Here is a 72089-nt window from a genome sequence, read left to right as displayed (position 1 = left end):
TTCGCAAAACACATTTATATTAAGGAACACAAAATACACAAAATTTTTTGGAAAAATTTATACCACTAAATTTTTTTTGAGGGGCATCCCGGGATACCCCGGGATCCAATGTAGATCCGCCAGTGAAGGTAGCATAGTAGCAATCATTTGGAAGCAATGCTAGTTTGTTGATTTTTAAGGCCGTGAAATGGATCTCTAAAATTTCGGAAGCGACGCAGTCACAGATTAGTGATGGATTAGTAACGACAATTAATGACGTATTAACGATGTATTAGTGGCGGAACCGTAACGGATTAAAATTTCGGTCTCGACGACAGGGTCCTATGCGATTGCAACCCATGCCGCATGTGCTTAGGGACGGACTGCTTGGAAATTAAAAACTCAAAAAATAATTGCCACAAGTAAAAAAATAAAAATATGGTCATATGTGTAAATAACTGAACGAGTCAATAATTTCCATCACATATACTTTATAATTCGTTAACATTTAATATATATGTACATTTGGCTCGTGATCAAAAGTACGACTGACCTTTTTATATGCAAGAAGTGATGATGGTAGCATCAGGTTAATGTCTTCTTACCGTAGTTCCGAAAGATTCAAATTATTCTAGTACACCTACTCAACATAGTTATCGGATCCTCACTTTATACATGAAAATTTATTCAGCTTTGCATGTGGCTTAATTTAATGCGAACTAAAGTATATGCTTTCCTATAATAGGCTAAAAGTTAGGCTAAAAGTTATATAGCTGAAGTATCATTACTAAAAGTATGACAATCGTTGGCAACATGAGAAAGGGACTAGCAGGTGCCATTTTTTAACTTTGAATTTTTATAATTAATAAAAATGTTTTATAATTTAGTGTTGAAAGTCAAATCCAATAGACACCCAATGAAACTAACAAATAATATTAAAAATTATATGTCAACTAGTTGCGAATAATAAATCCAATTTTTTTTAATATGATTAACAAGTTTCGTCTAGAAACAATATCGATCATTCACGATGAGATCTGATTATATGAAAGAGATAAAAACAAACTGTCTTGTTATCGGACAAAATTAAAAGACAAAATAGTAAAGTAAAACCAACTTCGTAGTCGTTGATGCTGATTTGTGAATGACCGCATGGAGATGGAAAAGCTTCTGTCCTTAAAGGTTTTTATGTCGTTCTAAGGTTGTAAGCTTCAACGTTAAAACCAAGGATTTGATTCAATTAATTCTTCATTCCATCAATTATGGAAGAAGGAATAAACACAAAGTGATTACTCGGAAGAGCGAAAAAAATTGAATTTTGAAGAAGCAAAATTGTGGAGAGGGAGAGAGAGCAGAGAAGATCATATGATCTAGGGTGTACTATATGGTTCCTAGGGAGTTGTATTTATAATTGCAGAAACCCTAGAAGGCAGAAAAAAAAACCCACATAGGTCGGCCCCAAGAAACCCTAGGGTGACGCCTTACTCTCCAAGAAAGACGTTTTTGGGCCTTCCAGAAGATTTTGGCGTTAATCGCGACGTGAGCCCACCGTCGCAACGCGAATTCCATGAACCTGGTTGATCCAACCGACCGATCCTGAACCCTGCTAAAAATGAAAGCTCCTCAGCTCCCAGCGACCGATGTGTTGTGCCAAGTGCGTCTAAATCGTGCTATTTCGCACATTCGCAACATTGGCTAAGCTATGCGCACATGTGGGATTGGTCCATCTCTTGATCCAGTTAAAGCCTTTGAAGGCCTATTAAGACAACAAGGGCTAGTTTTGGGCTTGGAGCAGTTTGGGTGTAACACCATGTTTCGAGTCGTTTCATAATTCGGGACGTGACCCGAAGATCAAGTATCATAAGGCTTTAGGCTTTAGGGAAAGTAAGTTTTAGAACCATTTGAATATGGGTAATGTAGACTATGTGATCCAAGAGTTCGGTGTTGTGCTTTGGGGCCTAAGGGTATATTGGTAAAAAGGCGATGGTCTGGGTCTTTCATGCATTTTGGATTTAATTTTGGAAGGTTTTAAGGCAAATAAGAGTTTATAAGATTGTAGAGCTTCTAAGTACCTTTCCATGGATATATGGATCATCAAAATCGTAGTTAGCATACAAAATTTATGGCCATTAGAATATAGACTAGTAAGGGGCTTGCCGAGTACGTTGGGTGTACAAGGATGTACTCTAGGTGTACTTGGCTGGAGTAATAACGAAGGCTCCTTCGCATACACTGGGCGTACGCGACTCGGTCTCAAATCCTAATTTAGGGTCGTGGACCCTATTTAAAGGCCTTAACTCATTGTCAAACCCTCTTATCTTCAGCCTCCGTCCCATTAACCCTAAGTTCGAAACCCTAGCCTCTCTTGTGTGAATTTCAAGCCTTGGTGTGATTTTTGGTGGGCTTTGGAGAAGAAGGAAATCTTGTAAGAAGCATTGCTTGGCTTGAAGCTTGTGGATCCAATCTCTAATCATCTTCATCAACTTCTAGGTGGTATAAAGCTTCTAACTTGTGACTCTATGTGTTAGATATAGTCTAGGGCTTGTTTTGGGTTTATTATGGTCCCTAGAGTCATCCTTGTGAGTATGAGCAACTCCATGAGCTTAGTTAGCTAGATCTTAGCATTTTAAGGTTATTGGTGCATAAAAATGTCATCTTGATGGGTTTTGATGAATCGTGCTAAAGTTGGTGTTCGTATTATGGGTTTAAATGGATAAAAACGGGTTTTGGGTCCCATTAAGACATGCAAAGGAGTAAGGTTGGCAAGTTTATGGATTAAGACCTTATTTAGAGGTTAGATCTTAGTTTGGACGTTTTGGTCTTAAACATTAAGTGCTCAATGAAAGTTTTGGTCACCGCGTGAGTACGTTGGGAATACGTATGTGTACGCTCAGCGTAATGCATGGAGTCCTCGTTCTCAGGCTTAGACGAGTTGTACCTTATGCAACAACAGGCAATATGCGGGCGTACCAACTTGGTATGTAGAGCGTACGCCAAAGATCTTCTTTAGGGCCTTGGGTCTTTTTAGTTTGGGCCATGAGATGTTAGGTCAGATGTGGGAAGGGTAAAATGGTCTTTTACCCATTTGGAAGGATAGAATATAGATTGGACCTTTGATTTTAGGAAAATAACCTTATTATTGATTAGGGATATTTTGGTTCTGTTCAGTGTGAGGATTCCGGTAACAGTAGTGCGTGTGTTTCAGTTATCTTTGTAACACCTCAAATTTTAGACCAATTTTTTTTTCATTTTTAAAACTTCCAAAAACATAGTTTCACAACCAGATCAATTACAAGTCATCCCAAAACACAAAAATGGCATGGTTATCAGAGTACATAAAAATCATGTCCCAATAGTAAATTCTCAGTGCGTGCGTACAATTAGACCTTCGCCTTTATGTGGTCCTACGAAGTACCTGCCACTTACAAATCAACAACTATAATCACAAAACTTAGTGAGCTCCCCAAGATACTACATATAACACATCATAAGTAAGCAGCTAAGGGTTATCTGCAACCCTAGGACTATCAGCAGTCCCGGTGAGCTAACAGCACGCTCGTGAGGTTATTCGCAACCTCCAGTTTGGTATCAGCACCCCCAATCATAGAGAAATATCATTTCAGCACATAACATAACATAACAACTAGACCTAACTGGTCATAATATTACATCCATTCTACATATAGGTAAGATTAAGTGAGGAGACTCACCTGATACTGATGACACAAAAACCTAGAACCCAAACTGCCAGATCTAGACTCCGCCTAGTTAACAAAATAATTAAAACTAATTAATAATTAAGGCCCACTACTACCTCATGATTCCAAGTCCACAATTAAACCCACTAAGGGAAAAGGACCATTTTGCCCCTTCAAAGGTCTAAAACCTAAATTTTGACCAAAAAGTCAAAATCAAAAAAAACTCAACAGAAAGTCAATCCGAGTCAACACCCAGCGAGTACGTTGGGGTACAACTCCCAATGTTGGGCATACCGCTGGCTATGGATGCAACGGGAAATCGCCGGCCTATGTTGCATGTAGCTGGGAGTACGCACAGCATACTCCTCGGATTCATATTTCCTCACTTTTTGGTCTTAATCCGTTAAGACAACCACTCTAACTATAGATCTAAGTAATTCAAAGCCTCTTAATCCATAAATTCATGGGCTTTGAGCCTTTTCATGGCTAGGTGAGGCTAAAATTTCCTTCCATCCACAAAAAGGTGCTTTATGCATGCATGGGGTCAAGGGAAGGGTCAAGCAACCATTTTTATTGATCTAAAAGCCCAAAAATGCATAAAACGACATCATAAACTCTCTGAAGAGTCTTAACTCGAAAAGGTCCAAGATTTGGGGACTTAAGCTCATAAATCTTATACTAAAGAGATCTTGAAAAGCAATAGCCAAGGTATAAGCTTTATACCTTAGATCTCTATGCTGGATGGCACCTTCTTCTTCTTCTCTAACTTTCTTCTTCAATTACAAGATCCAAGAATCACTTAAAACTTGCAAAATCACACTCACAGGCCATACACTTGAGATTTAGGTTTTAGAGAGGGTTGGAGGCAGATAAGGGTGGCTAGAAATGAGACCATCATGTTCTTTATATAGGTACATTAGAAATATTACGGTTTGCAATCTGAGCCTAGTATGCCCAACGTACTAGGTGGCCTTCGTGATCATGCATGGTGCATGAGTACGTTGCGCATACCCATATGTACGCCTCGCGTACTGATTTGCTATTTTTTCATATAAAAGGCTATTTATGACATATTAAGGGAAGATTCAAGGATGCCAAAATGTACCTTATTCTGGGATGTTATAATCTTGGTTTGAGGTGAGTCTCCTCACTGTACCCGTGGGTCGAAGGCACCAATGTTGGCCCACCAGGATTTGTTATGCTAGTTGTCTTTGTGACTCTTGCATGGTATGTTAGGCTAGGCCCATTGTATCACGGGATAAGCGCGTCTGTAAGCTGGGTTGGTCCCATAGACTAGGTAGGGCTAGGCCCAATGTATGTTAGGTAGGATTCTAGCTTTCTCTATGACTCTTGCATGGTTTGTCAGGTTGGCCCATTGTATGAGGGATAGGCCCATTATGGTGGGTTCGGCCTAATGTGAGCGCTAGGCCCAATGGTATGTGGTATTTTGAGGAACTCACAAATCTTTGTGCTTACAGTTTTATGGTTAGGGTTTTAGGTACTTTCGGTTTGAAAAGGAAGGGCCGACTTGATAGCAGCGCATCTACCCATGGTTTCGCATTTCGTGATTTTGGGATTGTACTTTGATAACTATTTTTTTACTTTGACATGCTTTTGAAAGATTGAAAAGGATAAATGGTATTTATGGTTGAATTAAAAATGAAATTTTTACCTTATAATTTTTGGTCGTTATAAGTTGGTATCAGAGTCTTGCTTTGAGGGATTCGGACAAACTCTTCGGCGTGACTGAACTCAAACTGAGGAGTTGACAATCTTTTAAAAGAAAATAAATTTCTAAAAAGACTTTTATTAAAAAAAAAGGGGTGTGGTGCGTTCAATTAGCCGAGCTCAAGTAAGTGATTCCCAAAATACCCATACGTGTTGATAGGTTTTATGATATGAATGCTTTAATGCTAGGATTAGACTAGGGAGACTTTCAGGAATTGCATCATAGATTGGCCTGATTTGTGATTCCATGTAGTCTAGGAAGCATTGGATTCTATGCTAGATTGGGAATATGTATTGGTATTAGGAATTTCTAAGTGTATGCTTTAAAAAATGTATATGGTTAATATCATATAGCCCTAGAATGACTGGTTTGGCCTTCTTTCCTGTTCTTTGTCTAGTTTTGGTCCTAGAGTAGAGTCTTTCAGTCAAAATTCTATTTGATCCTATGTTGTGTATAGTTTGCATGCATAAGGAAACTGACAGTAAGAGTAGAAGCTCCTAGCATGGGTTGTAGTCACTAGTCAGTGAGCTTGGGATGTACTTTGTTGTTCTATAGTTTAGAGTGTTACTGTACGAATGTTGATTGCTTTGTGCTTTGTGGAACTCTTTGTGATGTGAGTTAACTATTAAGTTAATATGTTAAGTCACATGTTGCAAAGGTTGAATAATCTCAAAGTGATGGATTTGACTCTATTACACAACTCTCGTGTGAGTCTAACCGTTCTAAGGTTGAGTCTTTTACTCGAAGGATTATCTAAGATTTATGGCATGTGATTGTATTCATGAAGTAGTTAGCTGACATTAATGGGAGTTCTTCAGCAGCTGATGGCAGGGTGAGGTCAGAACCTAGGGGAGCTTAGGAAGTGTTTTAGTGGGTTTGATTATGTTGTTTAGCAAGTACATGGAGTACCAATTTGACAAGGTGACTTAGAGGACTCGGGAAAACTCTTGAGGAAAGTATGGATAGGTGTGGAAGGTAGTATTGGGGCCGTAATCCTGAAAGCACATGATTTATACTTGAATCGAGGGAAGTTGTGGAGAATCTAGGAAGCCTATGGATGAGGATTTTTGGGTACTTTTTGATTATTGTATGGTTGTTTTTTAGTATAGTGAGGAGCACTTGGGGTGGAGGATCTAGTTCGGGCTCAGGTGATGTCACTGATCCGATTGATGAGCGGATGTGAGAGTTCATCTCGTCAAAGATCACAACAGTAATTTAGAGCGAAAACCTGTGATTTTCGGTTCGGTCAAAGATGGGATCATGGAGATTTTGGATGGGCGATTGGGCACGTTCCACACTGAGATTATGGTTATTATGGGAGTTCAAACTCTTTCCTTCTGTGAGTTTCGTGCTTATGGAACTCTCGAGTTCTTTGGATAGAAGGACCGCTAGTAGGAGATGGTTAAGGGATATGGTGAACGCTTTCCAGATAAGTTTCTACCCCGAGGGTTCAAAGGTCAGATTTGTTTCCTGTCTTCTGAAAGGCAGAGATAGAGATTGGTGGGAGGACATAGTTTCGCTTTGGGAGGCGAAGCCATTAAGACGATGACTTGGGATGAGTTTGTTACCCAGTTTAGGGCGGAGTTTCCACAAGCCATTGAGGAGCAGTAGTTGTCGAGGGAATTTTAGGACCTTCTCCAGATGACTGAGATTGTGGCGGAGATCACCTCCAAGTTTAGGGAGAGGGATCTTTTGGTTCTGCAGTATGTTTTAGATGAGGAGATAAAGAAGACAAGGTGCCATGATATGATGCAAGACGATATCCAGGAATTTATTAGATTTTTAGCTTGTCGAATTTTGGAGGACATGATAGCTAGATCCCGAGAACGAGAGATTGATTTGGAGCACCTCGGGAAGAGGAAGCTAGAACAAATTCAAATTGCAGTAGGCCAGGATAAGAGGCCCAAGACTCAGGATTCGTTTTTGGGAGACCATCAGGGCCGAGGTCATTGTGCCAAGTCTAGGAGGACCCATAAAGGAGGCTGTCGAGAGATAGGAAGGGGGTAGGGAATGCCCCCGTGGATCGGTTCCGATGTGTTTTCACTACAACCAGGTGGGCCACAAGAAGGCCTACTGTTTGAGGTTGATGGGTGGAACAATGTGTGAACCTGATCCAGTTACTTTGAGGATCACTAACGGTCGTGAGGGTAGGCTGGAAGCCCCAGCAACGAGGATCCAAGCATTACAGATTCTATCTGGAGAGGCTAGATCATCAGATGCTATCATGGGTATGTCATCTTTGTTTTCTTCATGCCTTATTATCCGTGTGTGTGTGTGTGTGTGTATATATATATATATATATATATATATATATATATATGTGTGTGTGTGTGTGTGTGCGCACGCGCTTTTGAATCATGTGCTTGTGTGTGTGAGGCATATCTTTGGTCTAGTTCTCTGTTATTACTTGGTTGATATTATCAAAGATTGGTATGTCATTTTTGCATACTGAGAGTTATGAGTGGGGAACATCTTGTTGAGTTGGATTCAGATGGCCACATAGATTGTTGCGGGCCATTGATGGAAACAAATCATGGGTATCGCTTGGAAGATCAATAGTCAGATTGATTGGTTCAGCAACGAAGTCAGAGTTCAGAAGTGTTGCATCTCTCATTAGGGATGGTGATCGTTTACGGAAGGACTTTTGGTTCTGATCACTACCATTGCTAGGGAATGAGAGGTAGCAAGTGGATGATGATATCAGCCACGTAGGCTTGTTCATACATTGGAAGTGTCAAGAAATTTTGAAATTTTATTGGTTAAAGATGGTTAGGATGCATAGACCCTTACGTAAGTGGGATGTTGGATTGGTGATCAGTCAATTCCGGAAAAAAAAATTCATTATCCGTTGTTTTTAGTAAGGTTGGCACGGTTTAGTTATATCCAAATGAGGGAGAACGATTTGGATTTTTGGGGATTGAATCAAGTGAAGAACTAGAGAAAGTTCCACATCTTAGTAAAAAAGGAAGCCAGTTCAAGTGGCAGCCTGGATAGACATCGCGCAAGGTTTGAGGTTTAGAAAATTTCAACGATAGGTTGGCGTATTCATAGTAACGCATGGAAGATGTGTGATTGGATCCAGATTGAGGGTTGTGTTAGAGCCTCTCTTCCTGTTCTTGTATGATGAAGGTTTTGGGGTTCGAAGAATGACCCGAACACCTGATTGGGGTATAGTCGTATGCGGGTTCAACTCATGATTATTATGGTTGGCGTGGTAGCTAGAAAGTAAGACCATGGGATGGGACATGGTAGTATGGAAGTGTTGTAAGACTACGGGGTAGCCATAACATTCACAAGGATAGTAGGTTGCTCGGGAAGTGTTGTAAGTCTGTAATGTAGTCGTAGCATTCACCATTATGGGGTAGGCCATGGTAGGAGTAGTTGTTGGGCTGATTGAGGATAAGCACATGCCTGGGTCGAGGCGGTCAGATTTTTCAAAGGACTACTCTTTGTTTGGTATGAGGATCGTTGGATCAGATGCTAGTCCTGTAAAAACTAGATTGGGTGAGACTTGTAGGCAAGGCTCGTTTGATTGTGTAGATTGGGTGAGACCTGTGGGCGAGGCCCGCATGGTAATGATAATAGTAGGTGAGACCCGATGGAAATTGTTTGGAGCAAGGTATTGGATCATGTTTAGAGTGTGATGACTCTATAGTCAGTGGTTTGTATCCATGTGGTGGTTAGGCTAGGGTAGCCCTTATTAGTTAGACTCTTAATAGGAGCCTGGTGGTGAGATTAGGTGTGAGATCGTTAGTCTCCATGGTGGATTGGGAATTTTATATCTTAGTTTAGTTAAAGGTCACATTAGAATCGGAAGATTTCGGATAGAATGCAAGTGTAAATCATTGGATTTTGGGATGTGATTTATCTTCCGGGTTGGCAAATGTATGATACTCGCGTTGGGAGTCGCCTTTATTTATATGAAAGGAATTTTCATCGACAAGGTATGGTCAAGGATTTTTCCTGCCAAGGGTATCAGTTGGATAATTCAAGACCGAAAGGATGTCTTTTAGTACAAATTGCAGAGAGAGGTCCTAGTGGTTGAGTTCGGAATGGTCCTACTGGTGTGGAGGTCAGGTAAATTTTTGGGGTTTCATACTTATAGCAGTGAAGTACTGGTTTTCCGTATTATAAAATTTTATAGATCAATAATTTGATCCCCATTAGGGCGTATGGGTCCTGCTATGATTGCGTTTCAATGGTAACATTGGAAGGTCGGTGTATGCATGCATCAATCTTTTCGATGGAGTGAAGTTTGAGAAAAATTGGTCGGATCGTCCGATTGTTTGGAAGGTAGCAACGAGTGATTTCAAGGACGAAATCTAATTTAAGTGGGGGAGAGTTGTAACACACTGTTTTGAGTCGTTTCATAATTCAGGGCGGTGACCCGAAGATCAAGTATCATAAGGCTTCAGGCTTTGGGTAAAGAGAGATTTAGACCCATTTGGATATGGGTAATGTAGATTATGTGATCCAAGAGTTCGTTTTGGGCTTTGGAGCCTAATGGGTATATTGGTAAAAAGGCGATGGTCTTAGTTTTTCATGAATTATGGATTTACGTTTGTAAGGTTTAAAGGCAAAGGATAGTTGATAAAATTTTAGAGCTTCTCATTACATTTCCGTGGATATAAGGATCATCAAAATCGGAGTTAGGACGCAAAAGTTATGGCCATCGGAAGATAGACTAGTAAGGGGCTTTTCGAGTACGCTGGGTGTACAAGGATGTATGTTGGGCGTACTTGGATGGAGTAATCACAAAGGCTCCTTAGCATACACTGGGCGTACCAGATGTACGTTGGGCATACGCGACTCAATCTCAAACCTTAATTTAGGGTCTTGGACACTATTTAAAAGCCTTAGTTCATTCTCAAACCTTCTTATCTTCAGCCTCTATCCCATTTAACTCTAAGTACGAAACCCTAGCCTCTGTTGTATGAATTTCAAGCCTTGGTGTGATTTTTTGTGAGCTTTGGAGAAGAAGGTCTTGTAAGAAGCATTACTTGGCTTGAAGCTTGTGGATCCAAGCTCTAATCATCTTCATCAACTTCCAGGAGGTATAAAACTTCTAACTTGAGGATTCTATATGTTAGATATAGTATGGGGCTTGTTTTGGGTTTATTATGGTCCCTAGAGTCATCCTTATGAGTATGAGCCACTTCATGAGCTTATAATGCTAGATCTTAGCATTTCTAAGGTTGTTGGTGTATAAAAATGTCATCATGATGGGTTTGATGAATCATGCTAAATTTGGTGTTCATGTTATGGGTTTAGATGGATAAAAACGGGTTTTGGGTCCCATTAAGACATGAAAAGGAGTAAAGTTGAACTTTATGGATTAAGACCTTATTTAGAGGTTAAATCTGAGTTTCGACGTTTTGATCTTAAGCATTAAGTTCTTAATGAAACTTTTGGTCACCTGGTGAGTATAATGGGCGTACGTATGCGTACACTCAACGTAATGCATGGAGTCCCCACTCTCAAGTTTAGACAAGTTGTACATTATGCAGCAGCAGGCAGTACATGGGGCGCTCCTATTGGATAAGGTGTCTAAGTCCATAACTAATTCTGGTATGTACTTGACCCAACCCGGCATGGTCCATTTGAGTTGCATGTCACCATGAAATTGGATAGACTAAATGAGAGAAATAACACTTGTGGATTATTAATATATTATAAGTTCTAATATATTAATAATATTATTTAATTAGTTTGATCAAGAATTAATTTAGAATTAATTAAGTGATCAAAAGATAACTAATTAAATATATGGGTTGATTATTTAAATCATCCATAACTTGTATAGTGGGCTAAGAGGCTCCATGGATTATCAAGTTGGGTTCCACCCATAGGATGCTCCATGGATGCTCCATGGGAGTTACAAACCCATGGGTCATGGAAATGAAGAGTCATGACACATTAGGGTTTACATGGTGTAACCCTAGATGTGTCAACACTATATAAAGAACATATTCTCCACCAAAATCGGCTACACATAAGAAACAAGAGGGCTAGGCCGATTGTAGAAGTGTGTATTCTCTCTAAAGTCATTCCAAAAGCATTTGGTGTTGTGTGAAACATTTGAGGCATCACACTTGGGGTGCTAGGCTCACAAGGTTTCAAGGATCATAAGCAACAACAAGGTATGTTATTCTATCTTCCATTCAAGTTAAAAATTGTTCCCCATGTATGCTAGATAGGTATATAACCTTGGAATTCAACTTTGCATGATTATTAGACAAACATAGATCCAAGGTTATTAGGGTTGCATGTACACTTAGGAAGTGTTAGAATGCTCAAAACCCATCAGCTCCAACCTGGTACGAGGGGTGTACGCCAGAGATATTCTTTAGGACCTTTTGGGCCTTGGGTCTTTTGAAGTTTGGGCCATGAGATGTTGGGTCAGATGTGGGAAGAGTAAAATGGTCTTTACCCATTTGGAAGGATATAATACAGATTGGACCTTGTATTTTGGGAAAATAACGTTAATTATTGATTAGGGATATTTTGGTTGTGTTTAGTGTAAGGATTTTGTTAGCAGTAATGCGTGTGTTTCGGTTATCTTGGATTGAGGTGAGTCTCCTCACTATACTCGTGAGTGAAAGGCTCCAATGTCTGCCCACTAGGATTTGTTATGCTAGTTGTCTTTGCGACTCTTGCATGGTATGTTAGGCTAGGCCTATTATATGAAGGGTTAGGACCATTTGTATGTTGGGTTGGTCCCATGGACCAGGAAGGGCTAGGCCTAATGTATGTTTTGTAGGATGCTAGTTGTCTCTGTGATTCTTGCATGATATGTCATGATCGGTCCATTGTGTGAGGGCTAGGCCCATTATGGTGGGTTGGGCTCAATGTGAGGGGTATGTCCAATGGTATGTATGGTACGTAGTATTTTCGGGAACTGGATAAGCTTTGTGTTTACAATTTTACGGTTATGGTTTCAGGTACTTCTGGTTCGAAAGAGAAGGGCCCGACTTAATTGCAGCACATCCACCCATGTTACCGTATTTCATGATTTTGGGATTGTACTCTGATAAGTTTTCTTTATTTTTATTTTTTTCTAACTTTGACATTCTTTTGAATGATTGAAAAGGATAAATGGTATTTATGTTTGAATTAAAAATGAAAATTTTCCTTATAATTTTTGTGTCGTTACATTGGGTTTAAGCTAAATTGGGCTTTGCTTGATCATACTTTTTCTCGGAGCATCACATAAGGTGTCACAATGTGATTCTATCACGGAGTGACACATAAGGTGTCACGACGTGAATCTCGTTGTGTGGGCTTAGGCCTTAGGCCTCGGGATGTGGGCCTATTTAAGGGTATTAAACGTAGGGTTACGATATTTGGATCCTCCACCACATCCTTGAGCACCTCTAATGAAACTCTAGCCTCTATTGAAGCGTTGAAGCTCATCTTCTCTCCTAAACTCATTTTTGGTGCTTGTTTAAGGATTCTTGGGTGAAGGATTCAAGAAATATTGTGCAAGGAAGCAAGAAGCTTAAGCATTTCAACCATGTCTAAACTTTTGGACCTTTGTAAGTGTTAAAGATCCAAGCTTTTTCATGATTCATCCATAGGTTTATGTGTATTGTTGATTTTGATCACTTTAGGTTACTTTTGGTCCCTTTTGAGGAACTCCAAAACTTATTAATGATATTTCTTTAGATATAGACCTTTTATATAGGAGAAAGATATCATACATGTGGCCATGCACTTGGTTTTGACATTTCTTATGGAGTTTTGGACTTTAGATTTAAGATTGTGAATTTTTAAGCCTTTCTTATGGATAAAGTTGGAAACTTTATCCATTAAGACCATTATGTGAATCAGATCTAAGATTTGGGGATCTGGACTTAAGGGATTAAGTCCTTAATAAGGAAGGTTGTTATGCCGATTTTCACGGCGTGATGGGATTAAGGGTCACGCTGCGACCTTTGAGCTTTTCCCGATTATTTTTTCTTCTTTTGGTCACAACATGATGATCGTTGACAGTTGACTTTTGTTGAACGTTGACCAGTTTGACTTTTGGTTAAACTGAGAATTTGGAGTTTTAGATTGAGTTTTAGAGTATGATTAGTTTAAGAAGTTCATGTAGCTGATTCATTAGGACTTCGAGTAGTTGGATTTAGCTCTTCGATTCAGGTGAGTCTTTTCACTATACTATATAGGATATAGGTGTCGTGATATGCTTGATTTTCGTTATGACTCTTACTCGTATATGTGTATGCTTAGTTGGGTTGAAACGGACCCGTTGGCTGAAATACGTTGTTGTGTTGAAATACACCCTTAAGTTGAAACCGATAGTTGGTTGAAATAGGTCGTTGGGTTGAAACACGCCCCTTAGGTTAAAATAGGTTGTTATTCTATATTGTATGTGTTACTTGGAGAAATCAATAATCTTTATTCTTGCGGTTTTAACTTTAAAATGTTTCAGGTTGTTCCGGTAGCAAAGGAAGGGCACGAATTGATTGGATTGCATCCATTGGGGACTTCCGCACTTTATGATTTTATGATCTCAAAACTCTGATATTTGGCTTTTGGTATTATCAAATTCATCTAATGAATTACTAATCTATTTTTGGAATAAGATTAGTATTTTGATTAGAAATTTGCGACGTTTCAATAAATCTAACCACTTGTGGATTTTGAATCACTGGTCTGATCAACCCAGCTAGTATCAGAATAACCTTCTAGTATTCCAGAAGACATCAACTCAAGATTACTTGTCCTTTTCAGGTATTCTAGTACTCTACCTACTACCTTCCAGTGCTCTATCCCAAGATTGACAGTATATTGGCTCAATTTTCTTACAATAAATGTGATGTCAGGTCGAGTGCAGTATGTGGCATACATCATGCTCCTAAATGAACTTGCTTATTCTAGTTAAGCCACTTCTTAGCCAAATTTCACTTCTAGTTTGGCACTTTAATCAAAAGGAGTGTTCAATTCCTTAATATTCAAATGTTGAAACTTTGTCATAATTTTCTCTATATAATGAGATTTACTTAGAGAAATCTAACTGCCTATCCTTTTCACCATGATACCAAGAATTGTATAAGCTTCTCCAAGAGCTTTCATCTTAAAGTTCAAGGATAAGTATTTCTTCATCTCAAGAATACCTTCTAGGTAAGTGCCAATGTAACACCCGATTCAAGGTACTTTTCATTTTTACCCCTGGTGTGTAAATCTTTTGCAGATTTGGTCCCTAGGGGGTAGTTTTGCTAATTCTAGAAAAGTTGGAGTACGCTGGATGTACTCCTCGTATGTTGGGCGTACGCACTCAGAGGTTAAACCCTAAATTTTAGGGTTTGAACCCTATTTAAACAACATTTTTACCCATGATCCTCTCATTTCTCAGTCTCCCTTTTCCTTTTGATCCTATTTCAAAACCCTAGCCCTTCTTGAAGAGATTTGACCTTCTTGTGTGTGTTCCTAGTGTGTGTTGGTGGGATTTGAAGAAGAAGAGATTGGAAGAAGTAGCCTTGTCCAAAGGAGAGTTGTAGATTCATATTTCTCTCATCATTTCCAGCTTCATTGAGGTATAAAGCTTGGAACTTGCTCCTTGTATGCTTAGATCTAGTCTTTATGAAGTTTTGGTCCCTTTTTGGTCATAGGATGAGATCTAGTGGATTCTGTGACAACCCGATATTTCGAGACAATATGATGGATCACAAGTCAAATTTACGTCAAAATTTAACTTTCCTAAAATCTTATTTGGGTTAAATAAAGTAGTAGGAATCGTATCAAGGTTTTCGTACATATAAAGAACCCTAGAATCCGAGTTATAACGAAGAAGTTATGACCAACCGAAGATTCTCGGCAAAACCGGCAACACTGATAGACGTAAAATGCAAAATTTCAATACAATAATTTTTAGCCTTAGGTATCTAAATGAAAGTTTAGATATCATTAAACCGTAAACGTACATGAAAAGAACGTCCAAATCTGACTTCGTATGAAGAAGTTATGATTTTTCTAAGTTACGGGTATAGCAGTAGACAACTAAAAACTCGAAATAGAGATCGAGAGACTTTTATCTGACACAAACTAAGTGAGAATCGAAGGTCTCAACAATAGAAGCGCAACGGTAAAAAGTATGACGGAAACGGACATCGGATGAAGAAGTTATGGAACTTTAACGGACTTTTCCTGTCCCGACCTATTAAAATATAATATTAAAAATAAAGTCAAGATTTTCCGACGGAGTCTAAACGAAAGTTGTAGATCGTTGTCTCACCTTCGCGTGGATATAAAGAACGTCGAAAACGGAGTTCGTATGAGAAAGATATGAATTTTTGAAGTTTACTAAATAATTAAAATATTAATTATATTCAAAACCCGGTATTATCCGAAGGAGGAGTCATTGGACCAATCCAGGTTACGCCCAGCGTACTCGGATGCTAGGCTCCAACTCGTCCACGTCGCTACGATTCTTTAACCGAGGATGCGGTCATGCTTGACGTTGCATACGCCCAGCGTACCCTCGTAAGTACGCCCCGCGTACGCGAGGCTTTCAGCCCCTATAAAAGGGATGCGAGGATGCCGGCCATTTTTGCTGAATTCTTCCCTTTCTCGCGCCGAAGCTCTGCGTTTCAACCCTCGGAGTCATCCCAAAGGCCCGGTTTTCATATCCAAGTTGGGAAGGAAGTTTTACGCTCCCAAGACTCCCGAGATTCCCGAGAATCCCGAGAAATCCACTTGCTTGAGTAGAAGTTCTGCTCTGTTTTCGTCCCGCTTTCTTCAATCTATCAAGTGAGTTCATACCCCGATAATCCACACTTTTAAATGTTTTATATATGTTTTTATAAGCTTTTAAAGGGGGGAATACAAGTAAAACACACGATTATTATCGTGTGTTATATAAAGTTTCATTATACATTTTTTTATGAACGGAATCATATGTGATTTATAACTATTATAAGGAAACTTTCTTATACAAAATGTATCACGATAACATCATATCTTTTGAAATGAAAAATGTTGTTATATATGTATAAATCAAACTCCCTGCTTATACAGTATGCATATGTGTCTATCTTAGGCACTACAAAGATTATACTTTTCATAATAAGTGAGTATTTTACTAGAGGTTACTATACAAACGAGACTCGCTTTTAGAAAACTATAATAGGTATAGTTTTATGAGAACATCATGAACTTTTACATACTAGAAATATTATTTTCAAGGAGATGCATTCATATACAAGAATAAACGAACATATTAATATGTACTTCAAATAGTTTTCTCAAACGTTTTTACATGTTGAATTACTTTTAGAAATTGTCTTACAAACTGTAGGTTTCCTTTTTGAATCTCTTATAGTTATGCTTCAAACAAAGGTTTTCTCACACTTAAACTGTGTTGTCAAACGGTTTTCGATTTGATTTATAAACTGACATCAAGTCATAAATTCTTATCTACTAAACTTTTCAAAGGTTTTACAAAACTTCTTTTATGCTTTTATATTATAAATTGCATGCCTCTATATGTATAGTTATATAAGAAATGTTTAAAAGACTTAGGAAGGCTATCCACCCTGTTTCCTTTTCCTCGATTTGGATGTGGTCTGATGGGATATTAGGTACTCGTCCGAAAGTCGTTTAAATATTAGTTATATATATCATATGTACATATATAGTCTTAAATGTTCCATCAGTCAGTTCAATTCCGACACTCTTGGGTAGCAAGAGTGTATAAACCTACTTGGACACTCATCAATTACATTCTAGTAAACTATTATAGGAATAGTTTAGGGGATACAAAACATTATTCTTATTACAAGAAATTACACCAGTGTCAGTTCATTCATGAGTCTTTACTACATGCTATATGAAGGGATACTCTTACAGAGATTCCTCTTACATGGACACACTTATATGGATACTCTTATAGAGATTCCGCTTACATGAATACGTTTACATAGATACGCTTACATGAATATGTTTACATAGATACGCTTACATGAATACGTTTACATAAATACGTATACATGAATACGTTTACATAGATACGCTTAGATGAGTACATTTACGTAGATAATATATGATGAGTTACTATTACATATTATATGTATAGGTACGGTTATATAGTTCTCTTTCTTATCTTTACCTTGTGATTCAATCACATCATCGACGAGATAGATTCGACTTTATATCCTAGTACTAAAGGATACTTTGTGGGACTAACCATTCCTGTAGCCACTGTTACCTATAGAGGATAATGAACAGCTACGGATGCCTACGGTTGATACCATTACAGGTATACTTAAGGGACTAACTATTCCTAAACCCGGCTGTTAGCAACAGAGGTAAATGCACATCTACGGATGTCTACGGTTGTACTGTTCAGCGAGTTTCCACGCCGTGAATATCCTACTGCAAAAGGATACATATTTAGTTATTATATTATTACTTTGATAGTTTTATAATAATAGTTAGACAGGGAAAAACTGTCACATTCTCAAGTGATGCATACTTTGAAAACATTCAGGTCTTGGTAGAAGACTACTTTTTATACTAGTAGAAAACATGGGATTTTCTAGGAGTTTTCGAAACATATACAAACAATTCCATTGAACGATTTCAAATGTTATCATCAAACTTATACGAACAATGACATTAAATACATATGAACTCACCAGCTTAAATGCTGACCTACACTTTCAAAATAACTTGTATTCTCAGGTCACCAGTAGACAGGTACGATGACCAGGTTTTGCGAAGACGGAGCGGTCAAGACTCGTCTTTTATTTTGATTACTTGTTGTAATGTCTTATTTCTATGAAAGAACACACATGTATTAAACTATTACTATTAATGCAATGGATGATGTTGTTGCTTGTTTACTACTTTACATTGTTGTGATACATACATGACGTCCTCCGCCCCAGAACGTTTCCACCATTCTCGGTTTTGGGGTGTGACAGATTCCTTCCACTCCAGAAGTTAGGAGTTGCTTCTTTGATGTTTCTAAGGTCCTTAGTTCATAATGTTAGAATCTTGATGGTTGTGGATCAACCATGCATGTGTTTAGGACATTTTGGTGAAAGTAGAATGCTAAAAGGAAGGTTTGGGTCCTTTTGAGCCATGGAAAGGCTCCAAGTTCATGACTTTATGAATTAAGATGTTTAATAAGACTTGGATATAAATTTTGGGCTTTTGGTTGCAAGTATTAATCATTAAATGAGAAAAGTGCTTAATGGGCACGTACGTTGGGGGTACGCTACCCAGTCCTCGATCATGCACGCTTAGTAGAACATTGGGCGTACCCAGTTCGTATGCAGTGTATACTAGTGATTTTGGAGTATGCATTGCGTAAGTCTGAGTAATTTTGTTGACTTCTGTTCACTTTCACGGTTTTGGGCCACATTTGGACTAGAGGAGTTTTGGTCCTTATTGGGCCATTAGCTTTTTGACTTTGGGCTATTGCTAGGATTTGGGCCTTCTTGGATTTATGACCATGATGGGTTTTGGGGCCATTTAGGAAGTTGGCTATATTGGGCTTTTTAGTGCTATTGGATTGGACCTCGGACTTTTGGCCAAGTGAGGTAAGGGTATAATGGACTTTTAACCTGGGTGTTGGAAAATCAGACTAGGATTCTAGCTATACATTGTGCACCAATTAGTAATTGGGTATTAATTGATGATGTTAGTGTGGGGATTTTCCGGATGTGCAATCCGAGCTTTTATCTGAGATATTCAGCAGTTTGAGGTGAGTTCCCTCATTGTGCTTGGTGGGTTGAAGGCACCAATGCCGACCCATGATTTATTACGATTAGAATGCTGGTTTTCTGCATGACTCTTGCATGTATGTTAGGTGATATGTATATCGGGCAGGGTCTGATGCCAGGCGGGGCCTGATGAGTGTATTGTATCTTATTTATCTTTCTAATTCTTGCATGTGTTTATGTGTCTGTATGAATGTTGGGTGGGGCCCGATGCCAGGTGGATCCTGATGAATTTGATGAGGTGGGGCCCATCTCATGCTACTGACAGATCTGTTTTGAGCGGGGCTCGATACCGGGCAGGGCCTGATGCTAGCAAGGCCTGATGTCGGGCGGGGCCCGATGGGTGTAGGTCATGGCCCATTGTATGTTTGATATGTATGGTATGTGGTGTTTTGGGGAACTCACTTAAACTTCGTGCTTACGGTTTTCAGTTTATGTTTCAGGTATTTTTGGATCAAAGGGGAAGAGCTCGGGGTGATCGCGTCGCATACACACTATGATTTCTGCTTTATATAACTCTGATGTATTGGATTGGTTGATTGGCATACTCTGATTTTCTTGTATGATTTTAAAAACATGTTTGGGTTGATGGTTTTTATTATAATTAAAATGAAATTTTTGGTCTTAATTTTTGGGACGTTACAACTAATGATCAACATATCATCGACATAAAGGCATATAACAACTGTGTATATAGATGTGCATTTGGAATAAATAAACCTGGAAACACTATTGTGTTGAAATCCTAAAGCAGTAACAATGGTGTCAAATCTCTCATGCCATTATTTGGGATCTTGTTTCAGAACATATAAGGATTTAATAAGTCTACACACTTTATTTTTCTATCCACGTATCACGAAACCTTCAGGTTGCTCCAAGTAAATCTCCTATTTAAGATAACCATTTAAAAGGTTTCCTTCACACCCATTTTATGAATATACATTCCTTTCAAAATTGATATTTCTATGAGAGTTCTAATGGAAGTAATCCTAGCAACTGGGGCATATGTATCGAAGTAATCAATCATTTTTCGATGCATGTAGCCTTTAGCAACTAATCTTGCTTTATAGGCATATATGGATCCATCTGGATGATATTTTCTCTTAAATATCTATTTTGATCTTTTGGGTCTCTTCCCTTTGGGTAGATAAGCCAACTCCCAAGTTTTGTTGCCCATATTCGAATTCATTTCTTCATTGATGACTTCCTTCCACAGAGGTTCATCTCTAGATGACATGGATTCAGTGAAGGTCTTATGATCATCATCTAAGTTTATGGAAAAACTGACCTCTCTTGTCACTTTTGTTTGAGTACCTTCAACCAAATAAGAATAAAATAATCTCCAAGATTTTTCTCTTTTCTATCTCATGTACTTCTCCTTTGTTCCTCTATAACATGAGAAGGTCAAACATTTTCTCGAGAAGTACTTGGGGGCTATTATAGGATTTGAGTTTTTAACATCTCTTGAAAACTTGTCTCAAAGAATTCCACATCTCTGGATTATATGACAATACTTGATTTATCATCCAATAATTGGTAAGCCTTGTTGTTTTGAGCATATCCAATGAACACACTCTTTATAGCTTGAGCTCCCAGTTTGGATCTCTTAGGATTGGGTGTCCTATAGTAATCAATACACCCCCATACTTTCAAATAGTCTAGGTTACGTTGCATTCCCTTCCACAACTCATAAGGACTAGTAGGAATCACATGACTAACGATCCTATTTTGAACCTAACAAGTAGTTAACAGAGCTTCCCCAACAAATTGTTTGGTAAACCCGATTGGTTTAACATGAAGTTGACCATCTTGACTAGGGTTCGATTCTTTCTCTCAGCCAAACCATTCTGTTGGGGAGTAAAAGGTGATGTTCTTTCATGTATGATACCATTCTCTTTGCAGAATGTATCAAAGTCCGGATTGAAGTATTTTTTGCGTCTTTTAGAGAAAAGAAACCTTATGTGTTTCTCATTTTGGTTTTCAACCTCAGCTTTATACATTGATGTGTCAAAGGCTTCATATTTTGATCGGAATAAATAAACATGTAAATACCGACTTGAGTCATCATAGAATGTAATGAAATATCTTTTACCGCTACGTGTGAGTATTCAATTAAGTTACATATATCAAAGTGTATAATTTCTACTAATGATGCATCACGTTTTACATTCGGAAAAGGTTTCTTAGTAAAATTAGAATTTACACAGGCTTTGCATTTATCAAAAATTTTATTGTTTACTTTTATCATACCCTTAGTTTGCATTTTTTTTTCAATATTTTTAATACTTATGTGTGCTAAACGTTTGTGCCATAAAGAAATTGAACAAACAATATAATCAGAAAACATAATTTCATTCACCTCAAAATTGGTTACATCATTGCCACTGGTATTACCACTATCACCGGAAGTACCCCCACTATTCCTATCACTCACATTGTCATCATTACTAAATTCAACATCAAACATATAAACACCACGCCCAGATCATACACGATCTCCACCATCTTCGTTTAATTCAAGCCAATACGTCACACGTGTTAATGGCTTGACTAACAAAGAAGCCATTTTGGGTAAAATCTAGTTGACTATTCTCTATTACCAACTTCTAGCCATTCTTGTCAAACATTTTAGCAGATACGAGTCCCTTCAAGATTCCAGGAACATGCAACACATCTCAAAGAGTGACTCTACGACCATTGAGGATCTTCAAGAGTACTGTGCCAATTCCACAAACACTCACTCAATGACCATCAACACACACCACTACATTTCTGTCAGGTATAAGACCATAAGTATGAAAATCCGACTCGCTTCCTCAGACATGAAATATAGCTTCGTTTTCAATAAACCAACCTTGATCCGTCACTACTCAAGTGAGATAAGAAATCATTTTGACTCCTCCAACACCTAGGTTCCCTACCAAGTGGGTGAGATCCTCAAAAACATTTGTGGATCCATTTGAAGGATCGTATTTCCTCATGGGGCGTTCCTTTGCATAGTGATCAATCTCTCTGCAGACATGACACTTTCCGGTTTTCTTCTATTAGTTGTTGTTATGCTGATAGTTGGGCTTCTTGAACTATTATTCTTAGTTGCCAAGCCCTTTTTGTTCTTGAACCCACTTTTACCCTTTTGACTAGAACCCCCACTAGATACATGGTGCACACTTGATCCAACTTTACCCTTCTTGTCCTTGTTGCGTGTTTCTCCCTCAATTCGGAGATGTTTCGACAAATCATCCAAGGAGTAGTCCTCGGATTTGTGTATCATCCTCTTTGAAGAATCTTTCCATGAAGGTGATAACTTTACGATGATTTCGCCCACTTAGAATAGATTGGGTAGAATGATGGAAAGAGAAGTCAATTTATTGACCATGACTTGGAGTTATGAACTTTCTCCATGATAGATTTTCCATCCGCCGTTTGAAACTCTAGGTACTTGGACACTATGTACTTGTTAGTACCTTCCTTACATGCCTTGTACTTAAGTTCTAAGGCTTACCATAACACTTTCGGATAGGTAGTTCTTGATGTGGCCCACACATAGTTCCCCAGACTCTCTATGTAAAGCATTTTGTTTTTCCAGATCATATAGGAATTGTTGGTCCATAGTCTTTCCCGCTTTGGAAATTGGATTAACAGGGATTGGGGTCAAGTTAGGGTCCAAAACATAGGCCAATTTCAACAAATGAAGCATGAACTTGACTTTGTTAAACCATGAAGTGTAGGTTTGACCATCAAATCGGTTAAGTTGGGAAAACTCTTGGTTCATTAGTCAAAATTTATTAGAAGAGATCTCAGTGTCCATTAGTTTTGAAAAATTTAATCACAATAATGTAAAAACCTTTATGATTATTGAAAACCATATCCAATAATCACGTAAGGAATCCGAAGAATAATATTGAGAATTATATGTTGATTAGTTGCAAATAAGAAATCCAATTTTTATTAATATAATTACCGAGTTTTGTCCAAAAACTAAATTGATCATTCGCGATCCGATTTGATTATAAGAAAATGATAGAAATAGATTGTCTTGTTACGAGACGAAATAGTAAAGTAAAGATTAAATTACACGAATGGTCCCTATGGTTTAGTGTAATTTGCATATTTGGTCCCTAACTTCTTTTTTAAACTCGGGAGGTCCCTATTGTTTGTTTTTGTTACGCGCTTGGTCCCTGTCTTACCTAAAAGGACTATTTTGGCCTTGATTTTTTAATTATATTAAATAAATACACCCCCAAACTCACCCCCTCACCTTACCTTACCTACCCCACCATTTTTTCATATTTAAATACTATTTTTTTTTATAAGACAGGGACCAAGCGCATAACAAAAACAAACAGTAGGGACCAAGAACGTAACAAAAACAAACAGTACGGACCTTCCGAGTTAAAAAAAATAAGTTAGGGGTCAAGCGCGCAAATTACCGCAAACCATAGGGACTATTCGTGTAATTTACTCTAAAGTAAAACTAACATTGCAGTTGTTGATGTCGATTCGTGAATAACTGCACAGAGACAGAGAAGCTCATGCCCTTAAAGGTTTTTACGTCACTTTAAGGCTATAAGCTTCATCCTCAACACCAAGCATTTGATGTCGTTTATTCTTCGTTCTAACAACTACGGAAGAAGGAATAAACGTAAACTGATTACTCAGGAAAAAAATATAAGAAACTGGACTTTACAGAAGCGAAAATTTAGGAGATGGAGAGAGCAGAGCAGAGAAGATCGTATGATTTGCGATGTAGTATACGACTCCTAAGGACCCGTATTTATAGTTGCAGAAACCCTAGAAGATAGCACAAAACCCTCATAGGCCCGGCCGATTTTGATGTGAATCACGATGCGAGCCCACCTAATTAATAACATAAATCAAAATGCCAAGTAAACTTACAAATATATATTCAAAATCTATTATTTCTAAATAGAAACTATTATCTTTATAAATCTTATAAAGGAGACCATCCAAATGAATGATTAATGAGGCCATATCCTTGATGGGTTTTGGTCATAAGACATCCAATGTGCTCATACAAACCATAATGCTTGGATCTAGGTTTCTCTATTGTACATGCTTTGAATCCAAGACTATAAACCCTAATTCTAGCATATGGAAATCAATATTAACATATAATTAGGTTTAAGATATTACCTTGATTGTTATGTAGCAATAACAATCCCAATTTCTCCTTTGAATTGACTTTGGAAGGCTTAGAGTCACAAGTGTCACTCCTCTAATGGTTCACAAACACCATAAGCAAGAGGATGAAGAGGAGAGAGGATGGAGGCTGCCCAAAATGTGTGAAAACCCTAGAAGGTTGCTTGTCCATGTTTTTGAGCTTTAAGGGTTCTATATATAGTGAGGTGATGTGTGTAAAACCCACTAGTTTTAAACCTACTTTTAATTATCAAATAACACACAAAAGACAGTGAACCTATCAATTGTGGTATAGCTAAATAAGCAGGGTATCGAACACAGGGAACGGCAAATTAAACTAAAAACTAATTTAATCTAAGTTAATTAAAAAGCAGGGGTTGTTCTCTAGTTTTACAAGACTAGAAACTTACTAATTTAAGCTAGAAAATAAAGACTTTGATTAGATTCAATAACGGAGAAGTACTTCTATTTAGTTCAACTCAATTGATCCTATGGTTGATTTCAAGGTAAAAGTGCAATGGATTAATTCTTTTGCTAGTTACCGATTCAATTGATTAGTTCCGTATTCACTTCATTAATCCTTAGCAAATAAATCAATTTAAACAATGGCCAGTTGTCTATTTCAATTAAATTTACTAGATATAATATTCGGGTTAAGTTAGACTTGCAATAGCTAATTAATTTATCCTCTTAATTAACTTCTTGTTTAATGGTCATCTCACAAGCTTGCACATAAATTTACTTGATTATCTTATTAATCCTAGTTTCATGTTCACTACACTAGACATATGACAAAAAGTGTTCACTAAGCATATGAGATTGATAACTAATAGATGTTCATGCTAATTAATTATCTCCCTATTAACAGAAAATCAATTATCATTCACACACAAGGTTCTTTAGCAAGCTAAAATAACTAAATTAACCAACATAGAATTAATCCTACCAAGAATCAAACCATACTACCAATTTTGTATCCCCAAATAGAAGTTTAAAGGGTTTAGCTCATCATTAAAGTAAATAACAGCAAACAATCAAAGTCAAATTGCTTAGTCATGATGAATAAACAAAAGAATAAATGGAATGATGAAATTTTTCCTTAATTACTCTCCGGAATTGAATTCTAGCTTCCTTCTTCGTCTTCTAGGGTTTTTCAGGCTTCTCAATCGTAGCAAGATACTTCTGAATCGTCCCAGAACTCCTCCTCATCGATCTGTGGAATTATCTATAAATAAGCGGTCCGACTCGTCGAGTCAATTGGTGACTCGTCGAGTCCCTCTCACATTCCCTGTATTGCGATAACTATTTGGGATCCCGAGTCATTATCCTTCTGATTCCTCGACCGGACTCGTCGAGTAGCTATCTGACTCGACGAGTAGAAGCTTTTTTTAGTGTTTTTCCTTCTTCATTCCACTCTCGAGCTCCTAACCGCTTCTCTTGCTTCCTTTTGCTTCCGAGCTTCATCTTTGGACTGAAAAACATAATTTAACACTTTTAAGTACCTTTTGTCCATAATATGCGATAATTTATGAATAAAAACTATACTAAATACACACTAAATATGCACATATCAAAATACCCCACACTTGTCTTTTGCTTGCCCTCAAGCAAAACTGAATTTTAACACATTAGAATTATGTATAACAACTCCAATCTAACCCAGCCATTATGCCAAGACCGCAACGCATGCATTTGTGTCTAAAATTTTTCCTAAAGAACCCCCCATATTCCAAATACTTACAATCCTCATAAACATTCGCCCACTCACCCCGAACTATGCTCATTTTATGCAACCCTCCGAATCCATCCGCAGAAAACCTCTTTACCCTCAAGGTATTTTTAATTGAGCAACCCAAGCATACATATTCTAGAAAATTACAATTTTTCGATACCACTATGGAATTCTTTGAATTCTTTACTTCCTTGATAATTTGATCTTTGATATCTTTGAATTCACCAACTTGTATTGACTTTTGGCATCTTCAACTTTTTTTTTGATTTCTTGAAATTTTGATCTTTTGATCTTCACTTCATTTGATCCACAATTCTTATAACTTTTCTTGTAATTCTCTCTTTTTTTTAACACTCAAAACCCACCATGCTTAAGCAGGGGCGCTCAATCTCAACCTTTATTGGCTAACGATAACAATTTTCCTGAATACATTTCAGGTTTAGGCTGCTAAACATATTGCATCCCTCAGGCTGAGCGAGGTCGTGTTTTTGTCTCATGATTTCACTGGAATAAGGAAGCCACAAATGCACTAGAACGTATATAGGCTCAACTAAACATTTGGGTTATCATGCAATCATCAACATAATACTAGCATGGAATCCTAATTACTTTTACCAAAATTTTCTAAATTAAGTCCTAGCAAATTTTATGCAAAATTTTAAAAATTAACTAGTGTAACCAACCAACCCCCTACCCCACACTTAATTTATGCAATGCCCTCATTGCATATTATGCATAAGAACATAAAAAGAAACTAAAGAAGGAATTGGAACAAACTCCCCTGGGATAGCAGTGGATAGGCTGATCACACTCATTTAAGCTCCAACTTCAATCAACTTTAGACATGGTAACATCTCATCCATGCCTTGGGTGTCTCGTCTCATGCGGGTCGCTCCAAATATACGGAAATCAGTGTAAGATCTTCAAGAATGGATATGGAAGAATAAGTGAGAAAATGGGACAAGTAGCAGCATCAAATCAGCAGTCCATCGGTATAACATTTGAACGACTCGTCGAGTCTTATGGTGGACTCGTCGAGTACCAGCGCGCATTCTCAGAATTTGTAGAATTACAAGGTGACTCGTCGAGTCAGCTTAGTGCACTCGTCGAGTAGGCCACTGAACGAAAAAAACTTGGTATTTTGCAACTGTTTTAGCCTCTAAAAACTTCTCTAACTGTTCCCCACATTTGGACTCAATTGCTCATACCCCTAGGACCGGACTCGACACTTTGACGTTAAAAACCCGCTTCCTTGACTCGCTCTCACTCGCGAAAACATCCATGCTTTACATCTCTAAACCATCCTAAGCAAGCAATCATAATTCAATCCTGAAAAATAACTAAAGCAAACAACCATTAAACATAATAAAATCTCAAAGCATACACACCAAATAAAAATAAAACAAAACAAAAAAATTAAAATTGTTTGATTAACAACACAAAAACATCAAAATCAATCTTCATCCTCCTCATCATCATTGGCGGCTCCACTTCCCCCGGCTCCGCTTCGTCGCGCACCAATCCTCTCATCCCAAGATGGAATGAATGGGTAATTCCCACCATCAATATGTGGAATATTGAAGTGGTCAAAAAGTCGTATGTGGGATTGGTTGCTAAAGTTCAGCCCCCTCGCCATTTGATCCTGCATCCGCCTCATCTCCACATTGTACCAATCCATTGGTACGTCTTCATTCTCGACCGGAATCACTGGCGGCTCGTCATCCACATCCCGCTCTCTTCTTGATCTTACCCTCCTTCCCGGTGCTTCGGGACCAACAACGGGGTCATCATTTGGAATGGCATAATGGCCACCACCATAGTCTTCAATTATCCGTGCTCTTCGGAAAAGAATGGGATTAAACGGGGGCGTCGGGATCAATGTCATTAAGTTCCAGGCACCGCGGTTCATCAACCCGAATGAATTAGCCAATCGAGTGACAAACATTCCTCCATTGATACGGGAGGTTTTGCGATCTTTGACCGCACCCTCCGAAAGGTACGAAGCAATACACCACGGGATATTGCAAAAGACGTCGGGTGTTATTATACTCCATAAGTAGAAAACGTCAAGGTTGGAGACCTTGTCATCGTCTTTCCTTTGGTTGATGGTGGAGGAAATAAGGCGGTGAATGAGGCGGTGAGCTGGGGATCGGATGCTCCCTTCCTGTGCAGACTTCGGGATGTAAACTTTATTTCCAATGGTATTCCTCCAACCCGTGCTTGTAACTCCATCGGGAAATGCCATATGTGCTTGTGCTAAAAAGGCCCGAAAGATGTTTGTTGAAACCAAGGGCTGATCGTAAATCCCTAGTCGGCAGGCAAGATCCACTACCGAGCATTGACGAAATTCTCCACCAAGGCAAAAACTGAAGCTTGTTGGGTGAAAGACATCCACTCCCCTAGTAAAAGATACCGTAGAGAAAAACTCCAAGCAAAGCTCTAAATAGACCGGCTCTTGTATGCGGAAGACCCGGCTCCACCCATCGCAGATCATTGTCTCGCCTTCATGTTGGAACTCCTTCAAAAGGTAAGGAGCTAGTTCTTCTTCATATCTAACACTTTGCAGCCATTCCCAATCAATTCCGTTCGGCACATACACCTCCTTCTTCTTAATGTCGGCAAGCTTCTTCTTCCACTTCCTCATTGTTGAAGCGGATTCAATTTGCAGGAAGTTTAGCCATGGAAACTCCCCTTGGCTACCACTTGAATATTGTCCTCTTCTGAACATGATTTCTTTTTAGATTGTGCTTGAGAATTTTGGAAGAACTTAAAGAACTTGATGAATGCTTGAGAGAGAAGTTGCAAAAAGCGGCCCGTCGACGAGTGTAGATGTGAAACTGATTCTTTAGGGTTAAAACCCTACTTACCCATTGTAAAATTAATTTTGAAATTATTTTTTTCTGTAAATATGACCGACTCGTCGAGTTGTGGTCAGACTCGGCGAGTCTGGTCGCGAAGTCAAATGCTTTTCTGGAATCCATGTGGACTCGTCGAGTCGTGGTCAGACTCTACGAGTCATTTAAAATTTTGCATAATTTTCAAAAATTTTCTGTTTATTATGAATCATTTCACCCCACACTTAGGCTATTCAACTCTCAAGCAGACATGCCCGATGATTTGGAAGATTAAAATTGTGACACGAAACAAAAACTAAAAAAAAAAGAGTGAAAGAAAGCAAACTCTAACGACGGGTTGCCTCCCGCCCAGCGCTTCTTTTTAAGGAGTCATTAGCTAGACTCCTTCCCATTTACGTTTTGTCATCTTTAAGCATCGGGAATGTACGCCTCACTTTTTGTGGTTTATACTTGGTCTTGTAGGCGTTAATCTTGTTCTTGTAAGCCCTCTTCAATTCGTCTTTTCTCCTTTTCTCAGTATCATCCTCAGCTGTTTGGGCTTCTCTTTTCCTCTTCTTCTTTTTCAACCCATTCTTTTTCACCAACTCTTGAACCTCCTTCTCTTTAAATTTAATAACTTCATATTTCATAATGGTCCGTGCTCTAGGTTTAGTGGTGAATTGGTGATCAGCTTCCACTCTGCTTCCCTTTATGTCTTCATCCTCTTTTGTGCTCAACTCTTCTCCAAATGGCATCGTATCAAGGCATGCCACATCGGCGTGTTAGACCTCCATTCCTTTTACTTCTTATGCCGATTGTTCTTCCAAAGAATCAAAAACAGTAACTGAACCCAGGGTATGTGAAGAACTATCAACAAACAAATCAGCTTTGGTCAAGTTTTTATCCAAATCGACTGGACTCGTCGAGTCCATTATGGTGACTCGGCGAGTCTGATCGGGTTACATCAATCCTGGAGTGTTTTCTGAGCTGGCTCCTTCCAGTAGCTTTTCTAGCTCCTCCAAGTCTTTGTTAGCATCTTCAACTCCTTCAGAGTGTAGCGTGAACTTACTTGGGTCTTCTTTTAATAAAATTTCAAGCTCTTTTTGTAATACCTCATCATCCAATTGGATAAATGAGATTTCTTCTCTCTTTTCTTCTTCTTGCTTGACTTCTGGATTAGCTTTAAACATCACCGACTCATCACCCACTCTTAATGTCAATGTAGACTCACATATGTCAATTAGGGCACACGCGGTGTTTAAGAATGATCTTCCCAAAATAATTGGTATTTTGGGGTCTTCTTTCATTTCCACCACCACGAAGTCTACTGGAAAAATAAACTTGTCCACTTTGATAAGGAGATCTTCACAAATGCCTTGTGGATGAATTATTGTTTTGTTTGCCAAATGGATTCTCATATTTACCGGCCTTGGTGCTGGTAAATTCAGCTTCTTAAAGAATGAATAGGGCATCAAATTAATGCTTGCACCTGAATCAGCCAATGCTCGTGTAGAAACTTCATTACCAAATTGGCACGGAATTACTATGTTACCCGGATCACCCTTCTTCTCAGGCAGCTCACTCATTAATATCTCCGCGACTTCAGCCAGATCTTTCCTAGCAGCAAAAAGGCCTTTAAGCAAGTTAAAGTATTTAGGAGTTTGGAGCATTGTTTCCACAAATGGCATATTGACTTGTAAAGCTTTAACATGCTCCATGAAGGTTCTATAGGCTTGAACTTTTTCTGCAGGCATGGCTCTGGTTGGGTATGGCAAAGGAGGATTGTATGGCTTTAGAAAACTGGCAGTATCTTCATTCCCGACTGGACTCGTCGATTCCATGAGAGTGACTCGGCGAGTCTGGTCGGGTTTTTCTGGTTCTGGTTTTTCTTCCTTTTCTTCCTTCTTCTTGGAGTCTCTTAGTGTTTCTGTAAATTTTTCGTCACCGCTGGAGGTTATTACGCTCACGTTCTCCATTCTTGGATTGGGCTCAGTGTTGCTCGCAAGTTGACCCGGTCTTCTTTCATTCACTTGATGTGCAAGCTGTCCCAGCTGTTTCTCAATGTTGAGAATGGAAGCTTGCTGATTCCTCAACATGTTTCTGGTTTCTTACATTGCTACATCGTGATCATTATGTCTTTTCTCGGACGCGGTTATGAACCTTGTGAGTATATCTTCTAAATTTGCCTTCTTTTCCGTCACCGGCTCTTCCTTTTGATAGAATCCCCTCTCCCTCTGTTTGTATTTCTCCTCCTTAGCCTTTTTATAATCTTCGTATGGGATTCATTCCTTCTTTGGTTTCCTCCAGTCTTCATTGTATCTATCGCCACTGGAATAGAATATTTGAGCCTTTTTATTTCCATTCTCGTCTCGATCACAATCCTTGGTAAGATGGGGGCCGCCACAATTTTCGCATCCTACTCTAATAGCATGGATCGTTTGATCCATTTTCGTCATTCTTCGGTCTAGGCTATCGAGTTTAGCTATTACCGCTGCCATGCCATCGTTCACCGAGTTTACTGCTCCACGACTCACTTCATTCCTCGGATTGTGGTATTCTCTAGAATGCTTAGAGAATTCTTCAACTAATTCCTTTATTTCCGGAGGTGGCTTTCGGGTGAGCAGTCCTTGTGAATCGAGTAGTTGCCTTGTGGTGACATTAACTCCATCATAAAAGATGGAGACCTCTTGTTGGCTATTAAGATCATAGTGTGGGCAATTTCTAAGTAGGCTCTTGTACCTTTCCCAAGCTTCATAAAGAGATTCACCGGGTTGTTGCTCGAAGTTGGTAATGGCTTTCTTTAGCTTGGCTATCTTGGAAGGTGGGCAGAAATGGTCAATGAACTCTTCTTTCATCTTGGCCCATGTGGTGACCGATCCGGGAGGGAGTGACTTCAACCAATCTTTTGCAGCTCCCTTAAATGTGACAGGAAGCATGCGAAGAAGCTGGATCTCGCGAGGCACATTAGGCACGTTGAAGTAATCGGCCACATCATTTACTTCGTCCAAATGTTTGTAAGCGTCTTCATGATCTCTCCCGTAAAAAGGGATCTCCTTGAGTTGAGCGAGAATATGGCCCTTTAGTTCAAACGTAGCGGTTGCGGGAATTGCGGGTTGCACAAGTCCCGGCCCGGTGTCATCACGCATCCTTTTCTTCCACTCCCCCATGGGGACTTCATCGATGTTAGCCATAGTGATAGCTAACTCTTCTTCGGAATCGGTTTCGTGCTCGGAAATATGCTCTTCTTCTTCCTCGGTCTCGTACTCGATATCTTCGTGAATTGGTTCTTCAATTGTTAATGAGGCACTAGATGCTCCTGATTTGCTGCCTTTCTTCTTGCTGAAAACGGATTTCAAGTTCTTGAGTGGTGAGTTCTTTGAAGTTGCGGTTTCTCCTACGGCTTTTCCCTTGCTTCTCTTTAGTGTGGATTCCGGGTCTTCCAAAGGTGGTACTAGAGGTGTGTCCGATCCTCGGGTCATGAAACAGCTGAAAAAAATGAAACAAAAGAAACGAAACGCGTAAAAGGAATAAAAACGAAATAATAAATAGGGACTAAAACTGCGATGGACTCGCCGAGTCTGCTCGAATGCACTCGGCGAGTTCAAGGCCAAAACAGAAAAGAAAATTTTCTAGTTATTCTAAAAACGGAATTTATTAAAACTAAATCTACTTACTGATTTGCTTTGTAAATAACTTTGTGTAAGATAAATCTCACACAAAGGATCGATTAAACTAGATTTTAATATTAATTTTAGAACCGTTCCCCGGCAACGGCGCCAAAAACTTGATGTGTGTAAAACCCACTAGTTTTAAACCTACTTTTAATTATCAAATAACACACAAAAGGCAGTGAACCTATCAATTGTGGTATAGCTAAATAAGCAGGGTATCGAACACAGGGAACGGCAAATTAAACTAAAAACTAATTTAATCTAAGTTAATTAAAAAGCAGGAGTTGTTCTCTAGTTTTACAAGACTAGAAACTTACTAATTATTACTAATTTAAGCTAGAAAATAAAGACTTTGATTAGATTCAATAACGGAGAAGTACTTCTATTTAGTTCAACTCAATTGATCCTATGGTTGATTTCAAGGTAAAAGTGCAATGGATTAATTCTTTTGCTAGTTACCGATTCAATTGATTAGTTCCGTATTCACTTCATTAATCCTTAGCAAATAAATCAATTTAAACAATGGCCAGTTGTCTATTTCAATTAAATTTACTAGATATAATATTCGGGTTAAGTTAGACTTGCAATAGCTAATTAATTTATCCTCTTAATTAACTTCTTGTTTAATGGTCATCTCACAAGCTTGCACATAAATTTACTTGATTATCTTATTAATCCTAGTTTCATGTTCACTACACTAGACATATGACAAAAAGTGTTCACTAAGCATATGAGATTGATAACTAATAGATGTTCATGCTAATTAATTATCTCCCTATTAACAGAAAATCAATTATCATTCACACACAAGGTTCTTTAGCAAGCTAAAATAACTAAATTAACCAACATAGAATTAATCCTACCAAGAATCAAACCATACTACCAATTTCGTATCCCCAAATAGAAGTTTAAAGGGTTTAGCTCATCATTAAAGTAAATAACAGCAAACAATCAAAGTCAAATTGCTTAGTCATGATGAATAAACAAAAGAATAAATGGAATGATGAAATTTTGCCTTAATTACTCTCCGGAATTGAATTCTAGCTTCCTTCTTCGTCTTCTAGGGTTTTTCAGGCTTCTCAATCGTAGCAAGATACTTCTGAATCGTCCCAGGACTCCTCCTCATCGATCTGTGGAATTATCTATAAATAAGCGGTCCGACTCGTCGAGTCAATTGGTGACTCGTCGAGTCCCTCTCATATTCCCCGTATTGCGATAACTATCTGGGATCCCGAGTCATTATCCTTCTGATTCCTCGACCGGACTCGTCGAGTAGCTATCTGACTCGACGAGTAGAAGCTTTTTTTAGTGTTTTTCCTTCTTCATTCCACTCTCGAGCTCCTAACCGCTTCTCTTGCTTCCTTTTGCTTCTGAGCTTCATCTTTGGACTGAAAAACATAATTTAACACTTTTAAGTACCTTTTGTCCATAATATGCGATAATTTATGAATAAAAACTATACTAAATACACACTAAATATGCACATATCATGAGGCTATTAGGGTTATCTAACAAGGAAACCCTAATTTGGTTGCTTAAGCCCTAAGCAACCCATGGAGCCCTTTCTTAAAGCCTTGGATGACTTCATATGGGATTCCCCATTAGAATTCGTCCACCTTTATAATAAAAGGCAATCCATGGCCCAAATTGCAATTATCTTATAATTACAATTCCAGTCCCTTAAATTTAATTAATCTCTTTTAGTCACAAAACTAATTACCAATTAATTATTGACTAATATTAATTAAACAATATGATTTCTCCTTTAATATATTATTCTCATAATATATCAATAAATCATATTTAATCCTTTCTCTCCATAATTCATCCTATCAAGTTGCTTCGGTGAAGGCAACCCAAAAGGACCATGCACCATCGGGTCAAGTACATACCAAAATAATTATGGACTTAGACACTAATCCAACAGTCTCCCACTTGGATAAGTCTAACAACTATTCTGCGTATGACTTCCGATCCTGATCTGCAATCGTAGCTTTCCAAAGCCGCTGTCAACTCTGATCATATCAGATACGCGTGTCCTTAGATAAGGGATCATATATTCCTCCATTCTAGATATCATATGAGATATGATTTCAAATCATTCTCTTTGTACTATATCTCGATTTACGATTTATGACGACTGACTAATTGAACAAATCAAATTAGCCCTAGCCCGGCCGAGCATTTACGTTTGTCATCACTAAACCATCGAGGGGCCCAAAGATATCGCTTTTATCCTACCTTGGATAAAAGGAATGGATAAACTTTGATACAATGCTCGCTTGCACTCACGCACCGAATCACACACAACAATATGTTTTATAACACCAAGTTACTAGTGCGTTTACATATTATCAATGTGCAACCGATTCACAAGATACAACTCACACATCTCGGTTTCAAGAATATAAGATGTTATCGTCTCACCAATCACTCGTGATACAATCCATGGAGTGATCCAAGTGAGCGTGGGTTTAATCCAATGCTCAAATCATATTCATAAGCACTCATGAACGTTGCAGCAAACATTTTCTTATGTCTAATGCTCTTTAGACAATCCACACACCAATTCACGACAGTCTTCATTCATATCTACTTCCAACATATGAACGACTGCGGCCCGTTCGAATAATTCGATTATTCTTAATAAACTCAGTTATTCTGGAAGTCAAAACATGCAAAGTGAAACACAAGAATAATACTAATCCCATATGGCCTCAAACCTTTGAGTATAAATAAAACACCTTTTATTTATCACCATATCAATTACTCATTATTTGTCGTTTCGGTTAATCAACTTCTTACTTGAATTCCAGCACTTGTCCCATGCTCCTAGCATGCACACAATGTTTACATATGGTTCTTACTTTGTGAAATAGATCACATTGAACACATTTCCAATCCTTCTCATTTCACAACTCCAAATCCGTTTTTCATAAGTCAAAGAATATCAAATTCTTGCTACTTATAGAATATGCTAGATTCTAACATTCTATGCAACTATCCTTTCGTAATGTCACTGCACCAAAGTCACAAAGACTATTGCCAATGATATTACAAAGTCCTTTATCGGAAATTGTTACAAGACAATTCCATAGACGTGATGTCTCTCACTCAAAGTACATTCTTTGAACATCCTTTTGCATAGAAGTTTCTAATCTAGTCATAGATTTCTCAATATTCAATTCCCAATATGGACACACTTCCATACGTTCCATATGACAACTCATTCTTAATAGAATCTTATCTATTCGTAATGATGTCGATACGGTCCATCCAATATGGAAACATTTCCATATTTTCCAATACTATACTTCCAACTACTCACAAGCGACCAATCCTCGTCGAACTTTCGGTTGTCCTTTGATAGTTGTTTAATTGTTTTAGTCAAAACCGATTCTAGTCCCTTTTCCCTCTAAATGCGCTCGACATTTGGAAAATTTTAGAATGGTCAAACATTAAAGCATTTGCAATCGATCCTATACCCGAAGCGTATGGGACACAACGCATAATGTTTTATGTGCTATGTTCTCAAAATTCGAATTGTGAAGAGGGATGTCGTAATCATAATCGAAATTTTAAGAACACACTATGTACCTTTGACTAAATTTATTAACATTTCTCAACCTAATCCTTTAGATTTGAAATGAAACATAATATTCTCTCCCTTAATTATAGCAAAACAACCTTTCAACTCTTACAACTTTGCAAAGTATGACGCTTGTTTTCTATAATTAATATTGCTAACCTTGCAAAACTTTTCTTAATAATCATACAATCATAACTTTTATGCTCCCACTATCATGATGATTATTATAAAACATAACACTTATGCTCCCACTAGCTTCGACATGTATTCATAAACATCTCAACTTCCAGAAAGACAATACTTATTGAATTTCTTAAGTTCATGTTTCTAATACTTAGTGCTTTGATAATCCTTTATCAATGCTTCTTGAACTTATACACCTTTGCCTTCGATAGTTCATATGTGTGTCTAAACAATTAAGACTAATTGCCAAACCTCACAATTCAAATTATGGAAAGGGATGCCGTAACCATGATTGAATTTGTGAATGCAATTTTACAATCACTATCTTCTTAAAATCTCTCTTAGTGAAAGCATTTCTTCACAATCATTTTCATGAAGGAGGAAATCTTATGACACTTAGATTTGAGCGGTGTATGTGTTCTTATCCATGTGAATTTGTTAAAACTAAAGTTTACGACAAATTCAAACTCATATGGACCGAGCTTTCTTAATCTTGATTTCTTGCCTTATGGTAGCACAGCTACCCACCATGTCTTCCAAGTAGTTAAGCAACTCACCTTTTCTTATCAACGTACCTTTCATTGATTAAGGTGCTTTGCCTTTTATGCGTTCGAAATTAGAACTCATAGAACTCTCATGCATAATTAACTCGATTGGATTGGCATAGAATCAAAATAATGTCATCACGATAGGTTGTAAACCTTAACTCGTGTGCTAGTGATGATCGATAAGGTTTATTTTATTTGTTCTTGAGACCTTTCAAGACCATTAAGACTCCCACTGACTCCTTGACATATAAGGTTCTCTTGTCAATAACCATTTCTTGACAAACAAATATTCAAGAGTTAGTGTAGTTTTTATCAAAACTCCTCATAAATTGGTCCTAGTTGATCTTTGTCTTATCTAAGACATCACAACTTACCACATTTAATGAATGTTTTAAACCTTTTTAATACTTTTCACTCATTGTCACAATCTTAACTTTAAGACTTGTTTTGGAACGAAGTATGACTGACTTCTTGATTTGACCATTTCTTCAATCTTTGATTCCTCTTCTTGGACATACAATCGTACCAAGACTCACTTAGAGGATCAATTGAGATATGGCTCTTAATCATTAAGACCTATCATAAAGCATAAAAGGTACTCTCCCTTCTTCTTAGAATGGAGAAACTTTTATCTCTCTGCCTACTTGATTCTTGTTATTCGTTCTACTATTGATTTAAACCTTTTCAATCAATTCAGAATTACACTTAATCTTATAAGTATAATCATATTTACTAAACCATTAGTAAATCATGACGAATATCTCGTTACTCTTATGGTGGACTTTGATCACACAACTTTGTGTACTCGATCTCCTAGTCCTTCACTTGACACTTTGTCAATGAATTAGTCTAATTTCCAAATACGAAATTTCTCATTCATCGTGCATCCACGTTGCATGATTCCAAGTTTCTGTCCAATTGAAACTTGGGCGATGAGAAACTCTCCCTATTTGGTAAATTCTCGACTTTCCGTAACATAATAAGAACCAAATCCATTATTGCTAATAATAGAAACATTTTAACATCAATTTTTCATACTCGCCATTGCAAGGATAAATAAATAAAATTTAAAGTCAAAATTTATTTTATTGCGGAAAGATTTCTCCTTACAATGCAACTCATTGAAAAACTTATGCTAATACATCTTTCTTAGCAATCTAATTCTAACTCTAAGTAGTAGCTCAATAATCTAATCTTCGAGAATTGCGATCGAAATCCATTCCTTCACGGTTACATTCTGCTCACTTCTTCCCTTAAGCTTCCTTTCTTTTCTTCGATCCTACAAAACATCAATTATAATCTTATCACATTATGTATTAAGAATCTAGAATAGACGCTTAAAAGAGTTAGTCAATGGATTTTACCTAAATTAGAGCCATACGTTTCGACTCTCCCATCTCTTAGATCTCTTAGGTAAATGGGGCAGTTTCGTCTCCAATGCCCTTTCTCTTGGCAATAAAAGCAAATTGACTCTTTTGGAACATGACATGGAACTACTTCAGACATTGTCTTTCTCTTGTGATCAAACTTTTCGATCATAGCATGTCTTTCGTTGCCATTGTCTATATCCATAGAGGTCTCGAAGGCAGATTCACCAATCAACTTTGCTTTTCTATTGCGCCAAATCATTGCAGATTCAGCAGCAATAAGCATATAGGTGAGATCTATAAGGGTCACGTCGTAGTTCATAATATAGTACTCTCTTACGAACTCACTATATGAGTTGGGAAGTGACTGAAGAACCCAATCAACAGCCATTTCCTCACAGACAACGGATCCCGACATTCTTAACCTATCAATGTGTGACTTCATCCCTAGGACGTGTGCACACATGGACTTTCCTTCTTTATGTTTACTTGCCAAAAGGGCTTGAGTGATCTTGAACTTTTCAATCCTTTGAACTTGTGGGTTAGGGAGAATAATTGGAGGAGGTAGAGGAAGTGAAGCATGATTTCTTGTTCCTCGATCGAATCGTGGAATATCATCTTCATGTGGAATGCTTGTTCCACGGGATTTGAGAAGACCATAGTTGTCAAACTTTGACATCTACAATACGGGAGAAAACGAATTCAAGTTAGTTGATTGATTGAGTCCTTAGTAAATTACCTAAATGAGATACTAAGGCTAGGACCCAACACAATATTCTACAACTCGGGAGAGGGATGCCGTAACCCTAATTGCAGAATATTTGAAGGTAAGTGAATGACGATTCACTAATTTCCACCATGAAAAACGAAAAAGAAATTTAAGTTTTAAATCTATGAAAACTCCTAGATCCTTTGAGATTCATTGAACTTTCAATGGCATGTTTAAATCTTGATATGTCCCTCTTGTTTGTGACTGGGATGCCGAGGATCACAAAGCGGGTGTGAATAACCATGCAAACTTACATGGTGCCCTCACATGTTACAGTCACCTATTCGATGTGTCGGTAAACCACACACGCTCCACCGAACTATGACAAACATTGAGTCACCCTTTGCTACCTTTGCTTAGACCCATTTAGTGTGCCGGTTAACCACACACGCTCCACTAACGTCTTCGCAAGGGCACAAAGTGTAATTTCATGGAATTGCATCAATTCACTTTTGCCTAAGTAACTAAGATTGGGAATTTTATGAAAACATTTAGTTACTTTTATACTTCATTATACTTATAATGGAAGGTTTTGTCCCATCCTACCCGTTCGGCTAACGACCCTCCACTAGTCAAGAGTGCGGTGGGTAAGAGTGGATACCCATTCAATCGCCATTTTATAGGCAATTTCCTTAAACACCCCTCATAGACTAGCTTCGTGAATGAGGCCTACTAACGGTAAGACTGACTTTTACTCATACATATATATAATGTTAGACTTTTAATGTTATATATAGTATAGGGTGTATTTTACACTTTTAAAATACTAGGTGGTCTAATTTTAACAATTATACCTTTAATTCAATTAAATTGTAAACCTAAACATTTATGGATTTATTAAACTTCTTTTAATTATACACTTTAATTGATTAATAAAACCATAAGGGTGTGATTTGAACTTTTTCAAAACTATACTAGAGTTATAGAATTTAACATTCCTAATTAAACTTTTAATCAACTTTTAAATTCCAAAACTTGAGGGCAAGTTTTGAAACATTTCAACACATTAGGGTTTAGAATTTAAATATACATCAAAATTAAACTATTTAATCAAAATTTAAATTCCAAAACTTGAGGGCAAGTTTTGAAACCTTTTTCAAAACATTAGGGTTTTAACTATTTAAATTTCAAAACAACAAAACTTTTGGGTTCAAATTTAAAATATAAAACCTAAAGGGATTAATTTGAAACTATTCCAAACTTTGTCAAGAATATTCTAGATCACATAATTCAAATAAGGCAATTAACTATAATTGGTGGTTATCTAATTAGATCTAGTTCAAATTCTTGCAAGATAATGATCAAATAATTTCCATAACTTAACATATATCAAATAAGGTAACAATTATCTAATTAGATGACCAAAATCTTTTATTTTGACAAGGATAATCATAAGGGATTAACAAAATTCGAATTTTATTAAGTTTAAACAATTATGGCAATTATCCTAAGTCATAATAGGTAAAAATCCCGAAAATCCGCCTGTCTGACGAGTTGACTCGTCGAGTCAAGCATGGACTCGTCGAGTCAGCATGGACTCGGCGAGTTCAGCTATGGACTCGGCGAGTCCAGCCTCCAGAAACCAAAAAATCGAATTTTCAAACATATCAAGCATCAATACAATAGAAACCAATCAAGGCTCTGATACCACTGATGGGTTTTGGTCATAAGACATCCTATGTGCTCATACAAACCCTAATGCTTGGATCTAGGTTTCTCTATTGTACATGCTTTGAATCCAAGACTATAAACCCTAATTCTAGCATATGGAAATCAATATTAACATATAATTAGGTTTAAGATATTACCTTGATTGTTATGTAGTTATAACAATCCCAATTCCTCCTTTGAATTGACTTTGGAAGGCTTAGAGTCACAAGTGTCACTCCTCTAATGGTTCACAAACACCATAAGCAAGAGGATGAAGAGGAGAGAGGATGGAGGCTGCCCAAAATGTGTGAAAACCCTAGAAGGTTGCTTGTCCACGTTTTTGAGCTTTAAGAGTTCTATATATAGTGAGGCTATTAGGGTTATCTAACAAGGAAACCCTAATTTGGTTGCTTAAGCCCTAAGCAACCCATGGAGCCCTTTCTTAAAGCCTTGGACGACTTCATATGGGCTTCCCCATTAGAATTCGTCCACCTTTATAATAAAAGGCAATCCATGGCCCAAATTGCAATTATCTTATAATTACAATTCCAGTCCCTTAAATTTAATTAATCTCTTTTAGTCACAAAACTAATTACCAATTAATTATTGACTAATATTAATTAAACAATATGATTTCTCCTTTAATATATTATTCTCATAATATATTAATAAATCATATTTAATCCTTTCTCTCCAGAATTCATCCTATCAAGTTGCTTCGGTGAAGGCAACCCAAAAGGACCATGCACCATCGGGTCAAGTACATACCAAAATAGTTATGGACTTAGACACTAATCCAACAATCCTTGCATCTTATTCATTTGAAACCTACATAACTCTTCACTTTCATTTTATTAATAACAATCACTCAAAAAGTTTTCTAACTTATGATAATTAATTGTACTAATGACACCAAATGATTAATATATATATATATATATATATATATATATATATATATTGAAACATCCCAAAAATATAGTCCAAAATTTTCATTTTTAAATCATTAATTAAAACGGAAATTACTGAAAATCATTAATCGAAACATGAACCATAATATCTCAAATGTCAAAACAGTGTATCCATATCAATCACATGTCAAATAAATCAGAGTAAAATGTCACAGGCTAAAAGTTGTGGTGTGTGTCATGCAGTCATCCCGAGCTCTTCCGTTGCTAGCGGAAGTACCTAAAGCCAAAACTAAAAAATGTAAGCACGAAGCTTAGTAAGTCTCCCCAAACTACCACATACCATACATATAATCACATAATAGCATAAATTGGGCCTAGCGCACTACATCAGGCCACGCCCGACATCGAACGAATCCGACATCGGGCCTCGCCCAGCATCGGACCGAAGTTTGGCATCAGGTCCCACCCGGCATCAGGCCCCACCCCGCATCAGACCAAAGTTCGGTATACATATAACATATCAACAAGCATATAACATAAACACATAAGATAAACATATAAGCTAAATCCTTCCTCAGGCTGGCCCCGACATTGAACCGAAGTCCACAACATATAACACATAACATATAACTAAAAATTCCTTGGGCTTGCCTCGGAATCGAACAGAAGTCTGGAACATCTAAACAAACACATGCAAGAATCACGAAGACATCAAGCATATAAACATTCCTCGGGCTTGCCCGACATCGAACCGAAGTCCGACATACGCTAACATACATAAACGGGTCGACATTGGTGCCTTCGACTCATTCCTACTGGAGGAAAACTCACATCTCAAGCTGGTTGCTGAAATCTCATGTGAGGAATCTCTGATGGCTGCTCCAACGGCTCCTCGACAATTATTAACACATTAACATTTAGTCAAGAACTGATAATCCTCCTTAGGGTAAAATGACTATTTTACCCCTGGTTAAAGTCAACATTCAGGTCAAAGTCAATGTTCCGGGTTGACTCAACTTGCCGTGTTGCTCCATCAACTTGTCGAGTTCTATAAATCAGAAACCTAAAATCTCGATCCAACTCATCGAGTCACCTCCCTGACTCGTCGAGTTCCCTGGCTACTCATATTCACGATTTAGCGAATCAACTCGTCGAGTCATCCTCAGACTCGTTAAGTTCTACCTTAATCAGAATCGGGATATAACGACTCAACTCGTCAAGTTCCTCTATGGACTCGACGAGTTCCTCTGTCTGATTGGGCCATCTTAACAGATTAAGCCTCTACTCTCAAGATCCAAACTCGATATTTCTTCTACAGGCTGAGTGTGTCCTCCTAAGGGTAAAGTTTCCAACTTTACCCGTTAATAGTCCTTCTTAATGGGTTTAGCTTAAACCCTAGATCTTTAGGACATAGATCTTTGTCCAAAAGCCATAATACTCCAAACCAAAGCATGAAAACCGAGATCTAGGTCCTAGACATCAAATGAACACGTTAAGTCTCAGACTTTCCTTCCATGCATGGCATTTTGGGGCTTAAAAGGCCATAAAACACCTTAGAGCTTGCATGGGGGCTTCAATGGCATAAGTTTGCACCTTTATGTCATAACAACCCTAAATGATTCCAGATTTGCAGAGATCCTTGCTTGGGACATCCAAATCCCAAGGGTCAAGTTTCTTGGACCCAAAAACCTAATGAATAGAAAATAAGAAGATCTAAGGAACTACTAGGCAAGTTAGAGGCTTGATTACCAGAAAATGAAGATGATGAGATGTTGCTTCTGGATCTACAATCTCCTCCTGGAATCCTCTAGCTTCTTCTTCTTCTATAAGCTTCAAATCACACAAAGCTCACTCACAAATGTCTCACAAACTCACACAATGGTCTAGGGTTTCGTGGGTTAGGGTTTGGGACTTGGAGGCTGGAAATGAGGCCATGTAGTGGGGATTAAGATGCTTAAATAGGGTGCAACAACCCGAAATTAGGGTTTCATTCTGGCAGACCTACTCGCCGAGTTGAGAGCTCTCAACTCGCCGAGTAGATTGCTTAAAACCCTGCGGCCAATCTCGTTTCTACTCAACGAGTCTGGGGCTCCCAACTCGTCAAGTAGCTCTACAAAAATGAATAAATTTTAATTAAATACGTACCAGGAATCAGACGACATATATATATATATATATATATATATATATATATATATATATATATATATATATATATATATATATATATATATATGTCATATTGGTAGATTTTTTTGGTTAAGTTTTGAGAATTAGGTGTGGTTGGGTGGTAGATTAAAGGCTTCAAGCAAAAAGATTAAAGGTGGATAAATCATATGAAGGAGTATGATGTCTAAGATGCATGTGAGAGACATTCAATTATATTAAAGTTTTCTACCTGAGTTTTATACAATTGTATTGATATTATTATTATTATTATATTATTGGCACAATTATTATGATCATTTTTGTGCATTGTCCATTTTCCCGATTCTTCTAAAATATATGAATTAAAATGGAGATGTAACATGATGATATACTTTCAAAATATTGTTTGTTATCTTTTTTTATTCCCTATAAAATGGTTGGATTTAATGTATTAAGTTATGGTGAATGTTAGGCTAAAATTGTTTTTGTTTTTATTTTTTTCCATTTGTTGAAACCTATAAAAAAAATAGTCAAGGCAAGAAAAAGATGAACCCTACAACATTTATTGAGGTCTCTTGTATTTTGCAAACTTTAATTATTTATATTTATAAACTATTCACTCTTTTATTAAATGGCATGAACAATGTTAGGTTAAGCATATGTTACTTTTCGAATAAGTTATGAGACTTTTATTTAGTTGTCACTTAATTATATATTTATATATTTATTTGTAAATATTAGACTAATATGTTTTATTTATATGAAAGTGTTCAATATTATGCAAAAACAACGGATACCGTCTATGGAGATGATGTGATTTTGATATTTATATATGTTATCACATATTTAAAATACTTATAATGTTTTATAAAATATAATATAAGAATTATTAATTCAATGTTAATAATAAGAACAGTTATTTTAATAGTTAACATGTATTAAGAAAGTCTCGACCCCTTAAAAAGCGGTAAATAGACAATATTGATGCGAAGCGTATGAATATAATGTACTCTTAGTTTGAATTTACGCTCACTATTTGCTGAATTTCCATTTTAATTTCGAGAACCCCAATGAAAAAAAAAAAGCATATGATGTTGTGGAGACCAGTAATTTGTATAAAGAAATATATAAAATAAATAAAGAAAATGTCATGAAATATTAGTTTCAACTACTAGACTAATTCTTAGATTTGTTACATAAATGTTTGACATAATTTGATAAAAACCTTTTTTTTTATGTTCCAATTACAGTTTGTATCAGTGGTCTATTAGTGGTCTATTCTGAGAGAGTATTTAATCGAAGAGACGAAGACGTGATTTTATTCTTTCCACAACTTATATGTATATCCCTCCCATCCAAGAGCTTTCGTTTTCCCATGGAGTAATGTTATATGTTTATATTTAAAATATATTTGTCAAGCGTCACGTGACAAAATTATTACCATTATTATTATTTTTTTTGAGGACTGTGAAAAATAAGAATATGGACGGCTAATATGTGATGATGGATGATTACTATGAGAATAAATAAATAAATAACTTCTTTACCTTTAAGAAACCATCAATAATCATTTGTGACAAATAAAACAACATTTTGAACCACAAGAGTATAAAAGCGAATAGGGGCATGACAAAATCTTTGTATGTAAATTCAACTTCTCTTAAATGAGCTGTGAGCTTGTGAAAATGGGAAGAGCGCCATGTTGTGAAAAAATAGGGTTGAAAAAAGGAAGATGGACAACTGAAGAAGATGAAATGTTAACTAAATACATTCAAGCCAATGGTCATGGTTCTTGGAGGTCCCTACCTAAGAAAGCAGGTACACATATAGATGTATATATGTATATATTATCTGTATGTCTTTTTTTCTTGTAAATTAATGATCATATATTTCTATATCTTTTGAAGGATTATTGAGATGTGGGAAAAGTTGCAGGCTACGATGGATCAATTACTTAAGAGGGGACTTAAGACGAGGCAATTATACTCAAGAAGAAGAAACAACAATCATCAAGTTACATACATCCTTGGGTAACAGGTTTGTAAACAAATTTGAACGATATTATAGCGTGAACCTCTAAATCTGATAATTTATATGCATATATGTATGTTATATATATATATACGTATATCATAAACTGTTATATTTTTAGGTGGTCAGTAATAGCCAGTCATTTACCTGGAAGAACAGACAACGATATTAAGAACTATTGGCACTCTCATTTGAGCCGCAAAACCTATGCCTTTTTCCGAACTAAACACGACTCCACAAAAACCTCCGTCAATATGCAGGAGAACATGGTCAGTCGAACAAAGCAAAGACGTGGTCGAGTGAGCCGTTGCATGGCGAAAAAGTACAACCAACGTAGCGTAGTCAATAATTCAGCCCTGCCCATTCCCATGCGCATAAGGGGAAAACCAGATGAACAAAAAATGGGAAAAGATTCAACTTCTGACAATGGAAATAATAAAGAAAGTCAAATGAGTTCAAATGAGATTAAAATGAAAGAAAATGATCATGAGAAAGGGTTTAGAGATGATGAACCAATGGACATGAGCTTTCTTATTGAGGGTGACCTCGTTGATTCCTTTGGGATTTTGAGGGATCATGATGAGGATCATATTGAAACAAGGTCAACTGAGTTTGACGTCTTCGTCAATTCCTTGTTGAATGCATGTGATGTTGATGATAAAGAAGATGAAAATTTGACCTCAAATTCATCGGAAGGTATGGGGTGTTTGTTTTGGTATGGATTCGGTGAGTGATGGGGAGATGGGGTTTGGATTTGAATGGTTTAATTTGTATGATAACAGTGATGATGATGGTATGGTTATTTGGCCATGGAACTAAAGTCGATTCCAAGGATATTTAAATTATTTGACCATTTTTTAAGCTACATTCATTATATTATGATGTTTATATGATGATTTGATGAACATATTTATGGATTTTGGTTTCATAAAAAGTTTTCATTGACTTAGATCATACCTGATTAGATGTAAGTTGAATTATATGCTAAATATTAATAAATTTATGGGAATAGCTTGTTTAACCATTGAAAGTTAGGGTATCCATAATGTATTAATCTTCATAGAGTTTAATGGATTGTCATATCATTATTCTACAATCCATACAACTCTATTATTTTTTTTCTTTACAATGCGTTAAACTCTACAAAGTTGAATAGAATGTTACAAAATGTAATTTATAATAAATATGTAAAAATTAAAATTTTCTTTTTTCCCATTGAAGAGTTCAATGACCATTGAACTCAAAATACATTGAATGTCAAGGTAGCATCTAACAATGGTTGAGTTTCATTTATTGAATAACACATGGACCTGTCATCTCATTCAACTATCTCATTGAATTTACCATTGTGGACGCTCTTAAGTTATGAAGTGATTGTTTAAATAAATTTTTGGAAAAATAGCACAAAAGTCATTAAGTTTATACTAAAATTTTGATTTGATATTGTGTTGTTTTTGTCTCAAATTTGACATTAATGAGATTTCCAATTTGTTATAATTACAACCACTTGACCGGTCAAACCGATTGCCTACTGGCGTGACATGATTACGTGGCATGTTGGCATAACATGCTGGGTGTCAAAATTGATTTTTTTTTCCACAAAAGACACTAAAATTTTACTTTTTTTCAATTTTAAGGCGTATAATTGTTTAAGGCCCAGAGGCCAAGTTTGCAAGCCGTGAAAGTTTTACATCTCATATCATATTCATAATATTATAGGAACATCTTGAATCTCATAAGGTGACTCACGAATGCTATCATGACTTAATCTTGAATGAATTATTTTGGAGTTATTTAATCACTATGTCCATTAACAATATTGAAAATTATATTTTTTATCTTAATTTTCAAAAATATTTGTAACAGATAAATGTCGTCATTATTATATCTATTTTAGTATTCTCATTAAACTATTACAATATATGTTAAATTTAGAAGATCTTGAACTACTAATTATGTAACATATATGTATGAGACTATACACACACCCACAAACACATATCCTATCATTAAGAGATTCTTTTAGCAACCTCTTAAATTTATAAACGCAATTTTACTTTGAAAATGAAGAAGTAATAAATATGTACAATACGGTTTTTATATAACTAATACATATTTGTAAATAACATTATGGTTTGAAGGTAAAAAATCTCGTATTTTATATAAAATGTGGTTTTTAAATGAAAAAAAATGTATTTATACAGTTTAAAATATAATAAAAAAATTTATATAGTTTCAAATGGAAAATGATCAATAGTAAACAAAACTGAAAAAACTGATATTCTATTTGAGACAAAAAAAAAAAATAGTGTCAAAATTAAGAAAAAAATTATTGTTAAAATTGAAAAAAACAAACAAACAAAAAACAAAAAGTTAGTTTATTTTGGGAAAAAAAAAATCAATTTTGACATATTATTTGTGATAATTCAACTATTATTTGTGGTAAAACTCTTATCTTTCTTAAATTGGATGTTAGCTGAGGATTATTGCCTATTTGTATTTGAGAGCAAATAGATAAAATCTTGAGAAACTCTTTGTAATAGTCGTTTTGGAGATAACGAGAGAAATTATCCATTCTTGCAAGAAATGCGTGAATGAGATGGTCCCTGTGATTTAATGATTGATTTGAATCAAGTCCAGTTTTTTTTATTTTTTTATTTTTTTATTTTATTTTTATTTTAGCACTGACAATCTTACTTAATGCTTTTGTCACACATTTTGTCCTATGTCGAGTTAAAGAGAGGCACGCGCTTTGCACATGATGGGTAAATTTATCTTTCTTTTTTCTTTTTTTTAATTTGTTTAAATTTACACATGATATCTTTCCTTTTATCATGTTTTTTTTATTAAATATAGAAATTAACCAGATAAGTAATTTGTACTTTTCAATATCTTCGTTTTTATCAAAAATATTTTTAAAAAATAAAGCTAATTAAAATTTGAATATACTCTAACCAGTAAGTAGGATGTGTGTCTAATTTTTTGGTATGCTAGCATCTTCATCATTTTTTTCCATATACCATATTGTAGCCACTGCATGTTTGCATAGCATGCCTGTCACTTCCCATCTTCTACATGAGCAATTATTTTCATGCATATCTACTATAAATTGATCAAGCCATGGACCAATAACATCGTATTTATGTCCACTATTTCAATACATCTTATACTTTGCAGCTTCTATTTTGATGTTCTCCATTAATTTTGTGGCATGTGGAGTTAGGGGTCCATTAGACTTCTCAATAACCTTTTGGACATTTTCGATTCTTTTCATTAAGTATTGCCTAATATATTCCAGAGCTGTTATATATGATGGGCTTGTCTCTCTCTATCATTTTGCTATTTAAAACGTGGGTAATTGGCACAAAAAAAATATTTTTTTATATATAAATTCGATTTTGACACCGTGTTTTTTTTGTGTCAATTTTAACACTGTGTTTTCCAATTTGTTACAATTTTGACCACTTGACCGGTGAACCAGGTTACATGCTGATGTGGCATGATGACGTATCAGTTTTGATGACGTGGCATGCTAATATGATATGCTGACGTGTCAAAATTGATTTTTTTTCCCACAAAAAACACTAAGTTTTCACTTTTTTCGGTTTTGACACTAAGTTTAATTTTTTATTTCAATTTTGACACTATGTTTTTTTTGTTCCAATTGAACATCACTTATCAAATTTTGTTCAATTTTTTCTATTTTCCATTTGAAACCGTATATTTTTTTTATTACATTTTAAACCGTATAAACATATTTTTTTCATTTAAAAACTACATTTTTATTTAAATACAAGGTGTTTTTTTCTTAAATTCAAAGTATTAGTTATATCATGAGAAGCAAATCAACTATAAACTTCTAATAAGATGTAAAAATTTGATGGGTTGCAAACTTGATATCCGAGTTTTGATCGACTACACGCCTCCAAACCTCCAAACACATTTTAAAGTTGCATATTTAATATAAAATACAATTTTTATATAACTAATACATATTTATACATAAAAATATGGTTTGAGTGTAAAAAAAATGTATTTATACAAAACTATGGTTTTTAAATGGAAAAAAAAAACATATTTATACGGTTTAAATGTATTAAAAAAATATTTATACAGTTTCAAATAGAAAAGTGTCAACATTGAACAAAATTGGAAAAAATAATGTTCGATTTGGAACAAAAAAACATAGTGTCAAAGTTGAAAGAAAAAATTAAACTTAGTGTCAAAATCGAAAAAAATGAAAACTTAGTGTTTTTTGTGAGAAAAAAATTCAACTTTGACACGTCAGCATATCATGTCAGCATGTCAAGTCATCAAAATTGACACATCATCATGTCACGTCAGCATGTAACCTGGTTAACCGGTCAAGTTGTTAGAATTGTAACAAATTAGAAAACACGGTGTCAAAATTGACACAAAAAAAAACACGGTGTCAAAATTGAATTTTTGTGTAAAAAAGTGTTTTTTGTGTCATTTACCCTTAAAACTCCATAAATATTATTAAGCAACACGTCACAGTATGCTCTACCTACATTATGGAAAGAGAGTATTTATCAATCAATTGTTTTTCTAATATGAATTGTACTAGTACCATAATACACAATATAAATTTACCAGAAAAACGATCCTTATACACTCTTCCTTTCCAGTTTATCTTCATATTCGCATGAATATGTCTTACACAAAACCTATGCTCTGCAGAAGGATATAACTTTTCAAATGGATGAAGGACTCCCAGAGAATCGCATAGTTAGGTAAGCATAATCATAAGGGTTCCAATTCAACAAAAACAAAAACAAAAATACATTGCATAAGACGCTTACCTTTTGTCTATCTGTTATAAAAGTGAAATTAGAGTTGATTGAAAGGTCTAGATGATCACCAAGGCATGAAAGAAACCATGTCCATGAATTTGCAGTATCTACCTCAACTATTGCATATGTCATTGGATAAATACCATCATTAGGGTCAAGACCTTATAAATGAAATCATCAGACAACCATTAAATCAGTTTAGTTAACCGAGAAGCAATGCACTTTGGAGAGTTTTCCAAAAATGCCATCAACAACCTAGGTGTATCAATCATAGTAAACAGAACCAGAGCCAAAACAGCAACTAGAATGTACTTTAAAAAATTAAAATATGTACAATGATAACTCACAATATCAAAGTATAAAAAAAATTGCATTAAATATGGACCACTACAATAGCAGGTAAGAGATCATAACTTTCGTTACCTTTTATCGTAGGCATCTCCAATTCTTACATTCCACTAACTATTTAATTTTACCTATTAAACTCTATACTCCATTAAACTATTAAGAGTCAATGGATTGTTATATAAGCATTTTATTATGTTTTTTTATAAATAATATTAATAAATAAAAATAGAATATTGCATTAATTAGAAATTCAAAGTTATAATTACAAAATATTAATTAAAGATTACAATTTAAAAATTAAATGTCACAAATAATACAATAAATTTAAAATACAATATCTAAAATACAAATTTTACTGCATATTGTAATTTATTGAATATAAAATAAATTAAATTATAAATCAAAGATATAATAGTATATAGTTTGTTTATTGCAAAAAAATCAAATGTTACCTTCTATATAAATTGTTATATTAAATTGAGAAAATAAATAAATAAACAAATCCTATTACACGGTTAAATGAGGATTAAATCCTACATTGAATGGGGATTAAATCCTCCACTTATTGAAATCTACCTACAATCCAACTTTATCCCATTAAATCTTTTTTTTTTCTACTTAAACTCTCTATTGACCTCCCATTAAGAATAGCCTTAGTAAGTAATACTCTTTTGATTTTTAGGGTTTGACTAATTGAAAGAGTAGGAAACAATGGGGAAAGACACGATCACTTATAATCCTGGGAAAAGAAATTGAATTATTTATTATAAATGAAGATTACAACAAATCAATAGTAGAATTAGTTATTAGGGATGAAGATTACATCAAATCATATCTCTAATGTGGGGGCAATAGAAGAAAGGATAAATGAAAAAGTTAAATTTTCCTATCATATATTAATCACATGACTCTATTTAACTGGACTAACATTAGGGAATTTAACGGAGGAATCAAATGTGTGACAAAAGCATTAAGTAGGGATCGTCAGCGTTAAATTAAAAAAAAATGAATTTAATTTAGACATAAGGACCAAAAATATAATTTTGTCTTATAATTCAATGTATTAGCTTCTTAATGGGTTAGAATAGCTATTTTGAAGTATAAATTGATTGGGAGGGACTCAAGAGATGAATTAGGAAAATCATAATTGTCTAGAAATGGGTTAGCATACGGTCATAGCATAGGCCGTCTAGACAACCATACAATCCTTACGCGGAACTACACACCAAGGAAATTCATGTATGTAGAACCTATACGCAAAATGGTTTAACCTTTGAAAAATGCATATAACATAGACCTAAACAAAGAACCCGGTCTCGAACCGGTCCAAAAAAAGAACGGGACCAAGAGTCTAAAACAATAGTTGACTGAAAAAAAAAAAAAAAAAAAATACAACTCCCAAAAAAACAGGACGGAAAAAACCAGCTCGATAATCAAAACGAAAAGTTCTGAGATCGGTCTGAAGAATGGCTCGACCATTTCGAGACCGAACCGAGGCTGGTCCGAGATCTGTCTCAAAAAAAAAAGGAAGCCAAAAATTTTAACCATATCATTTTTGTGTTAATCACAGTTACTTAACTTTTTATCTTCTTTTTTTATTAAATTTTAATGCATCATTTTTAGTAACTTATTTTGGTGTTAATCACACATTCGTTAACCGCAATTCTCGAAACCAAAACAAAAAACCAAAAACTATCAAAACTGAAGAGAAAAAGGCGCACGCAAAAACTGTGAAACCGGACCAAAAAAATCGAGGCTCAGCCTAATTATTTTGGTGTACAGCCTGTTCCATGTTTTGGTACGACTTGTATGAACCCGATACGAACATATACATGATATTGAATAAAACATTAAAACTTGAAAGTCGTTGAAAGTTGACAGTAGTGATGGTACAACGACCCATATGGCCTTCGTACAACCTGTAATTATGTGTCATGTATGATACAACTTGCATGGTCTTGTATATATAGATCGTACATAAGCTAAACAATAAGCGAGAGGTTCAGGGCAAAAATAGGCTTTCTGCTCTAGGTTGGATCGCTCTTCAATCTTCATACGGGCTTCTGTTGGGCATTTTTGATGTTAAGGACGGATAATTTTTAGAGGATACAATTGGGTCGGGCTTTACCCGGACCTTTTATGGACCGGGCCAACTTTTTTCGGCATATTTGTAATCAAAGAAACTCGCAATTGGCTAGGCTACTTTAGATATTTTGCTTCTTTTTTTTGTCATTTACTAGAAATATGCTGGATAAAAGAAAAAAATAGCTAGATAGGAGTTAATGTATTTGAGATTATTATTAACACTTTATATTCCATGATTCAGTTAAAATAAAATGAGAAAAAATATATGTTTGATCTGAGAGAGAAAAGGAATTCGATTAGGCGTTGCCCTTTGTCCTCCCCACTACAAACCACCACGAAAACGGATGACTACAAATGGTCGGGCTGGTGTGCACGACCGTTTTCCGTGGCCACGCAGATCACGACCAGGTTCGTCGATGGTATACCGGTTGGCCTTGATGAGTAAACAATAATTATATTTGGATTTTTTCTAAAAATAGCGACTATTTTTCTTATCATTCAATAAGAAAAACGTGTATTTTTTTTTTTGAATTTTATATATGCCTATTAACGTATGTAAAGCTCATTCAATATAAAACCAAAATCCAATTGTGATAACGAAAAAGATTGGTATATTTTTTTATAAATTTTATTTATGTATGAGTATTTAACTATTAATGTATGTAAGGCCTAGGGGTGTTCAAAACCGGATATCCGAAAATTCGGATAGTTGATTATTGATATCCGAATATCCGAATTTCATTAGTTTTAAATAAAGAAAATAAACCCTCCAAGAACAAGAACGTTTCCGTGCATTTGTTAGGTATAATAAGACTTCATTTGGTCCGGTTAAATGCAAGTTACCTCATGATACCTAAAGATCTTGAGAAATCAAACTCAAATTACTAAAATCAACATAAAAAAGGTAACATTTATACCATTGTCACTTTACGTACCAAGTAAAAATGTTAATAATTTGTTTTTTTGAATTTCAAATGAAAAAACCCAATGCATTAAAACTATTTTTAATAATTTTTTATTTTATATATTTCGGATTTCGGATATCCGAAATATCCGAAATTTTCACATTTTAATATCCGTATCCGAATCCAAAAAACCGGATATCCGAATTTTGGGTATCCGATTTTTCGGGTATTTTCGGATCGGATTTTCGCATTTTTCGGATCGGATGTTCGGATGCGGATATTTTTGACCACCCCTAGTAAGGCCCATTAAACATACCAAACCCCAATTTTGCTTACTAAAGAGCTTGGCAGTTGGCATCATGAGACAAAAATTTATAATGGATAGTCTTAAAATAATTAAATACAAATTATGGGATCAGTCCAGAGGGTGACTCGGCGAGTCGGTGCGTCAGACAGTGTTTATCTCGGAATTTCTTGTTGTTTTTGCATTGGGATAATTACCTAATCTAGTTTGATTAATATTAATCCGATTATATGATATATTTGACTATATTTTAATCTAATTGAAGATATTTATCAATTAATAAGATAATTGTTTCCTTATAAGATTATTGATTAATTATTTTAAGTAAATTGATAAATTATTTTGCAAGAAATCATCAAATATGGATAATTATGTGATTAAATGTTAATTTGAATTATTTGTTATTTGATCCTTGTTGTTGTGAAAAGTTTCATATTTGGCCCTTTAGGTTTTATAGTTTAAATTTGAACCCCAAAAGTTTTGTTGTTTTGAAATTTAAATAGTTGAAACCCTAATGTTTTGAAAAAGGTTTCAAAACTTGCCCTCAAGTTTTGGAATTTAAATTTTGATTAAATAGTTTAATTTTGATGCATATTTAAATTCTAAACCCTAATAGTTTGAAATGTTTCAAAACTTGCCCTCAAGTTTTGGAATTTAAAAGTTGATTAAAAATTTAATTAGGAATGTTAAATTCTAAAACTCTAGTATAATTTTGAAAAAGTTCAAATCACACCCTTATGGTTTTATTAATTAATTAAGGTGTATAATTAAAAGAGGTTTAATAAATCCATAAAAGTTTAGGTTTACAATTTAATTGAATTAAAAGTATAATTGTTAAATTAGACCACCTAGTATTTTAAAAGTATAAAATACACCCTATACTATATATAACATTAAAGGTCTAACATTATATATATGTATGAGTAAAAGTCAGTCTTACCGTTAGTAGGCCTCATTCACGAAGCTGGTCTATAAGGGGTGTTTAAGGAAATTGCCTATAAAATGGCGATTGAATGGGTATCCACTCTTACCCACCGCACTCTTGACTAATGGAGGGTCGTTAGCCGAACGGGTAGGATAGGACGAAACCTTCCATTATAAGTATAATGAATTATTAAAGTAACTAAATGTTTTCATAAAATTCCCAATCTTAGTTACTTAGGCAAAAGTGAATTGATGCAATTCCATGAAATTACACTTTGTGCCCTTGCGAAGACGTTAGTGGAGCGTGTGTGGTTTACCGACACACTAAATGGGTCTAAGCAAAGGTAGCAAAGGGTGACTCAATGTTTGTCATAGTTCGGTGGAGCGTGAGTGGTTTACCGGCACATCGAATAGGTGACTGTAACATGTGAGGGCACCATGTAAGTTTGCATGGTTATTCACACCCGCTTTGTGATCCTCGGCATCCCAGTCACAAACAAGAGGGGCATATCGAGATTTAAACATGCCATTGAAAGTTCAATGAATCTCAAAGGATCTAGGAGTTTTCATAGATTTAAAACTTAAATTTCTTTTTCGTTTTTCGTGGTGGAAATTAGTGAATCGTCATTCACTTACCTTCAAATATTCTGCAATTAGGGTTACGACATCCCTCTCCCGAGTTGTAGAATATTGTGTTGGGTCCTAGCCTTAGTATCTCATTTGGGTGATTTACTAAGGACTCAATCTATCAACTAACTTGAATTCGTTTTTCTCCCGTTTTGTAGATGTCAAAGTTTGACAACTATGGTCTTCTCAAATCCCGTGGAACATGCATTCCACATGAAGATGATATTCCACGATTCGATCGAGGAACAAGAAATCATGCTTCACTTCCTCCACCTCCTCCAATTATTCTCCCTAACTCACAAGTTCAAAGGCTTGAAAAGTTCAAGATCACTCATGCCCTTTTGGCAAGTAAACATAAAGAAGGAAAGTTCGTGTGTGCACACGTCCTAGGGATGAAGTCACACATTGATAGGTTAAGAATGTTGGGATCCGTTGTATGTGAGGAAATGGCTGTTGATTGGCTTCTTCAGTCACTTCCCAACTCATATAGTAAGTTCGTAAGAGAGTACTATATGATGAACTACGACGTGACCCTTATAGATCTCACCTATATGCTTATTGCTGCTGAATCAGCAATGATTTGGCGCAATAGGAAAGCAAAGTTGATTGGTGAATCTGCCTTCGAGACCTCTATGGATATAGACAATGGCAACGAAAGACGTGCTATGATCGAAAAGTTTGATCACAAGAGAAAGACAATGTCTGAAGTAGTTCCATGTCATGTTCCCAAAGAGTCAATTTGCTTTTATTGCCAAGAGAAAGGGCATTGGAGACAAAGCTGCCCCATTTACCTAAGAGATCTAAGAGATGGGAGAGTCGAAACGTATGGCTCTAATTTAGGTAAAATCCATTAAGCTTCATTCTAGATTCTAAATACATAATGTGATAATATTACAATTGATGTTTTGTAGGATCGAAGAAAAGAAAGGAAGCTTAAGGGAAGAAGTGAGCAGAATCTAACCGTGATGGAATGGATTTCGATCGCATTTCTCGAAGATTTGATTCTTGAGCTACTACTTAGAGTTAGAATTAGATTGCTAAGAAAGATGTATTAGCATAAGTTTTTCAAATGAGTTGCATTGTAAGGACAAATTTTTCCGCAATAAAATAAATTTTGATTTTAAATTTTATTTATTTATCCTTACAATGGCGTGTGAAAAATTGATGTTAAAATGGTTCTATTATTAGCAATAATGGATTTGGTTCTTATTATGTTATTTATGGAAAGTCGAGAATTTACCAAATAGGGAGAGTTTCTCATCGCCCAAGTTTCAATTGGATAGAAACTTGGAATCATGCAACGTGGATGCACGATGAATGAGAAATTTCGTATTTGGAAATTAGACTAATTCATTGACAAAGTGTCAAGTGAAGGACTAGGAGATCGAGTACACAAAGTTGTGTGATCAAAGTCTACCATAAAAGTAACGAGATATTCGTCATGATTTACTAAAGGTTTAGTAAATATGATTATACTTTTAAGATTAAGTGTAATTCTGAATTGATTGAAAAGGTTTAAATCAATAGTAGAACGAATAACAAGAATCAAGTAGGCAGAGAGATAAAAGTTTCTCCATTCTAAGAAGAAGGGAGAGTACCTTTTATGCTTTATGATAGGTCTTAATAATTAAGAACCATATCTCAATTGATCCTCTAAGTGAGTCTTGGTACAATTGTATGTCCAAGAAGAGGAATCAAAGATTGAAAAAATGGTCAAATCAAGAAGTCAATCATACTTCGTTCCAAAACAAGTCTTAGAGTTAAGATTGTGACAATGAGTGAAAAGTATTAAAACATTCATTAAATGTGGTAAGTTGTGATGTCTTATATAAGACAAAGACCAACTAGGACCAATTTATGAAGAGTTTTGATAAAAACTACACTAACTCTTGAATATTTGTTTGTCAAGAAATGGTTATTGACAAGAGAATCTTATATGTCAAGGAGTCAGTGGGAGTCTTAATGGTCTTGAAAGGTTTCAAGAACAAATCAAATAAACCTTATCGATCATCACTAGCACACGAGTTGAGGTTTACAACCTATCGTGTTGACATTATTTTGATTCTGTGCCAATCCAATCGAGTTAATTATGCATGTGAGTTCTATGAGTTCTCATTTTGAACGCATAAAAGGCAAAGCACCTTAATCAATGAAAGGTACATTGATAGGAAAGGGTGAGCTGCTTAACTACTTGGAAGACATGGTGGGCAGCTGTGCTACCATAAGGCAAGAAATCAAGATTAAGAAAGTTCGGTCCATATGAGTTTGAATTTGTCGTAAACTTTGGTTTTAACAAATTCACATGGATAGGAACACATACACCGTCTAAATCTACGTGTCATAAGATTTCTCCTTCATGAAAATTATTGTGAGGAAATGCTTTCACTAAGAAAGATTTTAAGAAGATAGTGATTGTTAAAATTGCATTCTCAAATTCGATTATGGTTACGGCATCCCTTTCCATAATTTGAATTGTGAGGTTTGGCAATTAGTCTTAATTGTTTAGACACACATATGAACTATCGAAGGCAAAGGTGTATAAGTTCAAAAAGCCTTGATAAATGATTATCAAAACACTAAGTATTAGAAACGTGAACTTAAGAAATTCAATAAGCATTGTTTTTCTGAAAGTTAAGATGTTTATGAATACATGTCGAAGCTAGTGGGAGCATAAGTGTTATGTTTTATAATAATCATCAAGATAGTGGGAGCATAAAAGTTATGATTGTATGATTATTAAGGAAAGTATTGCAAGGTTAGCAATATTAATTATAGAAAACAAGAGTCATACTTTGTAAAGTCGCAATAGTTGAAGAATTGTTTTTCTATAATTAAGGGAGAGAATATTATGCTTCATTTCAAATCTAAAGGCTTAGGTTGTGGAATGTTAATAAGATTTAGTCAAAGGTACAAAGTGTGTTCTTAAAATTTCGATTATGATTACGGCATCCCTCTTCATAATTCGAATTTTGAGAACATAGCAAATAAAACATTATGCGTCGTGTCCCATACGCTTCGGGTATATGATCGATTGCAAATGCTTTAATGTTTGACCATTCTAAAATTTTCCAAATGTTGAGCACATTTAGAGGAAAAAGGACTAGAATCGGATTAGACTAAAACAATTAAACAACTATCAAAGGACAATCCAAGTTCGACGAGGATTGGTCGCTTGTGAGTAGTTGGAAGTATAGTATTGGAAAATATGGAAATGTTTCCATATTGGATGGACCATATCGACATCATTACGAATAGATAAGATTCTATTAAGAATGAGTTGTCATATGGAACATATGGAAGTGTATCCATATTGGGAATTGAATATTAAAAAAATCTATGACTAGATTAGAAACTTCTATGCAAAAGGATGTTCAAAGGAATGTACTTTGAGTGAGAGACATCATATCTAAGGAATTGTCTTGTAATAATTTCCAATAGAAGACTTTGTAATATCAGTGGCAATAGTCTTTGTGACTTTGGTGCATTGGCATTACGAAAGGGTAAGTTGCGTAAAATGTTAGAATCTAGCATATTCTATAAGTGGCAAGAATTTGATATTCTTAAACTTATGAAAAATGGATTTGGAGTTATGAAATGAGAATGATTGGAAATGTGTTCAATGTGATCTATTTCACAAAGTAAGAACCATAGGTAAACATTGTGTGCATGCTAGGAGCATGGGACAAGTGTTGGAATTCAAGTAAGAAGTTGATTACCCGAAACGACAAATAATGAGTAATGGATATGGTGATAAATAAAAGGCGTTTTATTTATGCTCAAGGGTTTGAGGCCATATGGGATTAGTATTATTCTTGTGTTTCACATTTGCATGTTTTGACTTCCAGAATAATTGAGTTTATTAAGAATAATCGAATTATTCGAACGGGCCACAGTTGTTCATACGTTGGAAGTAGATATGAATGAAGACTGTCGTGAATTGGTGTGTGGATTGTCTAAAGAGCATTAGACATAAGCAAATGTTTGCTGCAACGTTCATGAGTGCTTATGAATATGATTCGAGCATTGGATTAAACCCACACTCACTTGGATCACTCCATGAATTGTATCACGAGTGATTGGTGAGACGATAACATCTTATATTCTTGAAACCAAGATGTGTGAGTTGTATCTTGCGAATCGGTTGCACATTGATAATATGTAAACGCACTAGTAACTTGGTGTTATAAAACATATTGTTGTGTGTGATTCGGTGCATGAGTGCAAGCGAGCATTGTATCAAAGTTTATCCATTCCTTTTATTCAAAGTAGGATAAAAGCGATATCTTTGGGCCCCTCGATGGTTTAGTGATGACAAACATAAATGCTCGGCCGGGCTAGGGCTAATTTGATTTGTTCAGTTAGTCAGTCGTCATAAATCGAGAATCGAGAAGTAGTACAAAGAGAATGATTTGAAATCATGTATCATATGATATCTAGAATTGAGGAATATATGATCCCTTATCTAAGGACACGCGTATTTGATATGATCAGAGTTGACAGCGGCTTTGGAAAGCTACGATTGCAGATCGGGATCCGAAGTCATACGCAGAATAGTTATTAGACTTATCCAAGTGGGAGACTGTTGGATTAGTGTCTAAGTCCATAACTATTTTGGTATGTACTTAACCCGATGGTGCATAGTCCTTTTGGGTTGCCTTCACCAAAGCAACTTGATTGGAGAAATAAATAAAGAAAGAGAGGTTATTATGATTTATTAATATGTTATAAGAATAATATATTAAAGGAGAAATCATATTTGTTTAATTAATATTGGCCAATAATTAATTAAGAATTAATTTTGTGATCAAGTGTAATTAATTAAACTAGAGGGGCTGAATTGTAATTATGTGATAGTTACAAAATAAGGTAAGGATTATCTTATATATATGGTGAACGAATTTGAGGTGTAAATCCCTTAGAATTCGACTATGATAAGGGTTTCTAGGACTTATCTTATGGTTGCTTGGTGGACAAGCAACTAGATAAGGATAAGGACTAAAACCTTAATCTTTACACCTATATAAACCCCCTAGGGCTTAGGAATTCGTCTAACCCTTCCCAAGAGTTCCTAAGGACGAATTCTAACCTTCCTCCTCTCTCTTTATACCTTCTCCACTTGCTTATGGTGTTTGTAAGCCATTAGAGGAGTGACACTTGTGACTCTCAGCTTTCCAAGGTCAATTCAAGGAGGAATTGGATTGTTATTGCTATATAACAATCAAGGTATGTTCTTAAACCTAATTACATGTGAATTCTGATTTCCATATGCTAGAATTAGGGTTCAAAGTCTTGGATTCAAAGTATGTACAATAGAGAAACCTAGATCCAAGCTTTAGAGTTTGTATGAGCACATAGGATGTCTTATGACCAAAACCCATCAGGATGATGCTATGATTAGTGATCTGTTAGATCGGTTTGACTGTTTGTGCATGATAGCTAGTGTTTGATATATATATATATATATATATATATATATATATGTGTGTGTGTGTGTTGGTTGTATGTTTAGGGATGGGTTGAGGTGGTTCTGCTTTGTGCTCTAGGCCAACAGACCTTGGGCGGTCCGGATAGACTGCAGACCCATCGGGGCGTATCAATCAGGCCGAAGGCCCGGAGAACGGTCCAGACAGGCTGAAGGCCCATTTAGGTTTGTTCTTCATGAACACTCAAGAACACATTGAAAAAACCTTCATTTACGCACACTCATGAACACATATACACGCTCCAGATTTATGCATTGATTTTTCAAAACATACACACTCATGAACATGCACCTATTGCCATCATAGTCTACTAAATCCACTAATAGCCACCACCGTCTAAATATTGTCACCATTGTCCACCACCACCATTCATGAACAAACACCTTTAACCACCTCCATCTCTGCCCAAATTCCTTCTCTCATCTCCATCTCTACTTAGAAATCATTCTTAAAATGAAAATTGATGGTGTTGGTGATGGAGTGTAACATCCCAAAAATTTTGAGTAAAAATTTCATTTCAAATAAGTCAAAACCATTCATTCATTATCCCAACAGAAGATTATAATAAAAGCATTCTCAAACCATCAGAGTAAAATCATAAATAGTCAATGCAGAATAAATCTTCAGGGAATGCAGTGCGATCCATTCGGTCCTTCCTTTTGAAACCATAGGTACTTGAAAACATTTTAAACATAAAGCGTAAACACAAAGCTTAGTGAGTTCCCCAAAATACCGAATACCATACATAAATGTTAGCTCAAGGATGAAACGGGTCTGTTTCACCCCCGTGTCTATTTCACCCTCGAGTCTATTTCAACTCAAATGACAGCTCAAGGTTGTACTGGGTCTATTTCACCCCCACATACATATAGCAAACAGGCATACATGCATACAATAAGAATCACAAAGACAACAGGCACATACTACCCTAGTATCCTACAGTATAGTGAGCAAACTCACCTCAGTCTAGAGATAACCGAACCACATGTGTTGTTGCTACCGGGCTCCTCACACCGAACACATCCAAATTATCCCTAATCAATAACTGAGGTAATTTCCCATAGTCCAAGGTCCAATTCATACGCTATCATATCAATGGGTAAAAGATTATTTTACCTTTCCCGCATCAGACCCAACAACTCATGGCCCAAATCCCAAAAGACCCAAGACCTAAAAAGAGCCCATTATGGCACCTTGGTGCGTACTCCTTGCAAACACTTAGGTTGGGCCCATTACGTATGATATATGTATGTGGATAGGAGTTTTGTTTGCTCAACGCTAGAGTCGAGGATTGTATGTGGATGTGTTGTATGTATGGTGGAATATATGGTATACCAGGGAACTCAGTAAACTTTATGTTTACGGTTGTTGATTGACTTCTTTTGCAAACGTTCGTGAGAAAAGATCGACAGGACTGTACACACGTTTTGAATATATTTATTTCCGTATTTTGTAAACTTAACTCTGATAATATATGGTTTCAATCATTTGAACAATCCCTTATATATATATATATATATATATATATATATATATATATATATATATATATATATATATATGTGTGTGTGTGTGTGTGTGGGGGGGGGGGGGGAGGGGGGGGGGGGTTCACACCTCATGCGTGATGCTAAGGTGGACCATCGACCACTCCGTGACGGCACCCTCAATACGCATGAAGCTACGGTGGCTTGGTCTCCGATGATTCTCCTCACGCCCGACTATGTTTTCTTATATCTCTTTCTTCTGCCTTCCCTCTTTATTCCCTTGATGGCCACACCCTCAAGGTTGAGGTTGTGGTAGGAAGATGGTGCTAAGGTGGTAAAGATGTTGAGACGGTGGAGACCCAATGGCCTTAGCTCCGAAACCACATATTGTGAGATTTCTCGTAATTGATTTGATCTAATTATAAACAGAAACATGCAATGCCCATGGCTGAGACATACAGCTAGTGGGTCTATCCTATTCAATATATGACAATATACAAAGTGCATAAAAAATACAGTCTTATACAAACATTTTCTGGAGTTCATAATGCACAATCAAGACCTTCCACAACAATTTGCTCATTGTGGTACAATAATATGCAAAAAAAATCAACAGAATATGCAAAAAAAGAACCCAAATTATTCCAAAAAGCTGTATAAAGAAACGATATTTGCAAGAAAAAACCATAAACATACAACCAAATCCACAAAATTCTATGCATTTTAATCGTAACTATAGTACCAAAATATCAGCAACAACTTCATTGATTAAAGAATCAAGTAATCGCCTCTCGATTTCCACTCCAACTTCAAACGCTTCAACATCAAAATCAAGCCATTTTTGGTGCTGATCACTGCTCATATCCTTGTCTACAAGCTCATCCACCATACAATCTTTCATTCGTTCCCACCCCGAGATCTTGTTACACACTTCTTTTGCTAACCGTTTTTTTCTTCTAACCACCAATAAACCTCTTAGCCACACTCTACATTTCAAGTCAACACACTCACTCACACAGTCAAACACAAGTTTCCGCCTTAACTTAGCCTCGTTTTTCTTCCCAAGAATCGGTCTTTTGGCTTCCAGTATATCAAATAGACGTGGGTTTACAATCTTTTGAGTCCTTCCTACACTGAAATCCTCAAACATGGACTTGATATTGAAAAGTATATTATCCACGTAACTTGGTTCTGACTCGGTTTCCACCTCCATTGTTGTCAATTTCTGTGAGAAAACCCCAACAAGTTCTTGATCTTTGAACAACGGGACATTTGAAGAAAACCCTGGACACGAATCATCTTTATATATTCTACCTTGGTTTCTTTTATCTTGGAAGATTGTAGTTATGTTTATTTCCCTTAGTTTTTGGTCCAAAAAGGTGCCATGATTATCAGCCAATAAGGCGTTCTTTTTCTCTATAGATCTTATCGGAGTGCGTGAAATTGGGGAAGTGAAAGTAAAAGAAACAACATCCGATCCATTAGATCTAACCACGTATCCATCTCCTTCATTTTTATCGCGTTTCCTTTGATTGACAGTTTTGTTCATCGACTTCGCCGGAATCTTACTTGAGCTCTTCCCGGAGACTGGTTTCCGGCAATGTGAGTTGGTCAAAGTCACCGGAGATTTTGCAATGGGTTTTCCTCTTCCATTCAAGCAATTTTGTTTCTGGTTGTTTTGTTTGAGCACACTGTTTGTAGAAGATTTCCTTAATATACTCGAACCTTCTCGTGTTTTAACGTTAATCTTTGCCTGAAGAGCTAAAGAAACCGACTTCTTTCCATCTTCCATGAATGGTTTTCTTTCTAAACAACCATCCCAACTCTTATTCATTGATTGCCCTTTTAAACTCCTAGCAGCATTCGACTCCGATGGTTTTCTCGATGGTGTTTTTGAACCGACTTGCATTATACGAATCGGGTCATCAGATGACCCGAATCGAGAGCTTTTAATCGGAGATAAGAGTTTTTGTCGAGTTACATGAACCGATTTATCGGATTTTCGTGGTAAACTTTCGGTTTGAAACTTCTCGATCACTTTATGTTTTCGATCAATTTGTTGGTGGAAATCTTTCTGTTCAAGTTCGATTCTTTTTCTAACATATCGGGAATCAAAAAATCGGTTTGATTGTGTGTCGTTGAAATTTGAAGTTGGATTTGGAAGCGAATCCAATCCCATAAGCCTAGCGACTACTCCGGGGGATTTTCCATAATCATCTTCATCGATTAGTGAAGACGAACAACCTTTTCTGCTTCGATTGTTCGATTCCTTCGACTTTTATGTTCAAACAAGTAATTTTTCAGCTTCGAAACAAATAAATTCTTTCAAAATCTAAACATAAATGTATAGCGATTCATACCGGATGAAATTGCGTAATCGGTATGGGTATGTTTATGTTTACATCGCTACTCCTTTTCTGCTTCGATCGTCCTATAAAAAATTAAACTGAAGTTAAAAAAAAAAGTATGAAAAATGCTAATATCTTTCGAGTATTGAGATTAATATTACCAGATAAATCAGGAGTTTTGTAGAATTTCTTGCGTGATTTCATATTCCAATCGAATAAATCGAGAAAACCACCGCCGGAATCTTGTTTCAATTTGTCAACTTTCATATTTGCATGATTGCATCAGAACCTCAGTTCAAGAAATTTAATGCTTTGATTGAAATCATAAGGCCTTCAAAATTTCTGCAAATATCATCGTATGATCAAATGCTTAAAAGGGCATCAAAGTATTGAAATTTTATAAATAACTAAACAATCTATCTACTGATCCACCAACCAGTAAGTAAGTAAGTAATCACACCTTTGGGGTTGCTTGCAATGTATATATGTGATTCTTACTGATACTCCTCCCTCAAATCGAATTTTGACTTTTTAGAGTCAAAATCAAATTAGTTTTTAGCTTTAAAATTCAACATTCTTGATGGGTATTTAGATATAAAGAAGAAAAGACAGATATTGCATGATTGATTCCTTTTTATGGTAAGTTACAACCGACTGATTTTGGTAAGAATTTAAAAAAGTACTAAATTTTGAAATCGGAAAGTGGACTGAAATTGCTTCGAAGAACAGATAAGTCAAACATTTACTAAGCTTGAATTTGTCAATTAAAGCATTAAAAACATGAATTCCCTTGTCCCTTATGTAACATCATCATTCTTTATTAGAATTACCATAGATTTCAACTGCTAGTAGATATCTGATCGACCACATAAAGAAGCTTCACATAATTTCGTACTCCAAAACAATCGAATACCAAATCCACATGTGGAGTATCCGATGAATAATTGAACTGCATTGGTACAGATTAAACCCTAGATATTCAAATTGGTAGAATTGATTACAGTTTACAGAACACGGAATTCATAGCAGAAGTCTGCATCATTGACTTTTGACAAAAACAGTGAACTGTCCACTATCAAGTTACAAGCTCAGATCAAAACGCGCATAAAAATTATAACCCAGACGATATATTCAAGAATTTATCAAAATAAACGAGCCCAAATCAGCGAAAACTTACATGAACAATTGAACATGAAGAAATCAAGATCTGCAAGTGAGGTTATGAGTCTGTTCACTCTCTTTTATGCCCGAAGCTTCCATTCCGGATAGAGCAACGAATCTATATATAAACTATGACAAATAGAAACAAAAACAACCAGAACTGAATTTGCAGAGATTTTGAGAGAATTTTTAGAACATTATTGAAGAGTATACTATTGGGTTTTTAAGTGGTCACATTCTTTAATAATTTTTTTCAAAGACATTAAATGGGTCAGTCAACAAATTGGTTGGATTTTGTAATAAGGAATTTATTCTACAATTTTTATTTTTTTTTATTATTATTATTTTTTTTTATTTGATTTATAAGGAAAAAAATGTTATATATGTAAATCAAGAGAAAGGTTATATATTTTCTATAAACGCCTCTTTTATATTTGAACTCTTTTACGTGAAGGAAAAAGAAACCTTTACTGATTTGGAATCTTGTTGGTCGAAGTGGAGGATTTCAAAGGGTAGTGACGATTGTGTGGACCCGTCATGAGAAACTTTTCAGATTATCATGTTTCACCTTTATTATAAAAATAGTAATTAACTGTTTTAACAAATAATAATTGATATAAAAGCATCTTAGCCAGTAATCTTTTATAAAGTTTATTATTATTTGAATAATTTTTTGTATAGCTTTAAAGGTCGTTAAAATCACGATCCCGATGATTCTATGATTACCTAGGTAAATCGATCTCAATTTTATTTGGATTGTTTTTGGTAAAATTAGGATCGAATCCTAGGACCATAGAATTGAAGATGGTATGATTGTTATCATTTGTTTAAAAAAATCAAATATTTGTTCTTAAACTAATTATGTAGAATACTCATTTTGTATTGTCAAGGGTTGGTCTAAGACATGCGCGAGTTGCACCATAGCCCATGACAATAAAAAAAGAGCATAAAATTGATCCAATAATTAATATTGTATATACACTTTGGCCCAAAGTTTAGTCCAATAAATGGTGTGATAGTGATTCACAATTCATAAGTGTTTGGAGGCAACAGAGCATTATCTCGAGCGTGGACGCGAAGCATCTCGAGAAGCCAATCGACGTCTAGAAAAGCACATTGTCTAGATTGCGGAGCCTGTAATCGACTGGCGGACTGATCATTCTCATTATAATTTCTCTACTTTTCTCTTAAACCTAGTGGTTACTGAATTGAATTTCTTTATTTCTCATTTTAATTTATGATTTCTCTATTTTGATTCTTTACTTCTCACAATCACATTCCTAGTATTATGATTTCTGAAACATATAGTCGCCGAAAATCTGAAGAATTATGAGGTCTTCAATTTCAAAATTAGGTTTGGGTTGGTTCGATTTCTGAATTTTCATCTCTCTTATTATGTTTTCTTTTCTCATTCCAACTTCTGAAACCTACTACAACGAATTTCTCTACTTCTCCTTCTAATTTCTAAGCTTTTTTTTGTTCTAATTTTAAAGCACCGACGACGAAAATCTGAAGAAGCTTAAGGTTTTCAATTTTAAATTGGGATTGGGTGAGTTGGATTTCTGAATTTTGATCTCTCATATTATGTTTTATTTCTCATTCCAATTTCTTATTTGTTTTCAATGTTTTTGTTTGTTTGCTTCCGAAGTTAGACTACTTTGTTGGTTGTTGGAAGACGATTACAGTAGAAATAATGAAAATCGATTTCTATTATGTTGCGTTAGGTTTGATTATGTTTTTTTATGGTAGCTTCAAATGAAATTTCTAGTCTTATAGAGTTTCTTTCTAAACTTTTGTCTTTTAATTATGTGATGTGGATCAAGAGACATATAATTTTATATTAAACTTATGTTTATTTTGAATAAATAGACTTCTAGAGGCAACAAAAGGTATAAATTTATTCTATTGTTGCTATTAGACAATAGTTTTTAAAAAATAAATGCATATTTCTGATTATATTATTAAATTTCCAGATCTTTTGACTTCTTGAAGTGGAAATAAAAACATAAACTTTGTTAAGGTTACGGTTGCTTCAACGAAAAGAGGTTGTTCAATATAGAAGCTCTTGAAATTGTATTTACGAAGTACCATGACTCAAGAAAGATTATGTAACACCCGCTCTCGAAGTATTTTTCATTTTAAACCCAAAAGTCTTAAATCCTTGCAAAACGGGTCCTTACGTGGGGTGTACACTATGTCTACGTTGGCGTAAGTCATTAAAGAGCAGCGGGGACTTCTTTAAGTATGTTGGGCGTACATAAGAAGTATGCATGGCATACTCATGCTAATCCTAAAACCCTAAATTTTAGGATTGAGACCCTATTTAAACACCTTAAGTCCGTTGAGGCCTTTTCATTTTCAGCCTCCACTTACCCAAAAGCAATCATTTCAAAATCCTAACTATTTTGTGAAGATCTTGAGCATTTAAAGTGAGTTTTGTGTGTTTTGGTGAAGAAGGAATCCATTAAAGAAGCATTCGTGAGCTTGGAGCTTGAAGATCCAGAAATTTCATCCCATTTTCAAGCCTCGGGAGGTATAAAGCTTGAACCATTTACACTGACCACAAGAGTTTGAGGTACTTGATGGATTAGCCAAATTTGAACATGCGGCAGCGAAGATGGTTGGATGTGGTGAAGGATTATGATTGTGAGATCTTGTACCACCCCGGGAAAGCTAATATGGTGGTCGATGCTTTGAGTCGTAAGGCTGTGAGTTCTCCTATCAGGGATATTTGTTTGAGAATGGTTATTACTTATCCTTTGTTGGATTTGATCAGGAAGGCTCGGGTGGAGGGGTTGAAAAATGAGAATTGGAAGGCCGAGCGGATCAGGGGTCGGATTCCTTTACTTATCAGAGATAGTCGGGAGTTGTTGACTTTTGTGCGGTAGAGTCTGGGTTCCGACTACTGGTAGGGTGGGACAAATTGTTCTGGAGGAGGCACCTAAGTCAAAGTTATCAATCCATCCTGGAGCCACAAAGATATATTGGGATCTGAAGTTGAGTTAATGGTGGCCATGTATGAAAAGGGAGATAGCATGGTTCGTCGAGTGGTGCCTGACTTGCAGTAAAGTCACGGCCAAACATCAGAGACCCCATGGCAAGATGTAGATGTTACCCATTCCCATGTGGAAATGGGAAGAGAATTCCATGGATTTCATCACAAAACTACCAAAGATGGCACGTGGAGTTGATTCTATCTGGGTCTTTGTAGATAGGTTGACCAAGAGTGCTCATTTCATACCGATTGTCGATAGTATATCTGTTGAGAAGCTTGCCGATATCTATATCCGTGCGGTGGTAGTTCAACATGGAGTGCCAGTTTCGGTGGTTTTAGATTGGGATGTTCGTTTTACTTCCAGGTTTTAGGGAAAGTTTTATGAGGATTTGTGTACTCAGTTGCATTTTAGTACATCATATCACCCCTAGACCGTCGATCAGAGCGAGCAGACGGCTCAAACGCTAGAACATATGCTTTAGGAATGTGTTTTAGATTTTGGAAGAAGTTTGGATATTTACCTCCCACTAGCCCAATTCTCATATAATAACAGTTATCATTCTAGTATTAACCAACCACCAATTGAGATGTTGTATAGGAGGAGGTGCAAGACCCCGGTTTGCTGGGGCGAGGTTGGGCATCGGTTCATGGGGAGTACTGAGGTAGTACTCAAGAATACATAGTTGATTCGGCAGGTGCACGACATGTTGCAAGTCGTGTAAAGTCGAAAGAAGAGTTATGCAGACTGGCAACGTTCGAAACTCGAGTTTCAGATAGGAGAGTTGGTGCTTATGTAGATGTCACCATGGAAAAGTGACATCTGATTTCGGAAGCGAGGCAAGCTGGGCCCCAGGTTTATTGGTCCCTTTAGGATTTCCACCCGAGTAAGCAGGGTTACGTACCTGCTGGATTTTCCTAACGAGCTCAGCTAGATCCACACCTTCCATGTTTCTCAGCTTCGGAAGTGTGTCCGATGAGTCCACGGTTGTTCCCTCGGATGAAATATAGGTTGATGATCGTCTGAATTATGTGGAAAGACCATTGGGGATCTTGGATAGGAAGAATAAAGCCTTGCGTAACAAGGTGGCATCATTGGTCAAGGTCCAATGGCAGCATCGAAAAGGTTCCGAAGTTACTTGGGAGCGTGAGGCAGAAATGCAAGAGCACTATGTTGAGTTATTTATAGATGGTGACTTCGAGGACGAAGTCTAATTCAAGTGGGGGAGATTTTTAACATCCGATGTGTTAACAAAAATTAATAAACAAAAAAATGGCCACGACATGGTGGAGCGTCACTACGACGTGGCGTATCAACTTTGTTCGCGGGTTCTAATGACCTACCACGACGTGGTATTGAGGCACTACGACGTGGCGGTGCTTTTTAGTGGAAACCCCTAATTTTCGGGTCTTGGACTCTATTTAAGGAACATTAAGGCTAGGTTTTCAGCCTACATCTTTCTCCCAACCTTAGAAACCCTAACCATATCCTCCATTGAAGTTGTGAACTCATTCTTGGTGCATTTTGGTGATTTGAGAAGGACAAGGAAGCTTTTGGTGAGGTGGTTTCGTAGAAGGCATCATATCTTCGACTAAGCTCATCTCTTGGACCTTGGTGAGTGCCAAGACTCAACCATTTTCTTGCCATGTTGCCATATCCCTTGTTTTTGTCCCCTCTTTCCATGTTTTGATGGATTTAAGTGATGGTATCTCATAAAGTTTGCAACTTTATGAATCCCCAAGTTAAAATGAGCAAGTAGTGTCTTGGATCTGGATTATAATCAAGTTTTGATGTCATGCATGGGATTATAGTCTTTAAACCCTATTTTTGCCCTAAAATGGAAAATGGATGTTTTGGACATGCAAGTCCATAAAGCCACGATTTTTAAGGTCACTTTTGAGCATGAAACCATTCTAGAAATTTTAGAAGTGCAACACTAAGGATTTGGTGCTTAATGGAAATCTTGATGCATTAAGTCGCCATTAGTGGTTGTGTGGGGAGTTTGGCTTATGGAAGGGTTTTTAGGGATAAAGTTGGAAACTTTACACATCAAGACCATGAGACGGACCAAATGCGAGCCTTGGAGTTCTTGTAGCTGAAGGAAAAATGACTTAATAGGTTAAGATGTCCTAACGCATCACCACGGTGTAGTTGAGGTTGCCATAACGTGGTAACTTGGTCCAGACCATCTATTTTGCCAGTTTGCGACCACGGTGTGGCCAAGGAGGCCACAACGTGGTGGCTTGTTGGGTGGACTTTTGACTTTTGAGTGTTGGTCACTATATTTCTTTAAGGTGACCGGTAGAGTCAATTCTAGAGTTGCGTTTTGTTTCAGATTCTCATCTGTCAACGAGGTGAGTCTCCTCGCTACACCCGTGGATCAAAGGCACCAATGTCGGTCCACTAGGAACTGTATTGTAGAATGCTAGTTGTTTTTTTATACTTTCATGAAAGACCATGTGGTGGCCCACGGCCTGTTATGTAAGACTAGGATTTGGCCCTTGGTATTACAAGGAAAATACCATGGGGGCGGCCCATGATTTTTGTATGTAAGATCGAGATTTGGACCTCAACGTTACAAGTATCATATTATTAGGTTGAAATATACCCAGGGCGGGGCCCACATTTGTATCTTTGGTATGTGGTACTTTAGGGAACTCACTAAGCTTTGTGCTTATAATTTATGTTCACGATTTCAGGTACTTCCGATTTGAAAGGGAAGGGTCTGGCGTGATGGCGCAACATCCTCCCCTCATGATTTCCACAAATTGAATAATTATACTCTGACTTTTTGAATATTATGGTTGGTATTGTATTTTAAAATGATGATGTTCAGAAGACAACCTTCAAGACATGTTATGGTAATTATGAGTTTGTGGTGATGCCT

At 36.2% G+C, this 72089-nt stretch overlaps 2 protein-coding genes across 4 annotated transcripts; one reads left to right on the top strand and one right to left on the bottom strand.

Moving 5' to 3' along the window:
* Window positions 1-45288: 45288 nt before the first annotated feature.
* LOC145068696 (transcription factor MYB12-like) lies at window positions 45289-46552 on the top strand. Its single transcript, XM_079015700.1, has 3 exons — window positions 45289-45513; window positions 45603-45732; window positions 45848-46552. The coding sequence occupies exons 1-3, from the start codon at window positions 45360-45362 to the stop codon at window positions 46458-46460; spliced, it is 897 nt and encodes a 298-aa protein (XP_078871826.1). The 5' UTR covers window positions 45289-45359; the 3' UTR covers window positions 46461-46552.
* A 16768-nt stretch (window positions 46553-63320) lies between these two features.
* On the bottom strand, window positions 63321-66448 carry LOC145088841 (uncharacterized). 3 transcript variants are annotated; one of them, XM_079027270.1, is made up of 5 exons: window positions 66226-66448; window positions 65879-65997; window positions 65210-65390; window positions 65061-65131; window positions 63321-64975 (listed from the first exon to the last, which is right to left on the bottom strand). In XM_079027270.1, exons 3-5 carry the CDS (start codon window positions 65313-65315, stop codon window positions 63434-63436), a joined length of 1719 nt encoding a protein of 572 aa, XP_078883396.1. In that variant the 5' UTR covers window positions 65316-65390; window positions 65879-65997; window positions 66226-66448; the 3' UTR covers window positions 63321-63433. The 3 variants fall into 3 exon arrangements, with proteins under 3 accessions (XP_078883396.1, XP_078883385.1, XP_078883401.1); XM_079027259.1 differs by lacking the exon at window positions 65879-65997 and having other exon boundaries at window positions 66226-66447; XM_079027275.1 differs by lacking the exons at window positions 65879-65997; window positions 66226-66448 and adding an exon at window positions 65509-65847.
* Window positions 66449-72089: the final 5641 nt, after the last annotated feature.

Source organism: Lactuca serriola, chromosome 1, assembly GCF_051521515.1.
Source record: "Lactuca serriola cultivar US96UC23 chromosome 1, Lser_US96UC23_V15, whole genome shotgun sequence".
NCBI lineage: Eukaryota > Viridiplantae > Streptophyta > Magnoliopsida > Asterales > Asteraceae > Lactuca > Lactuca serriola.
Note: the sequence above shows the minus strand (reverse complement) of the source record. Positions and strands in the feature narration are given on the sequence as shown.

Excerpts from the sequence above, each read along its gene's own strand:
- LOC145068696 (XM_079015700.1), top strand. The coding sequence starts at position 45,360 with ATGAGCTGTGAGCTTGTGAAAATGGGAAGAGCGCCATGTTGTGAAAAA. Across the intron at positions 45,514-45,602 it reads GTCCCTACCTAAGAAAGCAG|GATTATTGAGATGTGGGAAA; the intron begins GTACACATATAG and ends TATCTTTTGAAG. Across the intron at positions 45,733-45,847 it reads CATACATCCTTGGGTAACAG|GTGGTCAGTAATAGCCAGTC; the intron begins GTTTGTAAACAA and ends TTATATTTTTAG.
- LOC145088841 (XM_079027270.1), bottom strand. The coding sequence starts at position 65,315 with ATGAAAGTTGACAAATTGAAACAAGATTCCGGCGGTGGTTTTCTCGAT. Across the intron at positions 65,132-65,209 it reads CAAAACTCCTGATTTATCTG|GACGATCGAAGCAGAAAAGG; the intron begins GTAATATTAATC and ends AATTTTTTATAG. Across the intron at positions 64,976-65,060 it reads CGATTACGCAATTTCATCCG|TCGAAGGAATCGAACAATCG; the intron begins GTATGAATCGCT and ends TGAACATAAAAG.